This window comes from Pogoniulus pusillus, chromosome 22 (genome assembly GCF_015220805.1).
Source record: "Pogoniulus pusillus isolate bPogPus1 chromosome 22, bPogPus1.pri, whole genome shotgun sequence".
NCBI classification, from domain to species: Eukaryota; Metazoa; Chordata; class Aves; order Piciformes; family Lybiidae; genus Pogoniulus; species Pogoniulus pusillus.
The window spans coordinates 14,477,581-14,548,218 of record NC_087285.1 but is presented as its reverse complement, the minus strand read 5'-3'; the positions used below and the strand labels follow the sequence as shown (position 1 = coordinate 14,548,218).

The window sequence follows — 70,638 nt, the reverse complement described above, 5'->3', positions numbered from 1 at the left end:
AGTACCTCTGAGACAGTGGCTATGTTTTTGTTAGCTGGCCCAATCCAATGTCAGGCAGTGTGCAGAACCTACCAGCCAGGTGTTCCCTCACTGCACGCACAGCCATGCATCCATCCCTCCTGGCATGCCAGCACCCCTCCAGACCAAACTTCTAAGCAAAATAATTGTGGTCTGGCAGTGCCTCCCAGTAGTGGTGGGAAGAGCTGGACTGTGGAGTGTGAGGTTAGTCCTGTGTGTAGAGCTCCAAGCTCCAGCCCTGCATTACCAAACTCTATTAGCTAATGAATAGGGGAACATCTGGTCACTGTGAGCTCTCGTTGTGGGAAGACAAATCAGAAATGTTTGGAGTTCTCTTACTGTCATGACTAGAAAGGCATGAAGACAGGCAGACAGCAGTTTTTTGCATGACTTAGCAGCTCATTATTATATAGAGGCATGTTTAACTTGAGTCAGGGTCTCCTTACAGGGTCTCTTGTTAACCCATTTGCCTTTGAGCTCTGCTGGGGAGCCTGTTGACACAGAAGAGGTGAGCTTGACGTTTTGAAGCCTAACAAATACCTACCCACTGCTTAGTGATGGGGGAATAAATTTGCAGCCACTGTGTTTTCTTTGCATGTGTTGAGTTTTGAGTGAGCTGCTCCATGGAATCTGATCCTCTTTGCCCTTATTGAACAGGTCAGACTGACCCAAGCCACCCCAGTAGGACCTAATGGAGGCAAGTGGCCTGGGAGTGTGAGAAGGCAGAAAGGCATGGAAGGGAATGAGATGGGTGGAAATCATCACAATTTCCATGGGAAGAGCTGAGCAGGGCAGACAAGGGAAAAGGCAGGTGAGAAGTGAAAGAGAGACAAGACAGTCTGGGGGAAGGAGATACAAACAGTGCAAAGCACTACCAAGTGCAGGCTGGGGAGAATGAAGCCAAGACCCTTCTTGCTTTGGCTCACTCCCATCACATGGAAGCTTTCCTGTCTCTGCACACCCTTTCATCTGCAAAAGGCTGGGAAATGCTGCTTGAAGCAATTTGGTCCTGCTACTCTGCAGGCTGCCTCCCATGGGAAGAGGGAGCCAAGTCACAGGAAGAGACAGCAAACATCTTGTGTCCTACCACTGCACCCCACTCTTTGTGCAGAAGTGTTCCTATCACGAGCCCCAGTTCTGCACTCTGCAAGGAAGTGAAAAATAAGGTTGTGTGAAACAGGCACAATGTCTGCACACACTGAGGAAACCAAAGGGTTCATCAGCTTGGTATACTGATATTCTTGTATAAGGTCAGTAAGATTTTCCCCACCACCATCCCCCTTGCATGTGCCATAAGTGCATAACACACATCTTATGAGTACAGAAGCACCTCAGGAGCAATCTACTCCAGAGCTTGCTTGAAAATTGCTGTTTCCTGTAATGGTTCCCAAGGGAGCACTGCTCTCTAATATTTGTTTAAAGCAGACTGGTAAAAGCAAAGTAATGCCCTTACTTTCTGAATGCAGGCTGTTCCCCAAAACACTGGGCAAAATTGAATTGCTGAGAGAATAGCAACAAATTGCTCTGCTCTGGAGTGAGAGATCTGAATCCAATCCAAACATAGAAGTTTGAAGGGTAAAACCTAAGTAAGAGGCAAATCATTTTTACAGTTGATATGGTGCCTATAATGCCTGCCTAAACATGAGCTGGGCTTTGACTTGTTTCATCACCTGGTTAGGATTTTGTTTGTGTGTTTGTTTGCTGGGTCTCATGAACAAGTCAGCAGAGGGAGGAAGCATCTGCAGTGACAAAGCTGACATGAGCAAAAGCACTTTGGGAGTCTCAAGATACTCAATATCTTTAGGAAACAATGCAGTGGGAAAGTACAGCCAAGGTGATACCCCTTGGCATGCACAGACTTCTATAATGAAGCCAGAGGGAGAAGGAGGAATACAGGACTGCCTGAGAGAAGCTGGAGGCACTGAATGTCTGCCTGCCTCATACATACAGCCTTGTGTTTCTACATAGGGTGGGGTTAGTAAGTGGATGGAGTGATATGTAAGCTGTTGCTCCTCAATTTGCACCTCCTACTTAAGGGCTAGGGAAGCCTGGGCAGCCCTTATTGCCCTTCACCCACCTCCCAGATGCATCCAGCACTTAATAATCCCTTGTGTCTGAGATATCTGTCTTCACACTGAGACTGCTGCTTTTCCATGCTCATGGCTTTGCTTCATCATCACTGGTCTGATGAAGGTGACATAGCTCATGTATTTTTTTCATTCCCATTGAAGTTGCTCAGGGTTAGTTTCTCCTTTTGTACAGCTGCACACTCAGACTGTCTCACTGACAACAAGTGGTGCCTTTTCATACAAGGTCCCTCAGCAGCACTCTAGCCCTGCTCTGCCTTAATAACAGCAGCAAAACTCAGCCCTAGTAATCACCCATGCAAGGTAATAACCATGTGTGAATCTTAGCATTAATGTTTGGGAAGAGCTTTGAGATCCCAGCAGGGAAATTGCATTACAGTGAAATATTAAACTACACAGATCTCTACAACCTTGCAGGAAATCGCCAAGTGACCTGAGAGGCTTTTTACTTCCCCAGCCTCTTACTTTCTCGGTACAAACTATGGTTCACTAGGTACAAGATCTTCTGCAGTTCAGTTGTAAGGAATATCTTCATACCACTTCCAGGCAGGAAGAGAGGGAAGATAATAGAATGTAAGGCACAATCTTTTGTTGCTTAAGTCATATTTACCCTGAATTCAACTACCATTTACAGATGCAAAGAGAGCACTAAAGTGACAATCCCTTACAAATATATTGGGTGAAATAATTCTAGGTATTGTTGTTCCTATTGCACATCGTCGTGTTCACTGTTATCAGAATGGCTCTGTGGAATTGCTATGGAGGTAGGAGGTTACTTTTCATAATTCACTTTTGACACACATTCTGGGCTGCTGCTTTTACAGTGGACTTTTGCTTCTTGCCTTTGATCATTCAGTTTGTGTGTTGCTCTGTCTACATTCTCATCGTCACAAGCAATCATCCCCAAACAGGTACATATCTCTCCTGATTTTGGTGTCTGTGCATTCCAAGCAGGTGTGGACTCACAAACTCTCAACATGTCTTGGTTTGCCCTTATGGACTTCAGGCATTTCAGAAACATCCAGTGTTGCACCCAAAACTGAAGCTGGGCTCTTTAATTAGCTTAGACTGGATCTCAAAATCCAACTTACTTTGGAAAGATTTCCTTCAGTGCTTTATAATTACTCTAACAAGTTACATATGAAGATCTGCTATGTACATTACCAAATGAGATTTGCATCCCTCATTTGAGATGTATAAATGTAATCATCCCCACATTACGGGTAGGGGGTTTAAATAATGAGGAGAAGAGGCAATGTATCTAAGGTCATGCTAGAACTACACTGGAGTGCAAAGATAATATAGAATCAAATATAACTCTGACCTCCAAAATCTCACTTCATTAATTTGAACTTTGAATGACGCATCCTTCTTATCCAGGGGACTGCACATTGATGTAGGACCACTGGGGCTGTGTTTTGATGATCAAAAGTGCTATGAGCCACGTTGACCTTGATTAGAGTCCTACATTTTGACTACTCGGCAGCTAGAACCACAGAAATGAGTTCTCTTTATTTAGAGGTATGTATAGAAAACTTAGTGATCTAAAAGAGGTCACTTTCATCCATTTAGAGAGATGGACATGTTGTGACTCTGCTGCCCTGGACTTCTCTAAGCACAGAAATCTGGGGCTACCTGCACAAGAGGCCTTTTGAACTCTGCATAGCTGAGGGTTTGTTTATGTCCCTGCAACCAGAGTGAACTAGTGGACTTTCATTTCAGAGCTGTTCCTTTTGTGTCAAGCTCTTACTAACCTTCAATTATGCCTTCATGCTCACTCTCACAGGCTCTGTAATTGACCACAAATTCAGTTCTGTGGCCCAAATCAAAGGCAAAGGCACATAACTGTATTAAGGTCAATTAACTTGTGCGACAGTTCTCCTGCGAAGTGAGCTGCTTCTGGTAAACCATATTATTAAAGAAGTGATTATTCAGTGCTGAAGTTGCTTCAGCTTGGGCTTTTCCCTCAAAGTAACACTAACAGGTCATCAGCATCACAGAGGATTGCAGTGTTGGAGGCAATAAAGCAGCCAAATCTCGTTGAATGCCTCTGATCAGGGCTTGAAGCTAATTAAAAAGGACTAGCTGATGGTGGGCTGTGGATTTATCTGCTTTACAGCCATTTCTTCTGGAAGGTCTAACATCTGAACCTGCCAAAGTCTCACAATATTGGTTAGGTCACTTAATACCCTGTCAAATGAGTCTGATTTTCACAAATGGAAATGGAGCCCTGAAAGTTCAGTTTGTCTAAAGCCAGTCTGACTATCAGTGGCAAAGGATCATAAAGGCTAGAGAGAGGGAAAGCCTGTGAGAAGGTTGGGTCACTCCTCTTTTAATATAGGATTATTCTTAAAGAATAATAGGCTGGATTGTATGCAGTAGAAGTTTTAAAATCCCATTTAAAAAATTGTTAAGGCAATTTTTGTATGGTGCTAACTGGGAAATCAGTCCAGACCCTGGCTTCCAACCTAAGAAATGCCACAGGTATAAAACATCTATGCAAATATGGGCAGCTCTGCCAGGTAGGGTAATTGAGGAACTGCCTGACATGTGAAAGAAGAATTCTACCTTCTACATAGCAATTCAGGTTGCAGCAGCTAGCAAGGCATTTCTGACTTGCTCAGTGTTTTCACAGCTTAGTTTCCCAAGGAACAGGAAACTAAAACAGATCCTTGTATTGAACCAAACCAAACCAAACAAACAAACAAAGACCAAAACCCCCAGAGCTGTTGTTTTTCACCTCCAATGAGCCACAGTCAGCAAGGACATTGTGTGCACGCTTAACTTTGGGTAAATGACTGATCGGGTATGCACTGAAGCCAGACAAGAGATGGTGTCCCTGGCAGAACTGGGATCAATTACTGGTTTGCACCTACTACAGCTGTTCTTCATCTCTGCTGACTTTTCCAGCAGGCAACTGTTGTTGGAGCTACAGATCCTTCTGTTGTTTGTTAAAAGCTATTGCTGTGTATGGCCAAGCAGTGTTTATATATCAGCTAGAAGCACCTGCAAGGTGCAGCTCTATTTCCCATTGCACATCGTTGTGCTGTGCTGCAAAGCATCACTCAGGGTTTGGGTTTTTTGAGGTTTTCTTCTTTTAACAAACATCACACATATGGGGGGAAATGCACATGGAAAACGTTGGTTTCATTTACACAGCCTAATGCAGTGACTTTTAAGAGAGAGATAAGGAAATTGTACCACTGTGTCAAAACTGAGCTTGGTAATGGAGTCAGAAAATAATTGCAGTTTAAGAGAGAAATACTTCAAATTCCAGGAATAAAGGGCACCTTGTTATGAGCTGAAGGTCTATGAATAATCCATTATCTGGAATCTGCAGGGGATTCAATAGGAAAGCCATTGTTGTGTTTCCTTTATACTTGCTGGAATTCAATTTCATTTTGTATTCTTCCTTGACATTAAAATATTGATGTTTACATCACCACTACACCTGGAAGCCGAAAGGGGTAATAGGAAGACAGTGGACCACAGCTAACAGGAAAATTAGGAGAAAAATGAGTTCTCTTCTAGGAGATTTGTGGTTCCCAGTGGTTTTGTGATGTGAGATGGCTTCTACTGCTTGGGAAAGGAATCTTATGTTTTTACATCTGAGGATGAGAATCAGCTTAGGATCTCAGGCACTGACTAAAACTGCCTTGCACTTTCTTCTCAATTTTCTTAAAGTCAGTGGTCAGGTCACAGAATCATACAGTTGTTTTGGTTAGTCATCAAGTCCAACTGTCAACCTAATACCACCATGGTCAGTAAACCATGTCCCAAAGTGCCATGTCCACACACTTCTTGAACCCCTCCAGAGACAGTGACTCCACTGCATCCCTGGGCAGTAGTCATAGAATCATAGAATCAACCAGGTTGGAGAGACCTCCAACATCATCCAGTCCAATCTAGCACCCAGCCCTGTCCAGTCAACCAGACTGTGCCTCATCCAGCCTTTGCTCAAACACCTCCAGGGATGATGACTCCATCACTTCCCTGGGCAGCCCATTTCAATGGCAAATCACTCTCCCTATGAAGAACTTCCTCCTAACATCCAGCCTATACTTCCCCTGGCACAACTTGAGACTGATAGTCATGATAGTCCTTGAAGCAGCAGCTCTAGAAGGATCTGCCATACCTGGAATAATACAGTTTCTAATCTCTCAGTCTGCCAGCTGCTGCCAGGAGGCTCAGCCACACTACAGGCTGGATACAGCCTCTCATCACAGAAGATCACCATAGGCATATCACAGTATTCTGAGCTTGGACTCAGGCTCCTGTTTTTCCAAGGGACCTTGTTGCAAGTGGCTCAGCCCAGCAAAAAAAAAAAAGAGACAGCCCCCAAGAACCTCCAGTCAGCAGATGCAGCACTCAGGTCAATGATTCCTAAACCTGAGCAGCTACAGGAACAGAGTGTAGCAGTTCATCTTACATTGATTTAAAGCCCTAAGTTCCAGACTGTCTTGATCACATCTTTAATTGATCAAGTGCCCTTGCTGTTTAAAAAAAACCCACTTTTAATAATTTTATTTCTAATTTAATCTTTGCTGAATTCAACTTTCAGCAGTTTAATGCCTTTGCCTATTAGAATAAAGAAGCCTCTTATATCAAACGTTCTCCCTATGTAGGTGCTCACAGACTGTGATTAAATTGTGTCTTACTCTTCTTTCAATAAGCTTAATTGAACATCATCATATCCACTGAATGGCCACTTCTTGGTAACTGATTTTCCAAAGAGTCTTAAAACCAGAGAAACAAACAAAGTGCCCCAGATCCTCCCTTCTCTTTTTTATTTCTGTCCTCTGTCAAATGAAAAGAGAGTATGCAGCAAGGAGTCTGTCTTCTGCTTGCTTAATTGAAGCTCATTTCCAAGGCAGGTTGATGATGCAACAAATCAAAACACTAGAAGTCTTCCGTGGTGCCAAGGTGCTATTGATATTGAATTCCAAATTAATCTGAATAATGAAAGAAATGGAATAAACTCTGAGATATGTGGATAGGAGACATCCTTCAACATATCTTGGTAGAGCTATTAAATGGTAACTGGTTATCTATTACCACTTTCACAAATTATAATTGCTTTTCCCTCTTTATGGCTGTTTTAAGAGGTTGCTATTTCTCTTCCCTGGCAGATGGCAAGCTCCCTGCCAGGTGCTCACTCTCTGCTCTTGGGTTAGTGGAGAGGAAGGAGCATCTTTCCTAGGCCTCTCAAACCCAAAGAGGGATCCACTGGGGATGTTCCCACACTGCCCATCCACCCTTGGCTGCTCACCCTATTCACCTCCAGTGCTTGCCCACTTTTGCCTGGGATTCCCCAGGGCCAGAGGCCGTTTGCCTGGTTGTGTTGTCAGAACAGAGTTGGCAGCCTCTTGACAGGGGACAGAAACAGAGCTGAGTTCATCACCTGATTCTGAGCTTTGTGATGTGACAGGAGCTAATACCTAGAATTTTATGTTCCATTTCCAGATACTAAATCAAGGGCTAGGAGATGCCTTTTCTTCTTTTCCCCTGTGACATCTCTGCAAAACTCCCTCTTTTCTTCTTCCCTTTTTTTCTTTCCTGTTTGCACTGCAAGCACCACCAAGCCATCAAACCCCAGGGGTTCCCACCTCTGTGTGATCCTGGGTTAACTGCACAATCTGATCTAAGGGTGTGTAAGCAGCCATCTCTCCCAGCACAGCAAGCAGGCTTCTGTTCCCAAGGCAGCTAGCAAAGCACAGCATACTACAGTCTCCAAAACCACCTAAAGCTTGTCAGATGGTTTACTGACACCTTAGAAACAGGGGTGTCTACCCAGCAGCTTGCTGACCTGTTTCACTGATAATCAAGCCCACATCATAATGCTTAAAACAGAGAAATCAGCACTACAGGGAAGCTCCCAGCCCAGGTGAAGGGCTATGAGCTCACCACACATGGGTATGGCTGGAGAAGAGATCTTCCTCTGCTGTTAGAAGTCTCATCATTTCATTTTCTTCATTTTAAATTAAAAGCCAATAATAATGTGAGCCAAGTGTAACAAAGTATATTTCAATCAATAAATTTGGGATGTCCTTCCACAATTACCCTCTTTACCATGAGGGCACTGGAATAAGTTGCCCAAGGAGGTAGTCAAGGCCACATCCCTGGAGATATTCAGGTTGAGGCTTGACAGGGCTCCAGGAAATCTAATCTAGTCGAGGACACCTCTGCTTACTGCAGGACTAGACAAGCTTTGGAGGTCCCTTCCAACCCAGACCATTCTAAGATCCTGTGAACTGCCTTGTGTGATCATTGGCAAGGCTGTGAAACACTACCAGGGACAATCAAATGAGAAACACAGAAAATAAACAGTGGTGAGCTAAAGCTTGGATGTCAGCTTTGCTTTGCCCTTTCTCCCACTGCATTTGTCAGTCATTTAGCCAAGGTGTCAAAAGCTACATTAGTGTATATGCAGACCTGTACCCCCTCTGATTTGAACATGTTCACTGGGAATCTGCTTCACATACATCCTCCTGCTTCAGCCATGGGTAGGAGCAGAAATAGTATCTGCGTGAGAGCTTTGAACAGATGGAAAATATTGGAGTCAGTGTCTCAGTTATTAAGCTTCTCTCTATTCCCAGTGATTGTTGCCATGCTCTAAAGAGCTCAATACATGCACTATATCTTTGCCCAGATTTCCAGGTGTTACTGGGTTTTTAGTTTTCAGTTCTTCAGAGCATTACTTGGAGCAGTTGATCCATGGTAATTATTGGTATTTTAACTTTGATAGCTTAACTCCTTCCTAAATCTCTAAGATAAATACATCCCCAAACAAGTGTTTCTTGCTCTTCCACTACCATTTTTATGTATTGCTAGAGGGTACACTGCAGGCTATCACCGAAGTAAAGCACTAATTGCAAGGAGATGTTTTCAATGCAAAATCCTCAGTGGGGAAAAAAAAAAGGTATGTTTGTTGCCAGTGGAACTGCAGGTCTCTGGGTCTTACATCTGTGTAGCTCCAGGTGCCTTTGAAGGGAGACCTCACAGCTGTGCACATGCATAAGCCTACACTCTGATAATATCTGGTGCTTAGTTGCCAAGGAATTGTCCACAATTCGATCTATGAAACTTTATACCACATTACTGTCTACAACTACTTGAAGGGAGGCTGTAGCCAGATGGGGGTTGGTCTCTTCTGCCAGACAACCAGCAACAGAACAAGGGGACACAGTCTCAAGTTGTGCCAGGGGAAGTACAGGATGGATGTTCAGAGGAAGTTCTTCACAGAAAGTGATTGGCATTGGAATGGGCTGCCCAGGGAGGTGGTGGAGTCACCATCCCTGGAGGTGTTCGAGAAAAGACTGGATGAGGCACTTAGTGCCATGGTCTAGTTAACTGGAGGTCTCTTCCAACCTGGTTGATTCTATGTTTCTATAGTCTTTGGTACCTGTGCACAAGAGAAACCCTAGGAATGTCAGTGAAACACCTCCTGAGTTTGCTGTTAGCCATGTGCTTATCTGGGCCTTGCACTGGAAAAAGCATCTGCAAGCATTCAAAAAGTGAAAGGTGCATCATTCTGAATACCTTAAGGATAGTAAGAATAAATTTCAGCAACATTTGGTCTTTGCATATTGCTTTCCTCGTTCTTGTTAATATGTTTCTGATTGCTATTCATCTTATAATTAACAAACTCGGTGGAATAAATCATTGTTTCCAGCAGCTTATGTATAGTTCTTGGGGCAATGCCCTGGAGTGCAGTACTATTTATCAGTTTTTTCCCATACTCTGGCAGCCAAAAAGAGAATCCCTGGAAAGTGTTGTTGGTGATGTTCAGTCAAGTTCTTCCCAGAGAGAGTGATTTGCCTTTGGAATGGGCTGCCCAGGGAGGTGGTGGAGTCACTGTCTCTGGAGGTGTTCAAGAAAACCCTGGATGAGGCACTCAGTGCCATGGTCTAGTTGATTGGACAAGGCTGGGTGATAGGTTGAACTGGATGATCTTGGAGCTCTCTTCCAACCTGGTTGATTCCATGATTCTAAGTCACTGCCTACTTCTTGCAATGCTATAAACTCTGAGTTACCTATGCTATGCCTGTGGACCCAGAATAAGGCTGTTATGGCTCCACTACTCAGCCTCATCTGCGGGGATATTGATTATTCGTACCCCAGCTGCCTTAAAACTAAAGCATTTGAGAAAGTGAGAGAGAAAAGCAGCATTTCCAAGATGATGGCCAAAGAAGCTCCATATTGTGGTTCCTTCACACTGTAAGTCTCCTTCAGGAAATTAGTATTTGAATCTGTTGCTCTTAAGGGAAACACTTATTCACAAGCTTAATCACAACTGGTTTGCTGGATTTTCTGACTGAGGGGAAAAAGAAGGTGGGAGGAAAGAAAACAGCATAGAGAATTAAAAAGTATTAAAAAGAAAGCAAAACAAATAAAGACACACATGAGAAATACAGGGCAGCAAGGAGGAATAAAAATAGAGATATTAAATTGGGATGGGGGAAAAGAGGAACTCAGTCCAAGGAAAGAGCAATTAGCACAGGCTGAAAAAATATCCCCAAACTCTCAAGTCTGGAAATAAAAATCAAAGACAATGCACTACTCTCTGAAACTTCAGTTCATGTTCTACAGAGTCAGAATGCATTATTTGTACTCTGCAGCCCACTTCATGCTTTCCTGGTGCACCACTGGAATACTTATTATTGTTGTTATTGTTATGAGGAGTACTAACAAACCAGTTCTGTTCTTTCCATTTCTCCTTCATGTTTTGCTTCTACAAGACGAACGTGGATGGTATCAGAGCTGGAACCCCAGCAGCCACACCTACAGCGCCGTGAGGCTATGAGATGTTGAGTCACTACAGGTGCTTGCAGCTGTAACAGGTGAGGTACCAATGTTTTGGTACTGTCCTGATGCTTAGCAAGGGCAGAGTCTCCGCTGCTCCTGCCTGTGCTGCTGTTTCTCAGCTAGCTCAAGATGGATGTTAAAATTCAGCCTGAGAGGGAAGTGTGCTGCAATATGCTGCTCTGTCCTGTGCTACAGCTTATGCCATGCTGAGAGCAGCAGTCTACGTCATATATGCAAACTCAAAGTGCATGAACAATAAATATAGAAACAGAGTCCTTGTGCCTTATGTTCAAATGCTTTTCCAGGGTAGCACGTGCTGTGGGGTAGTGGAATTTGTGTGGATGGAATATTCAGGGCTGCAGCATGGGGGGAGCAGAGAAACAGCCACAGCAGCTCCTTGCTCCTAGCAGGACCCCAAATTGCCTTAGCAGCAGTGTCTTACCTCAGCAAGATGCACTTCTGGTGATGCACTCAAGAGTGTGGAGAGAAGAGCTGCCTTTGACCTTACCAATTGCAGGGGTGTGGGGCAGGAGTGGAAGGAGGCATTTGTCCTAGGACAACAAAGTGCCACTGTGGTCTTAAACGTGTTCTGCTCTATCACACACCTAGCTGCTCAGCAGTGAGCAGCTGAGCTTTAGGACTCCAACCCTCATCCACAAGTATATCTGCTATTAATACTTATTCCCTGGAGTTTGTGATGCCTGCTGAAGTTGGGGAAAGTAAATTTTCAAATCTTTTTTGCAGTTCTCTGCTCTGGTGCTTCTCCTCAGTATGTTTGGGCTTCCCAGGCTGCTTGTCTTCTTGGGCCAACGTTAAAACTGAAAAGGCAGCAGCTTTGGTTGCAAGGGATTTGTTCAGCCCAGTGATTAGCAGATCTCCCCCTCTCACCCTGAAGGAAAAGGCAGTTTCTGCACATTCCATGTACAAGCAAATCCAGTTGCACTGATACAAGAAAAACGAAGGAGTGCTGGTAAAGGGCCTTATGGACCAGGTGAACCTTTTGAGGGTGTCTGTAGTAAACCATAAAACATTAAACTTTGTAGAAATGTTTGTTTATAGTAGTCAGTTAATAGTATGCAAACCTAAACAACAATGTCTGCAGCTACTAGTTGAAGATCTGTGATATGTAATCTTGTAAAGGCCCAGGCCTGCAGGGACTAAGGAAAGCAGAAAGGAGATAAAGGAGGAGCAGAGATATCCTGACATTAGCAATAAAGAGGGGCCTGCTGACCAAAGATAAAAAGCCTCTCTGAGGAAGACTGTGCTGGCACCCATCTCAGATAACCATTCAAGACCACCAGGGTGGGTTGGAACCGGGGCAGAGAACGAGAAATACCTATGTTAATGAACTCCAAGAAATAATTGTAATAACCCTGCCTCTTATTATGCTCTTGTAACAGAAACTGTGTCTTGTGCCAGCGTGGGGTGTGCAGGACTGATGGAGCGATCCTGCCTGCACCCAGTGCTGTAAGGAAATACCTCCACTTCATAACTGTATGGGCTTTGGGGCTCATTTCGCAGGTCAGCGTGACCTGCTGAGGACAAGTTGAACACGGTGAGGGGATGTGCAGGCTCCAGGCAGCAGAAGCAGAGCTTATTTGGGAAGCTTAGAAACTAAGCAAGCCTCAAGCAAGCAGAGGCATAGGCATGAGTAGAGGCAGTTCTCCATAGACAGAAGGTTATGTATGATCCTCCAGTTGCTAGGCTGAGGGCTGGGGAATACAGGTGGTGAAACAGCAAGGGAGCTGAGTCTGTTCAGTTATTTGTCAAGGAGCCCTGCAGCTCGACAGGCTGCAGTGCCGCAGGCAGCGAGCTGCTGCAGAAGGGAGGAAGAGAAGGAGCAGGGACACAGCAGAGTCCAGGAATCGACACCATGGTGCAGAGCCAGGGACCTTCATGTCTGCATGAGCCTTAATCTTCTGATGCTATGCATGAGCTAAGCATTAAAACACAACTGGGAAAGCAGAAAATACATGGAATAAGGAGTTGACACCCAGAGCCCCTGCTCTGTCCAGAGCAGCCCCCACTCTCCTGTCTCAGAGCACCGGTCAAGGCAGGCAAAATCTTATGCAGGCTCCTTGCCTGGGGGAAGGAGCAGAGAAGGACAAAGGAAAGTGTTCCTCTAAACCTCGCACTCAGATGGCCAAGAATTTAATTACATGCCATCCTGTGAGTCTGTCCCACACCTTACACCCTCAAGGGTTTGCCGGTTTCTTCCCTCATTGAAACTACTCCAAATCACCTTGTTTGGATAGTTTAACTCCTTGGCTGGCCCATATGCCTTATTGCTTCTGCCAAGACACTGTTTCATTCTAAAATTCGTGCTTCGTGACAGATGACTCCTGATGAATTTTCTCAATGAACACAAGCGACTGAGAACTAGGAGGACCTTGCAAAGCTGGAGGATCACGTCCAGTGTTGTCTTCCTTCCAATCCTCAGGTTTTGAAGTCATCCTTCCACAGCTGCTAGGATATAGCATCTCGTGAGCACCTGCCAACAGTGACAACCCGTCAATAACAGGATGAGTGGGTGTGTGGTGTTAGATATATGGGTAAAGACGCATAGTAGATCTTTGACATGACAGCAGATAGTGGAGGTCTTTGGTGCTATCTCCTAGTCTAGGACTTTGGGCTATCCTCAAAGGAATAGGGTTGGATTCCAGCTGCTTTGCTGCTATTTGTTTGAATTAAGGTAATCCATCATGAGTGTGGCTCAGACACACTCATTCCTCACAGGGACATCACTTTGGTTTTCATCACTGTGCAGTTTATGCCCAGCATGTCTGCTGCATGACTGAAACCATTTGTGTTTGGGGTTAAAAAGCAGAAACTTCAGATCTGCTTTAAAAAAGAAGCCACTTGGAGAATTTTCCTTCAGGATCCATTAGAGAGCTCTTTCCAAGCTATGCTTTGGGTTGTGTTTTGTTGTCAGCCTGCGTGGAGCCTAATGTACCAGTTAGTGTACTGTATGAAGCTGGCTTTCTCTTACACTCCCAGTGTGGTCCTGGCTGTCTCTGTATTCACTCTCCACTCAGCCAAAGCACATTCTTTGTTATCACTATGGCTTGGGCTTCAGATTTTGCTGCAACACAGGACAGCAAAAGGAGATGAGAAAAATTATATCCATGGACCAAGGAGCATATGTGACCTTCTGATGTGCCGCAGCCAGGATGCTGTTTGCTTCGTAGCCGTCGCAGTATCCTTCACAGGTGGTTAATGCGTTCCCCCAGTGTGCAAAAGAATTATTGGGTAGCCACTTTTTTAAGCAGTATGTAACCAACCATATCAAGTTTATCACTGAATGTCACAGTTTATCATAATCCAATCACCTGAGAGCAAGAAAAATGAGCACACTTGTCTCCAGCAATAGGCAGGTGATTATTCAGGCAACAACTAGGTTTATTTTCTTTATTTCCATAGATGCTTGAAGTCTTATGAAGATGCTCTGGAGAAAGGATTATTTATGTTGGCATCCAGACAGCATAGTGATAGGAGGTTTAAAAAAAACAACCAAAAGCCAAAGAAAGATGTTATTTTACAAATGATCCCCAAAGTCTTAATCATTTTCATTCTGCAGAAGGAATTTGGGACATTTGGTACAGATTGCTTATCAGATTAGAAATGCACTGCCTCTTTCGCTCTGTAGCACGCAAGCCTGATGGACAATAGCATCACTGGAATGCCAGTAGTGAGGGACAAGCCAGCATTTCTACCTTAGTGTTTATTTTTAAGGCATCATGGCTGTTCTCCTGATAACTGGACCTTCCTTCTGTTCCCCATTTTAGGAAGCTAAGTAGTATCAAATGCTGCTGTTACCAAAGCCACTCCGCTGACAACAGTAAAAACACTTTTGATCAGCATCAGAGGGAAAAATAAATGGGGGAAAAAAAAAAGGATAAACTATTGTACCAAGTCTCCAGTATGCTCTGACATGAAGAAAGTTATAGCTTTTCCCCAGGGGGATGACAAAATGCATCTCTGAAGCCCGAGCAAATCTAACGCCACATGACACCTGCGCGCCCACGCATGCCAGGAGACAGGTGTGTGCTGTAGTATTTCATGCAAACAGATGTCCTCAGCCAATGTACTGAGTTGCCTGAGCTTCTTATGAGAAAATAGAGATGTCAGGAAAGCAAAACAAATTTCTCCGTGATCCATTTGCCCTTGCAGCTATTCCTCACGCCTCCAGACTTAAGAGTGAACATCTGACAGGCATTCAGGCAGCAGCAGTAGCAGCAGCTCCAGGGTTGCGAGGAGGAAGCGTATGAGGAAGAGGTGGAAAATATTTTTGTGACAAAAATAGCAATGCATCAGCCTGAGTGAATGAGAAGAGATAAGAACTCTTTTTCCCCACTCAAGTGGAAATGCCAGTGACAGCAGTCTAGGGAGGCTTTGCTAAATTTGGCCACCAGAGTCCAATGGGTGCTTGCAGAGCAGTCCTGATTAATGACTTCTTGCTTTACCTGAAGAAAGCTGCTACTTCGAGAGCATTTCCTCTCAATTTCCTTGGGCACGTGGGTGAGATCCTATGAGACAGGAACTTACTTCTGTGAGTTCCTCACCCATCTTGAGTGTGTATTCAGAGTGACAGGCTGAAATCTCTGAGCAGGGACCTGGGAGATCTGGTTTCAATTCTGCCTTTTCTCTGCACAACTTTCTCTCTTTCCTGCCCTGCCCTTTGAAGTCACTGCATGTCTCAAGAGGCAAGTTCCCAGCCTTATTGATGGGGAATAGCTAAAATGCCTTTTTTTCTGTCCCTGCTCTCTTTTATCTTGTGGTGCATGCATTGAAGTATCCAGCAACACAAAATCTGTATCTTTTCAGTACTGCTGTAACATAATAAGAAGACAGCTTCATGTATTTCCTCCCAAGGTTTTCTGTAACTTTCTGTGACTCTGGTTTCCCTGAGAAAGGGCTTGTGTGGAAAACAAGCAGAAACATTACTCACTAAAAAAAGTTTAATCAAAAACTAAGGTAAATTGAAATCTGTATCTTGAGCAGGATTGCTGCTTTATGCCCTGGCTCTGTAGCTGCTTGAAAAAGTCCTTTAACCCCTCTAAAACATTTGTTTTGAAGCTCCTGTTAGCTGACATTTGTGTTGTATGTCACTGCAAAATACCTTCTTAACAGCTGCAGGCAGATCATGGCATCTTGATGAACTAAATGCTACCTGTGTGCAACAGTGGTCTGCAAACAGCAAACGTTTGGGATGATTTTGCATTTTCTGCAGCCCCATCGTTGGGAAGAGCAGAGGGAGAATAACAACAGTGTGGAGACACCAAACTGGGGTACAGGAGGTTGGGGAGGGGGAGGCAGTGGACAATCAGGAGGGATGGATGGAGGGGCAGGGGGCACTATTTCTGTGGAGGAAGAGTTTAATTCCAAACCTAACAGGAACAGGCTGGTAAGTGAACCCATGCAGTCCTCTCATGTTTGCTATGAGAAACTTTGCCAAGGACAGATGACTTCTCTTGCTGCCTATTGCTCCTGGCAGCACCTGCTGGGCTGCGCCAGTGCCCTTACTGACGAGATCATCACCCTCCGGCTGCCCAGAGTTCCTCAACACCTCTTCAGCATCTAGGGCAGACCACTGCTTTCTGTTCTGCAGTGGCCCTGCTGCAGGCTGAGGGCTCAGCCAGCTACTTTTCCACTTAAGTGAATTTCTGCTGATTAGACCAATAAGATTTCTCCATACTTGTAACAGAAAGCATAGCCTGTATCATGTGGCATCCCTCCTGGACTGACAGGATAAAGACCAAGAGGAGTTTTTTTTCCTTCTCCTAAATCCTTCATGCAAAATGAGCTGAATATATATTTGATCTTGGAAGTGAACAATGCTTTGGGAAAAAAAAAAAAGGTAGAGAGTGCTTTCTCCTTACCTTTTTCATGTACTGTTTGTGACTGTTTTCTCTTGCATTTACAAACTACTTCAAAAGCTCTCCTGGAAGTCGTGCACCCCAAAGTCATTTGGATGTAGTACAAACCAAGCAATCAAAAGAGAAGAGGGGGTGAAAAAAAAAACTTAAAAATCACTAGCAGGTTAATAAGATTTCAGATGGTAGAATAAAGCAATATCTCAGAGCTGCTGTGTGAGAAAGCTTGAACCTATTCATTTTTGTTCTCTCACTTCTTATTGTAATGCATCACAGTTGAATTAGTCCAGACAGAATTTACTGCCCTTTTGGTCTATTTGGTATGCTGAGTCCTTAATGTCCCAAGTGGTCCTATGATCTGTTAATTACCTTTTTGCACATAAAGCTCTATAGGGCTATTTCTTTACAAGAATTCTTTGTCAGGATCAAATTAGTTCTGGAGACCTCTTTCTGGGTGATGTTGAATGTCCTCAGCTCTGCACAGGGAGCGTAAGAGCCTTCCTTCATCACAGGGTATGTTCAGCCCTTTGCAGGATGAGACACTGTGTGAAGCAAACCATCAAAGTGGATCATCAGATGAATCCAGGCTCTCGTGGCTAACCGTCCAGAAAGTTGCAGAAGAAGGGTTTGTGGTTTTCATTTTGCATTCCAAGCACTGTGCTTAGTTTTGACATTCCCTCTCTTTGTAAGGACAGTGATGGTTCTTGGCTCTGGAGGGCTGAACAGCAGGGAACAGCTGAAAACATCAGCATGCTTCTTCCTAGCCCAGAGGAATTGTTCTACACAAGGGGAGGTTTTGAGTGAGTGGTACTTCTGTAATGGATGGTCCCATTCAAAGGCAGCAGGAGAAAAGCCATTGCAACAAACAGCTCAGAGAAGTTGGAGTGTTCCCCATTTATACAACAGCTTTCATCCCTACCTGGCTGAAAAAACAGATCATTACAGGCACTCACTTTCCCATCTCCTAAATCTCATGCTACACTCTGTTTTTCTTCAGCCAAAACTATGGCTCATTGCCTTCTAAAATAGTAAAGTTCCATTTTTGCAAGTAGCAAAGATCCCCAGGTTGATGGTCCTCAAGGTAGCAATATCTCCTGGGTGCTCCTTATGTCCTTACAAAGCTCAGTAACTGCAGGGTCTGTGTTCATGACATTGTTTCATCTTCTCTGGCTGAAGGGAGGCTGTAACCAGGTGAGGGTTGGTCTCTTCTGCCAGGCAAGCAGCAACAGAACAAGGGGACACAGTCTCAAGTTTCACCATGGGAGGTCTAGGCTGAATGTTAGGAGGAAGTTCTTCCCAGAGTGATTGGCATTGGAATGGGCTGCCCAGGGAGGTGGTGGAGTCACCATCCCTGGAGGTGTTCAAGCAAAGCCTGGGTGAGGCACTTAGTGCCATGGTCTGGTTGATTAGACAGGGCTGGGTGATAGATTGCACTGGATGATGTTGGAGGTCTCTCCAACCTGGTTGATTCTATGATTCTATGGCCTGCACACAGGTCCTCTCCTCCTGAGGACCACTCCTTACAGGAGGTTGTGACTGTATCCTCCACTCTGAGCAACTTTCTTTCTCCTTCCTGCCAAAGCAGAGAAATCTGGAGTCTTGCTGGTGTCTGGCAGAGGCAAGCAGTCTCATGAAAGAGGTATCACACCACACAACTGAGAAACTGGATCTACCAAGCCCTTCTGAGGGCTGTATTGCTGGCAGTGTGTAAAACATGGAAGAAAGCTTCTGATAGGATTCCTTGGATCCCCTTGCATTATGCTTGTGCTCCCATAATAGTTGGTGGCTGCTGATGACTGTCTCCTTGTCATTATATCATGGTACTGACACAAGCTTGCCCCAGAGAGGGGCAGGAATATCATCACTGGAAGATCTGGCACTCCCAGGGTTAGAATCACAGAAGTGTTTTGGTTGGGAAAGACCTCTAAGATTGTTGAGTCCAGACGTTAACCTCACACCACCATGGCCATCAAACCATGTCCCAGAGTGCCACAGCCACAGGTTTTTTTGACCACCTCCATGCACAGTGACCCCACCACCTCCCTGGACAGCCTATTCCAATGCCTGACCACTTCTTCAATAAGGAATATCCAATCTAAACCTCCCTTGTTGCAATTTGAGGCCATTCCCTCCAGTTCTGTCACTTGCTGCTAGGGAGAAGACGCCAACACCCACCCCCCTACAGCCTCCTGTCAAAGAGCTGTAGAAAGCAATGAGCTTCCACTCCTGGCCTACCAGCTAGGCTCACTGCTTCAGTGTCTTGAAATGCCTTACCTTATTTCACTGGCTGGCACAGTTTGCTACAGCCTGGCCCTCAAAGCCACCTTTAGTCACCTGCACAAGGCACACAAGTGCCTGGTGTGTAAACAGCAGTGCAGTGACTGTGTACCTTTTGTCTGAATAGCAAATATCAGCCAAGTGTTCTGGGGGTCAAAACTTCCCACTGTGCACTCCTTTTTGAAAGGGACTCTTAAATTATATATGTGGCTGTTTAAAAATGGCAGGCTTCAGTTGCAAGCTGGGTTAATAAACGGGTGTGTGGTACTGCTGTCTCGTTCACTCTAAAGGGTAAGTCACCTTGTGAAGAGTCACTGAAAGCCAAAGCCATGACCACAATGTCAGCTTCAGCTTGGTTCTGCCCAAAGATGAAGTTGTCCCATGGACTTTCAGCTTTGGGTTTGCTGTGTGTGCAGTTGGAGTCTTGGGACTGTGATTCAAGGAGAGGAGGGGGATTTTTTTTCTCTCCACTCTCTCCTATGCATTGATGCTGTTCATAGCCAGGTCCAGGCTGTTTAGCTTTGCTAGGTGCTCTCATTCTTGTCTCTCAGGTAGGCAAAGGTCCTCTCACCCTCCATCCACTCTGTGTACAGATCCAGAAGCTGTGATAAAAGTACTGATCATTAATATTTTTTGCCTTTTCTGCCTTCCTGACGTTTCCACAACCACACAAGATGGAGGCACTTGGCCCCTATGAAAAACTGACTCACAGTTTGAAGGATTAAAGGCATGTTATGGCCCAGCTCCCTTTCTATCCTCCCAGATCAAGTGCAGTATTGATTTAACCCAACATACAACACACCCAGCTCTTCTCATTCTCTTTTGGGGGCTGATTCCACTGCATATGGATGGGCTGTAATAGAAGCTCCACAGGCAAAGTCACGTTTAGCCTTCAAAGAGGTAGGCAAAGTAGGGCAGGAAGCCTTTTGCTGTCTTTGGCAAGCAGCCAAGGTGACTGAGGGGGTCATACCACACAACTGCTCCTCTAATTCTCTCAGGCCATGATGTGAGCCCAGGTTGTGCCCTGTCCACTCCTCTCCATTGCCAGGCTGCAACAGGGCTGGTACACACCTGGAGCTGCTGCTGAGTCTAACCGGGAGAGACAGCAGTCTGAGGCTGTCTGGAGCCTCCTCTAGTTAAAAGAAGCACAAATGCTTTTTATTTAGGATCCTGTATATCCTTCTGATTAACAGCTGGAGCACATTAAGGCTGATACAGTCTCCATGTGGTGGAACAAGCCAGAACAAAGACAACAACAGGAAAAACATCTTTCTCTGATTCCTAACCCCCTGCCAGGGGTGGGTGGAGGTGCTAAACTTTCTATTACTTGGAAAAAGGGAAATGATATGAAAAGGAGAGTGTCAAAGAAAGATCCTCCATTTCCAGCTCCTCCTCTGACTTTGTACTCTCTTCCACCACCTCCTCCTTGCACTCATGCTCTTCAGCACAATCCTTAGGACCTTTCAGGCTTAAAACCTGAGCTGTTTTTCAAACAGAAGTAGTGGGAGGGTTTCCCTCCCACCCCAGCGTTATGGTACCATGCACAAATGCTGAGACTGCACACTCTTCTTTGCCATGGCAGCAAGGTCTGGGAAGAGAAGGCTCCACAAACTGGGAATGCTCCTCCAAAGTTAAAAAAGCTGATGAAGCATAGTTTGAGACTCCTGTGACTGTAGCAAACAAACCAAGGAGATGTGTTTCAGGCCTCATCAGCCATCCTTTGAATACACATTCTCTCTGACACACCAGAGAGTTAATCTTGAACACTAATGCAATTAATATGGTAACAAAACAAGGGGACACAGTCTCAAGGTGTCCCAGGGAAGGTATAGGCTTGATGTTAGAAGTAAGTTCTTGCCAGAGAGAGTGATTTGCATTGGAATGGGCTGCCCAGGGAGGTGGTGGAGTTGCTGTCCCTGGAGGTGTTCAAGCAAAGCCTGGGTGAGGCACTTAGTGCCATGGTCTAGTTGATTGGACAGGGCTGGGTGCAAGGTTGGACTGGATGATCTTGGAGGTCTCTTCCAACCTGATTGATTCTATGATTCTATTGTGACAAAATGTAGGTACTGAGAGCAGAGAATAAAATACTTTAATGAACAGGATAAAGAGTTGCTCTTTATTCTACACCTCCCTAAATTCAATCCTTTCCTTTGTTTTGCTTAGTTTCTGAGTAAGAAAATTGCTGCAAATGGACAGGACTATTAAAGAGAGTTATAGCTGGTGTAAACAGACTTTTGAGGAGAGAAGCTACAGGACTGTGGTAGGTAATCTCAGTGCAGCTCAGAGAAATGAAGGTTTGGGTTCACATCGTAATTTACAAAACCTGCAGAGGATTGCAGGAATACAAACAGAGTGAAAAAAAACCCCAATGGTATGAATTGTGAAAAACAGGGGCCCCTTAATATGAACTGGTTTGTTCTTGGCATCACTAAAGTATATAGGGAAACACAACTGAGTTTAGCAAGACCATTTTGAAGGGCAGTAGAAGGATGAGGGGAAAAGTTGTCTCATTATTATTTGGGATGAGTGCAATATTTGCTAGTGGTGAAGCTGAGACTGAATCATTCTGCCTACTACAGCAAGCTGAAAATTTCCTTCATCCACTCTGCTTCATTATATATATATTGTGTGTGGTAAATGTGCTTCCAAAAACAGTTTGGAAACTGTTTTAGAAGGCTAAAATACATCCTTAGTGCTATTTACTACTAAACCCTAGAGAAAGGTTTCTTGCTATCACACAGGATTCAGAGAAAAGCATTTGAAGCACCTGAAATTACCTTAAAATAGTCATTCTATATCTGAAACTTACCTAAGAAACCCAAGGAGTTTAAGTCAATGGAAGAGTTTCTGCTGACCTCAACACAAGCAAGAACCTACCCTGAGGTAGCATTCCCCACTGTGGTGACCTGGCATATTGGTAGGTGAAGGGTAGCTCCTTGGCAAGCTGCAACTTTGCCATTCCCACTTGGAGGGAGCTACAGGAATGCTCTTTTCAAAGAGTCAGCTCTCCTGTGGCATCAGGCTTAATCGTGGGTGTTCAGGTTTTGTGAAAGACTGGACATGCACTTGAGAACTGAAGATATCTGTGGGATAATTGCACAGAAATATAGTAGAGTTTCTTGGAGAAAGCTCACCCTTTTCCTGGGGAAGGGCTGGTCCTTCCCTACCCATGCAGCACTGAGAGAGGTGATGGAGTGTGCAAGGACCAGCAGGGGAAATCCCTGGGCACCGACACTCCTTTCTACATGCCTCAGCAGCCACCACCCACCCCCTTGCCAGCATAACAACTTGGAGGTAGGATCAGTTTGGGACACATCTGATAGACTTGGCACGCTCTGTGTTCAGGGGGATCAGGCAGTAGCATCCTCTTGTTTCTCCACAGAGCCATTTGCCAGCAGAGTCATTCTGGGTTGTATAGTGTCTGGTCCTGTTACACTGCAGGCTCATTACGTTGATAATTATTGCGATAATGCCTCTAGGTCTGCTGTTATCTCTGAGGAGCATCCAGCCTGAGTGGGGAGCCATTAGCACACCTCGGCACTCGTCTAAAAGCTACGGTGAAGGCTTCCCTGAACTTCTCTCCCTCTCCTTCCAGCCACACTTTACAGCCGGTGTGAGATACCAGGTGGAGGTTTTGCAAATGGTCCTTGTGGCTGCTGGTGGTGTTCTCAGGCCAAGGGGACATGCTCATGGACTGAAAAATAAATGAGAGCTCCTGTTCCTTTGGCTTCTTGCTCTAACCAGAGTCTTGCAGCTCCAGCCCTCTCCGGCTCTGGACTAAAGCAATGCAGCAGACAGCCTGCCTGGGCAGAAGATGTGGTTATAAATGGCAACCTATGTGGCTCTATTTCACAGCTCACTAACATGACATTTACATCCTTAAAACTAAGAAAATCCAGCCTCACTTGAGATCCTTCAGCAGGGTATCCCCTGACCTTCATCAGGGGAATAGTGGCATTCCTGTGCCTGGCTTTAGGAAAATCCCTGACCAGGGTATGCAGCCTCTTTCCAGGTAAGCTATCCCTGCAGGGTTTGTGTCAGCCATAGAGTTCCAGTTTGTGGATTCTCATGTCCATGTGTCTGAAGGAGTTAGTGACAAAGAGGCCTTCTCTTCAGGTCTGAAAGATGCTGTTTGTCTTACGCCCCTTGTGCTGTTATAAAGTCCTGATACAAGGAAAGAAAATAGAATTTGGAAACAAGGTGCATCACAGAAGTGTTTTCTGCTGAAGCAGATGAAAGCTGTGCCCGAGCTAAGAGAGAAAATAAATTGGAAAAAAAATAAAGAAAGAAAACAGAAGGAGCATTTCATCTCAATTACAATGCTTTGCTTTCCACTGGAAGCTGAATCCAACAGTCCAGATAAATAGAATTCAAATTGAAATCTTACATCCCCTGCTCACAGCCTGCTGAGCCCAGCACTGCAGCTGGAGAGAGCTGAGCTGGAGGCTCTGTTGACCTGCTGCTGCTCCCACCCATCGTTGTGAAGGGATCTCACAGACCCTGAGAGAAAGGAGAAACAATCCCCCCTCTGCGTGATGAGCCTCTGCCTTTCCCTTTACCCTCGAGGTGCTGTTTCTCCATCAGCCAGGAATGAGTGTGGCATCAGGCTGCTGGCCTAAAACGACGGTGATGGTTTTTACTTCCCACAGCAGGCAGCTCCCCGACGCAAATCACATCACAGGCAGTGGTAATCAGAGCTCCCAGACCAGCAGCCTAACCACACCAACTAACTTTCTCTCATCTTTCTACCCAATTACATGCTGTAAAATGCTCTCTCTGAAAGTAATTAGGCTGTCTTGTTTAGTCCCTGCACAAGTGATTACAGAGAGATTCTTGCTCCTGTGACTGTCGGAATTACTCACAGCAGATACATCCCAGATAAAAGCACCCTCTCTGTGGCCTCAGTTCTCTTCAAGAGCCTATTTATGCTGTTTGATTTAAAACGTGCTCCAAAGCTTAAGCTCCTGTCTCTTCCACGAACTGCCTTGTCCGTGCTGCAGGAGCACCTCTCTGCCTCGGCAGCTCTCAATAAGCAGAAGAGGACAGCTGCCATTCATACTAAAAACACAAATAAGAAGTCATTGTTTAAAATCCAACTGCTGAGATTTGAGATGGAATTAGGTAACACAAGACTCTGCTGTCTGAGCACTGCATTCCTTTGTCTTCTTTTTCCCCATAGACTGTCAGACTTCAATGACAAGTAGGGATGGGAAATTCTCATCAGCCATGGCTGCTCAATATGGTCCTGCAGTTGAGCCCCAGGTGGTGGTACAGGAGTGCTCAGCCCTGCACATGTTGCCATGCAGGAGGATGCATGATTTGCAGAACTTCCAGAGCCCCTCAGCACCACAGAAGCCAGCAGCAAAGCTTTATGCTTGCTGTGAGCACTGTGCTGTGCCTCATAGCAACCCATCTCTCAGACAGACTTTTTCACATGGTCTTGAACTGAAAGGATGAAGTAACCTGAGCAACAAATGGGAGGGCAACGGGTACTGGAAATACAGAGGAGTTTCTGAGTGCCTTTTGACTTTCAGTCAGGAGATGAAGAGCTGCTATTCCCCTCTGAGAGTGTCTGATGTTATTTGAAGGCCTATTCTCTGTACAGGTGAGGCGTGACACATGGGGCATGACTCCTGCTGCTGCTGCTGCTCTTTGGGGTACTGCGTGTGACCCTGCAGTGCATAGACTTTGGCTTCCCTGCACCCTGCCCTTCCTCAGTGTAATCCCCATGGACATGTTCCAGGCTCCCATGTGGGATGTTGCCCCCTTGGTCCTACCTGTGACACAGAGATGAAACAATTTGGAGGTAATGAAACCTATTTGTGAGTGCAAAGTCACAATGAACATATTTACTATTCAAAAGAAGGCAGTTTTAGGGAAACATATTAGCTGCCTACCCTGTGATTGTGCAAAGACTTAGACAAAAGGTGTTTGGCTTTAGCTTCTGGAGGGCCTTACTGCTTGTTAAGCAGTTACACAGCACTTCCTTATAAACCTGGGATTCCTTAATCCCCTGTTACTCTACACAGGCATTCACTGGTGTGACACAGTGTTCACTAACATGAACTAATCTCTCTCCTTCAGCCCAATATGGTTCATCAGTTTCCCTCACATGGGGAAACTGAGGCAGACACGTGTAGTGCTGTGGTGTTGCTATCACAGCCAGTACAGCAAGCAGGGTGTGGATCCACCTCATTGATTTCCTTGAAAGAGGAAGGAAAAAAAGAAAAAAGGAAAAAAGCAGAGAAAGGCAAGGAACAGAACTATTCTTCATTGCCCCATTTAACATCTCCTTCTCTCTTTATAGAACCATAAAATCACCTTGATTGGAAAAGACTTCCAAGATCCCTCTTCGATCTGGCAGGGGGATGAAGAAGAAATGTTTCTTACATTTATCAGCTTCTGTTTTTTTTAAACCCAGTTCTTTTTTTATCTTACTTAAATTGCACAGAGCTCACCAAACTGAAGGTGGACTGTGGGCTGCATTACCTGTGTTTTCAAAGCTTAAAATGCATTGTCAGGCTGTAGCTTGCTACAGGAAATCATTGCATCTCCTGACCAATCATTCTGTGTCTCTGTCTCACACAGTGCCATTTATTTAATACATTTAATAAATTAAAGCAAATTGCTACAAGTAGCTGTGCATTTTAATTGAGAGCAGAATTAGCCATGCTGGCAGGGTGATGACCAGGGGAAACAGTCCTGGATACCCTTTGCTTTCTGAACTGTTATTTCCAGAGACACACCATGAGCTTGAGTACAGCACACTCACACCAGCAGCTTATTGTTCTGTGGAGTTTATTTTTTTCCTTACAGTATTTCACCACTTTAGTGACTGCCATTTGCTGGAGAAAGAGACTGAAATAAGCTCTTGCTGAGACTCTCTGGATAAACTGGAAAGCATGGGGAGATTCTGATTGTGCACCCAAGCCCTCACTGTCCTGCTGTGTGTTTAATGGGCCTCGTAGTAACTTTCCACAGGAGCAGCCACCAACACCTACTTCTGTGGCAGAGACAGCAGTGTTTTATTTCTTGTGCTCCCTCCATCATGCAGGTTAGTAATAGGTGCCTGTGCAAAAATCAACAGTCTCTCCATCACATCCATGCCAAAATACACTGGAAATAAAAGTGCTGAAGAGATGGCCAGGTAGCCCTTTTTTATAGGCAGTCACCACCGTGCCACACTGATTGAACACAACGGGGAAAGAGACAAAACCCTGATGCTGAAAGCAGAAGAGATTTTTTTTTTCCTTCCCTTCCCTGGTTTTTTTTTAGTTTGAGGAGGTTAAAGTGGCATTTCTTGATGTGTTTTTTTTTTTCCTTCCAAAAGCTACACTATCCTTTTCCAAAGCAAGTCCAAGACACAGCAGTAAAAACTAATGGGGCATGGTGCAAGGCAGGGTGACAGCACAGACATGGAGCGCACGCAGATTAATGTCATTTGTATGAACCAAGGACTTTAACATCTTAATTACTCATCTTAAGGTCTCAGTGATTATGCCAATTGATCAAAGCCATCAGAAAAATGCCTTCCCAAGGGATAATGTGGAACGGGGAGGGAATGCTACATCTTTAAAGGTTAAGTGACTGCAACACCTCCGTGAGTTCACAGTGAACAGCAAGTCTGGAGCCCCGCAGGAGCCTGCTTCTGCTGACACTGCTTCTTCCTCAGCAAAAATCATAAGCCCACTTCTCTGCCTCTATTATTCTCTTCTAGGCCTTCAGCCTCAGCATCAGATTGAGAAAAATGGTTCCTCTGAAATACCTGTAACTTGCAGCATCAAACCAAAGCTCTGCTCAAATGAGTTTGTGCAGCCTCTAACCTGCTCCTAGCACTTGCATTTGTTGGTTGCGATTGAAATGCTGGTCCTGCTTAAATGCATGGAGTAGTCTGTGTCTCCAAATCACTGCCATGTGTGTTTCCCTGCACCCTCCTTGCAGAGTCTTCAGGGATCCTGTTATATGAGTCCTCCAGTACTCTTGTGCAGTAACAGCTGAGACTGCAAAACAGAATGGTACCTCCAATAACCTGGGTGCTGGGGGGACGGTGAGCCACAGAGTGACATGATGTGGACTCATTCACACCTCTGCACATGTGAAGTAGTTGGAGTTATAGTGTAGCCTTCCAGTATCTGAAGGGGGCCTACAGGAAGGCTGGGGAGAGACTATTTACAAGGTCTTTTAATGACAGGACGAGGGGTAATGGGTTTAAACTGGAAGAAAGGAGATTTAGTCTAGCTGTTAGGAGGAAGTTCTTTCCAGTGAGGGTGGTCAGACACTGGAACAAGTTGCCCAGGGAGATTGTGGCTGCTTCCTCCCTGGAAGTGTTCAAGGCCAGGTTGGATGAGGCCTTGAGCAACCTGCTCTAGTGAGAGGTGTCCCTGCCAACAGCGGGGGGTTGGAGCTGGATGATCCTTGAGGTCCTTTCCAACCTAGACCATCCTATGATTCTATGAGTTTGCTCAAGATGCTTCTGCGAAAGAGTGATGGAAATGTTGGTGGGTCAAACATTTTGGGGAAAGAAAGGTTCAGCTTCCCCTTCATTAATGAACTTATGAAAATATGTCTTTTAAAAATGATGTGGATCTTAACCTTCATTCCTATCACTACCCTTTCAAAATTCCCTTCACCTTTGTTTTTTTTGGGAGCTTTCTACTTTAATATTTATACTTATAAATTACCAAAGATGCTGCAACTCTGCTACAAAAACTCTATTCTTAACCACAGTCATTATCTTGTTCCACCCCCTCCCAATAATTCCTTTTCTTCTCCTCATGGCAAGGGGGAGCTGTTTTTCCAGTGAGCCCAAACTCCATAATTCACACAGTAATTCTAGTGGCTGCTGTAAAAATAGCCACATCTTCCCAGTGGATTAAGCTGTCTTGCAGAGCAGACTAGCCAGTCCAGACTTCTGCCAAATGCTATATTTACATTTCCAAACTAGAATCTGTTTCTAATACATTTTTATGGGGAGTTTTGACCCTTTATATTTATTGTTAATGAGCTTTCATCTCTATAATAGCCTTTCATCCCAAAGGATCCTGAGGAGTAATTGTAATAACCTGGCATACAAAATGTACACAGAAATCAATTTGCCCACCATTGAAATGTAGCCACAACTGGAGGGCTTGAGAACAAGCAACTGTTTAGGAGAAACCTGCGCAGTGCTGCAGTGCTGTTTCCATTTGAGTGACAGGGAGAGCTAATTACCTGCACTGGCTCTTGTCCAGACAGAAGAGTTCACCCACAGGCCTGCAAAGCAGCTTGTGGAGGAGGTATTTAGTGACTGTGAGAGCTTGGGAGCTTGGGTGTTTGGGTGGTTCAAAGGCCGTGGGTAACAGCATTTATCCAGCAGGAAGATGGTACTGGTGGAATCCTCAGCACCAGCCCCTGCAGACTTGTTGCCACCACAGCATTCAAGCAGTGGTTGCATTGCTGCTGGCACAAGTTGCATTGCTGCTGGGCATCGCTCTCCTTGCCTCAGCAGGCAGTACCTGCTCCGATTGGCACCGTGCTGCTGCTCAAAGCAGCCTGCCTATGGACTCTAAAGGAGACCCGAGCTTGCTGTGACTTTGCAGCCCCACGGACCAGGAGTTTAGCTCTTTTTAACCCCTGGGACTATGAAGGGCTTGACTCCCTTGGCCGTTTGCAGCTGGTAAGCAATGGCCTTCAATAAGCTGTGTGGATGGAAGAGGGCAGGGGAGCAGTAAGTAATAATGTCACCATCAATCACTGACTGCCACGGGGAAGCTCAGCACACGATTCATCTGAAACGCTGCTGCCCGAGTGCTGTAAATATTTTATTAACGGCTGCCTCAGTTTGCAGCAGTTTCATTACTGCTCACACCAGTAGTGCTCAGCTTTGTACATCAGCAGCCACGGGCGTCTTGTTCCCGACCCTCTGCCCCCGCGCTAATGGGCGCTGCCGGCAGCTGTGCAGCCCCTCTAAACGTTTGCAGAAGCCCCCAGAGGAAGAAAGTGATGCACGTCCCCGGCAGATGGGTCCTGCCGCGGCAGCAGGCTCAGGCTCAGTCAATCCAGTCGTGTCAGAGCAGGTCAGGGCACTGCCATGCCAGGATGAGCTGTGTAACCCGCCGTTAAGAGGCTTTTCCATTTCCTCTTGTTCTGCTTTTACCACTCACAGTCTGCAGGACAAAAGCCTCTTCGGCACTAATCCTGCCCAGCCTTTCACTGTGAGGAGAGGCCCGGGCACCATGCCACTGCATTTAGCACCTTCCTGTACCTGGTGTGGATTGCTTTTCACGATGGAGCAACCCCTAACACACCAAACGACTTGCCATCCACCCTTCTGTGCAAAGTGACGTTCCTAACCAAAAGGATTTTGCCTTTATTGCCCCTCAAAGGGCACCAGCCCAGGTGAGAAGGGGAGCTGAGCATCAGAGACCCCTGACTGCCGGGCACTTGTCCAGTGTGCTTGATGCTCCCTGGAACGCCCCTGCCACTGCTGGCAGTTAAAAAAAAGCAAAGGCCAAAGAGACAGAAAGAAAAAGGCTTTCCCTTCCCCCAGCCCCTGCTGTAAGTCATTTTCTCTGGCCTATTTTACAGGAACTGAAAATCTATTAGAGGAATGGCTTAATCCGGTTTGACTGTAATAATTAGGCTGCTTTAAAAAAACCCTGACTAATCGCATAAAATGTGATTGTAGACAGCTCAGTGCACGACCCTTACACTTATCACTGGAGGTATTATTACAAACCAGAAACAGCTGGCAAGCACGGAGGAGGATAAAGGGAACAAAAATCACATGCAAAGGGACAGGAACTATTCCTTTTATGATCTTGTAATAGGCACTGGCAGCACCTAGAGCTGTCTTTCTAGTGCGGCTCCATAGGATGAAGTTGCTTCCAAGACCCTGAACAGACACTTCTTTTTTCACCACTGGTGTGCCTGCCAGCCATGGGGTCCTGCTGGCAGCACCTCCTTTTCTCACACTGTTTTTGCAGGCAGTCCAAGAGGATGCAAATTATCGATGAAGCAATTCCCCTCAGGGCACACCACAGTCAGCAGATGTTTGTAGCGAGGAGGTGTATTAGTGAAGGATATGGTGCTTGAGGGTCACTGGGTTACCACAGAAAAGCAGTGCTTGCTTCCACGTCTCAGCTAGTAGCAATCTCTTGCTCTTGCTCTTGCTCTTTCAGGCTCCAAGAAGCACAATTTTTTCCTTCTCTTCTGCGGCTAGGCTGGAGGCAGCTGAGTTCCCATCACAGCATCACTACACCGCTGGTAAAGCTAATTTTTTGCCACATGCTCTGCCAGCCATCCTACAGGATTGTTGCCTGTTCAGGATGTCCTTGTCCCCACAAAATGTGTTTATCTCTTCTACTACCACTCCAGCTAGGACATACAAGCAGTCCAGGCACCCATCTCCTGCATGACTGTCTTGGAAGAGCAAGCAATTCTTCCAGCCCCAGTGGTCAACAAGGGTGTTCTGTGAATTCAGTACGAGCCCACTGCACCAATCCAGTCTAACAGAGAAGATCACCCAATGCAACTCATGCTTCAGCAGTGGCAATCACAGATGAAGAGGTCGGAACTGACTTGACTTGGCCATCACAAAAGGCCTGGGAGAAGCACAGGGAAGGCTCTTTGCCATTGGTACCACTGAGAGCTGAGACTGAGCCCTTGCCCAGACACTAGCTCACAAAACCACTACTGCAGAGACAGTCAGGAGCTTCAGACTTCACCGACAGACAACAGGTAGACTGAGGCTGTACTGTCACTAATATGCTACTTTAATCAGTCTTGAAAGCATGTGATCAACCTTGAGGGAGGCTTTTAAAGACTGAAAAAAGAAGATATACCACAACTTCAATTTACTTTCTCAGTCTGCCTCTATAACTGTGATTAAAACACATTTTTGATCTGTGAAGCTCTACTGCAGCTTGTAAAAAAACAGTAATAACATTTAGAGTAATGGAACTTGCAGCTGGAGTTGGATTGTTTGGTTTCTTTTTTCTCTCCCATGAATCTTCCTTGTGTCTTTTTCATTATTTTTTCTATTCTGCTCCATACAGATTTTGCTCTTTCTTTTATTAAACAGGAATGGTTATCCCCACTGGCTCACTTATCTAATAATAGCTAGAACCTTTTAATTCAAATGATTCGATTCCTGGGGTTTTGAGATTAAAGTAAACATATGGTTAGGGTATTATTGAGAAAGTGGCAATAGAAAGATCATGATGAAATTATCCTGTGACTCAATTCTGCAAAGCGTGCTGAATTCTTTTTAGTACATTTCACAAGTACTCAGTGGTGACCTCTAACACCAGAGTGGTTTCTCTCCTATGCTAGCTCAATTTCACAACTCTCAATACACTTCCCTTCCTTTTTTTTTAAAGGAAAGGCATCCCAAGGTTTTTATAAACCATTTTTTTTTAGCTCTTGGGAATGAACCAATTTAATGCCAGAGTATCATTTCATTTCAAAGAGATGAAGGATTTGAGGAAACAACAATCCACTTTCTGAACAATGTGAGAGGAATACAGTTGTGGGTTTGTTAGAAACCAAGCTGTGGAGTTTGGACACAAAATTCAGAGGTTTTTGGACACAAAATTCAGAGGTTTTTGGACACAAAATTCAGAGGTTTTTTTAAGCTCAGCCACAGCTCTTGGTTTGTCAGCTCTATTTCTCTGCACCCCTCCTCTTTGTTACAGCCCTTCTCTTGGAGCCTGCTCCAGCATATATGAAGGCTTGCATTGGGAAAAGATGGCAAAGGAGACATTGCTGCCAGCCAAAGTTTCTACCATTTGTTGGCCTTAAAATGGGAAGGGAGAGGAGATCTCTCCCCAAAGTCAGAATCACCAGTAAAAGATGAGCTTGATTATAGTTATTACTGTTCCATTTGCAATCCAAAACTGGGCAGGAACACAGGGAATAATTCCCAGCCATGAGCAGGGAAAATAACATCCTCTGAAAACACCTCCTGAAAACCTTGAGTCCCACGCAAAGTTGCAGCCTCTGCTGCAGCCACAACCCTCCAGCACCAGTCACACACACACACATTGCCACCAGCCACCTCCCAACCCTCTGCATGAGCCACCAGGAAAAAAACCTGCAGGAGCCACAGAGCCGCTCAGTCACATCTAGCTTTATTTTAATCCTGTCAGAAAAGTTCAAGAATTACACCAAAAAATACTTCAGTCTCTGCTACCTACTGACAAAAAATACACCACAAAATTATAAACTGTTCAGTGGTTGCTGGAGTTTGGATCGTTGGCAGAGGGGGGGGGCGGTTTGTACATTTGGAGTGAAAAATGAAATTTACAGGTGGGTGGGAGGGGAAGGAAGGAGAGGAAATCAGACAATGGCATTTGGCACTACAGTTTTAGCTACATTATACAGTTAGTTATCATGACGCCTGGTAGGACTGAGGAGTTCTGCCTTCATTTACACCCTCTAGTGTCTGCAAAATGGAGGACAAAACTGCCCAATGGGGGGGGGAAGAAGGGGTCAGTTCCTAATTTCCATCCTAGTCTAGCCACGAATCTGAAAAAGCAGCCTTAGTCAAATGTCACCCTTGCCCTCCTTGGGTGCTCTGCTCCTGCTGCTCAGTCTCAGCCTGCCTGCGCTACCGAGGAGCAGAGCTGCTTTGCAGCAACAGCTTGCAGCTCTGAAAAAAAAGAGACTCCTTTTTCATTTCTAAATCCCACCAGTCAGCAGTAGCTGCACATGACATTTATGGAGAGAGGATGCTTTACATCAGCCAGGCCTGGATTAAGCTTGGGGCCCAGCCTGTGTTTGCGAGCAGAGATTTGATGGGACCCTTGTACTCTGAGAACATGCTACAGCCATCCTTCTCTAATTACCTAGAATGACACTAAATGCTGAAGTATCTGAAGCTGAAGGAGAGCAGCAGGAGCATCTTACTTAATGGGTGGGGGAAAATTAGGGTCTGAAAAGACAGAGGTTCAATACTGTTCCATACTATCACCAGTCTTGAAAGGCTATGAAATTCACAATGGTATTTCTTTGTCTTTTGGTGACTCTCAGGAGAGAGGTCCCAAAGGATGAAGCCTCATGTACATTGCCAAAGGTCATGCAGGAAATCTGTGCCAGAAGCAGAAATAAAGCCCTCACTGACCCTTCATCCTGAGCCTCTGCTTGCTTTCATCCTGCTCCATATCCAAGCAGCAGCCAGGATTCCAGCCTCAGAGCTCAGCCAATATCACCATCATGGTGGCAGCTCATTATGGATGCCTGGATCTTTCTGGAGTTACTTCAGCCACTGCACAGGGTGGGATGTGTGTGTGTTTAACTTGTATGTTTGAGGGAGGAGGGTATGCTTGCACTTCTCTATCAGCAAATGAACACTGATGCTACATTCAGTTTGACAGCAAAATATCCCCCCTTTGGCAAGCTAAACAACATCACAATGTCTTTGTACCAGGCTCTTTCTACCCTCTCTCTGCAAAGGATTTCAGCTCTTCCTTCACTGCGTGTTAAGCCTCTGTCACAGCTTTCCAGCAATGATAAAACTTTGTGGGATTTTCTTTGCTGCTTTTATCCTCTCTGGCTGTTAATCTAATTTGCTTTTTTTGTTTTTTAATTTCTTTTTTCTAACAAATAGTTAAGCAATGATTTAAAAATATTTTTACATCGTAAGGTACAGTCAACATCAAACATGCCTTTGTACAAGAGCTCGACTTGGTTACAAATCAACAAGAACAATGCACAAAAAGAAATATCCATTAAGATGACTCCTGCACTTGGGTTTTATTTATTCTTGTCATGCTGTTACCACAGCACCCTCAGATAGAGCAACGCAGTACAGACGTGGTGTTGTCCTCCCACCCTCCTACTTTGCCCATCACCACTTGTTAACTTTAATGACCTTCTGTCTTGGCAGCCTTGGCTTCGTGGTTTGCTGATCCTGAAGGCAGCCAGGGCGATACAGCCCGGGAGCTGGTCTGCTTGGCCATGCTGTAGTGGCTGATGACGGTGTAGAACCTGCCCCGGGAGTTGGAATCCTGTGCAGAGTAGTAGGCATCCAGAGAGGCCGGGATGCACCGCTTGTGCTGGAAAGGGGGAGAAAGCAAGAGAAGGAGAGTGCTCCTGTCAGCCTCAGGCTCTCACTTTAAATATCTTGCAGTTAGCTGTCTGCACAGACGAGGCCTGACTCAGACTTGCTACAGCAAGTGCGCCTGCTGCACGGCTCTGCCTGCCTTTCAGTGCCGTGGGAATGCACAAAGTTTAGAGTCGGGCACCAGCCTTCGAAACCTGTTGCTATTGGCAACCCTGATTGCAGGCTGATTTCATCCAGAGATGGGAAATGGGGACCGTAAAATGAAGGTCTGACTGGTTTGGTGTTACTGACAGGCACTGAGGCCAAAGTCCATTGCTGGAGGCCCAGCAGGGCTGGCTGAGCAGCTCTTACCACATGCCAGACAGAGAACTCCATATATCAAAGTCCAGAACTAATCCTCAGACAAGAAAAGGACCAGCAGAGGCAGAGTAAGCTGCCTATATGCTGCTCTGTTACCCCTCTGACCTGTAGGACAACCACCTTGGTCAGAGATGGTAGGAAGCATAGCCCAACTGGCCAGTTCTTGTCAGCTTCTGGTTTGTGCAGACCCTGCCCACGCATCTCCAGCGCTACTGCGGACATCTGCACGTTAAGAACTGCACAGATAAAGCATTTTGCTTTGCGACAGCTGTAAAAGAGCAATCAAATGGAAACAAACATCAAACTGGTTGGTATTCACCAAGTCAAAGTAGCACCAAGGACATAGAGGGCCTTAAGTAATACTAGTATTAAACTATGAGGTATTTCAACTCTCTGTTCCATGTGACTAGCTGAAATCTGAGTTCAAAATCTTTAACCTTTTCAGAAGTTCAGGTCTGGATCTGACTCTGAAATTCACAACGCTGTTCTAACTTCATTTTTATATAACCTAAGAGAATGATTTACAGTTACTAATACACCAACATCCTGACTCTATTTTCCAGCCCAGAGGCTGTCCTCAGTGTGGTCAAGACTCCTGTGAGCTTTATGAGTTTATTCACAGTAAGGAGTTAGTAATCTCAACAGACCAGGCAAACAGTTCTTTGTGGATATCCAATATAAAATCACTGGGCAGTGGGGTTTTAGCAATTAAGTTATGTGTTTTGACTCTTGATAGAGGCATCAAAAGCATCAAAAGGCATCAAAAGCGTCAAAAATTATCTACATGGACAAATCTGTGACTTCTTTCACAAAGAACACATGTGCCATCAGTCTGGGAGTTTGCTCTGAATTAAATGTATGCCAGTAAACCTCAGTCACTTGGATGTGTGGGAAGCAAGCACGGGATTCCAGCTGCAATAAATCCATTCACAAATACGAGGGACTGTTCCTCAGCATCTGTCTGTGGTGTTCACCAAATGCTAATCCCAACAATTGCAGTGTAACAGTAGCTGATGAAGGCAGATGCAAGTCCACATTTCCCATAACAATTTTCCCTTTTCAACACATCCTTGGCAAATGTTCTGTTTGGCCTGGTCGAAAAAGCAGACTAGACTGTAACCATGCAGTCAATTAGAGCCTATCATTATCTTAGGCAATTCATCTGTCTGAAGTTTCTTACCTTATAAACAAATCCATCTGGGCAACTGTGGTCATAAGTGAAGGCTTTGTATACCACAAGAAACACTATGCAGGCAAGGAATGCAAGAGCCAGGCTTATGAGAATAGTGACCTAGAAAAGAGGGATAATGTTACTCTACATATGTTAAAGTGGCATATGAGCAGCCTCATAATTAAATGACTTATAGTAACAGCCATCCTAACAGACTGCGGTCCTCACTCCACTGTGCAGTACTTAACTAAGCATGGTAATTGAATGAAAGCTAGATCCAATAGCCCTGGATTCTGACAGCATTTCCATCCCCCCACAGACCTTCACGAGTGCACATTCTTGTGATTAACCCCTTGCTGAAGCATTCGTTGCTCTCCGTGGCTTTGTGTTCCCCTGCTCTCAGCTGCTCAACTGGCAGCATCGTCTGCTGGCTCCACAGGATCCACCAGCAGCCAGAGTCCACATTTGGGGTCTAATCTCTGCATATAAACTGCCTTATAACCATGACAAGATCCCAATTCTCTGATAGAAGAGGTAGGTGGGCAGGTTAGAAGAATGAAGCCTTTGTAGCACACATCCCTTTGTGCCTTCTGGGCAATGTGACAAGAATAAGTTGTGCCTCAAGCTCCTTGCAGAGGGAAGGCAGGAGAAAGGGAATCCTTCTCTATTTATGTGTAAAGGGAGGATATCCCAGCCACTCACAAAACCTAGCATGGAAACCGTGTGACAAGTCCAAGAGGAGATGGCAGCATTGGAGGTACCAGACACAAGAAACTCCACAAATATCCCCCCCCTCCTCATTCTGAAGTATATTACTTTGCTGCACCATTCTGCTTCTTTTCTGTAACTCCCTTCTCTCCTGCCCTTCCAGGTCCCTCTTAAGTAGTTCACTCAACAGCAAGTTTCCTGTCTGCACTCAGATGTCTCACTGAGGCCCTGATCTTTGATTTTAGCTGAGCTGTGTCCTCCCAGAGGACCAAGCATGAGTCCCAAATGCACTCTTGTTCTCCTCTTCCCCGGAGCTTTTTGGTCCCAGTTGGTAATTCTGCAAATGCAGCATAAATGCCTCTGGACCTCCACTGCCAGTAACCCATCCTGTCAAGATTGCTGTCTTGCAGTGATCTGGATTGCCATGAAAAAATATGTCCTAACCTCTGGGGGCTCCAGTGTTACCCTGCAAACTAGAGCTCCCAATCAAATGAACTCACAGAGATGAGGAGGGGTGGGAACAGCAGTAGCAGAAACATGTAGAACTGTTGCATGGAGCTGCAGCAGCTCCCTAGCTTGCTCTGGCTCACTGGAACTGAGCACCAAGCAGCAAGGGTCTTGCAGGGTGTTTGCCTGCAGTGGGAAAGGGACTGCAATATTCCTGTGCTGAGTAAGCTGCAATAACTCATGCTGAGGCAGCTCCTAGAGCAGAAGCTTGAGGTCAGGCAAGGTTTTACTGGTGGCACAGTGATCAGTGAGGTTTTCTCCTATGCACAATCTTAATCTGCCTGCTTCAGAATCCAAATTTCTCATCCTAGCCAAATCCAGGACTGAAAATTTTCCCTGGTCACATCAAAAGTCATCCACCAAGAGAACTGCAAAGGCAGCAGGACCTGTATGCCTCACCAGGGAGTAATGACACTTCCTGCAGGCACGCTGACACCATATCACCCATGTGTTCATCCTCCAGAATGTGTCCCTTCCCAGTATCAGGGCTGCCCATACCTGTACTAAGGCAATCATTAACACTTACTGCCCCAGCACGGAAGAGACACAAGTTTCAGCTCCATCTAGTCATTCAGGGCTTATCCACCCTTTTGTTGTTACAGTTACATCACAGTCCTCTCTATTTTCTTGTATGAGGTTTCAAGGAAACCAAGTAGCAGGTACAGGCAGAACTTGTTCCTTGATTAATGTACAGGAGGCTGGTGATGGTAGAAATTGGGGAAATAACAAATAACTCACATAGTATAATAGACAGGCTTGTCAGGAACACCAGCTAATGAAGAGAAAGGTGGTCACATATCCAAATTTATCAAAACAATATTAGTACAGCCATAGTATTATGAATTATTAGCAGTATTATATCAATAAAGCTATACTAATTGTTTGATACTGGTCCACACTGAATTTTGCTCTAATCCTTTCTTTCAGTTGTGCTAGCAGCTGGTTTCCGAGAACCTGTATGCTATGCAGTCCCTGCACAGATTCAAAAGAGGCCACTCTAAGTGCTTGCAGTGTAGGAAAACACTTCTCACCTTCACCAATCATGCATAAAGATGCACTGCCTGGTGAGATGTAAACAGCACAATGGAGCTGTTACTCAGAGAAGCTAAGGCAGCCCTGGCAATGCCACCCGCAATGCTGGAAGACGCAGAGCTTTAATCTTGGCGGCTGGTTTTAAGACAAAGGGTGAAGACAAATCTGCATGCATGGTGTTAAATCTGACCCAACAGTTCAAAAGAGAAAGATGTGGAGACATTATCTAGCAGGAAAGATTAATACATTCATTGTTAAATCAGAATATTTTAGAATAAAGTGTAAAGAAAAAAGTAAGACTTGGGCTAAGAGGCCTTTCCAATGACAAGCAGGTCACTGAAGCCCTGACTCACCTTTTAGAATAACTGCTCATACTAACCTCCTCCTTGGGGCCTAATCTGCAAAATCAGTCAGTTAAGCAAAAGGCAGCTGCAAAGGGAAAATCACTTAGTGCTGGATGTCATAGGAGAACATGTGTAAGAGAGCCCTGATGTGCTGAGAAGGTAGCTGGCGGAAAAGCAGTGCAGTTGTATGAACTGCATTCACCTGACCAAGAAAACATGGGCTCCACCTCCTTTCCATCAAAGCACTCTTGCCTCTTGTCTGAATAGAAATATTTCAGACCAGCTTTAAGGTAGCCCATAAGTTCTGAGCCTGGGGAAGCAGTGTCCCTTTTCATAGCGCTGAACAGGAATAAGTCCCAGTTGAATTCAAGGGAGATGGAATTTGCCATGATTTCAGCCCTAGAAAGAAGCTATATTACATCTGAAAAAATGTCACTTTGAAAAATATAGCCAAAAGGAGAGACTTTCTGAATTAAGTATGCTAATACTCTCTACTTTTTCCAACAGAAGACCTGGGAAGAAAGCTCCCTCTCCAGAAAGACGTGACACAACCCAGCTCTGGCAGGCCAATGTGGAAGAGCATTTCCCACTGTGGAATACCTGTTTGCTTGCTCCAATAATTTATGTAATGATGCAAAGATAACAAAGATGACTTTGAGGTTAGTTTAAAGCCATTAAAACAAGATGCACATTTTGCTCTACCAAAGCCACTGCTCAGAGGGCTAGAAATTCAGAAAACAAGACATGCTCAGCTCTGCAGTTTGATTGCTCTGCCCTAAATGCAACGTACAATGAAAAAAGAAATTCTGCTTGGGTTAAAGGAACAAACTTGTGCTGAGGGCAAAGGAAGAGACAAAGTCAGAGAGCAATGAAATTACACCAAATCACAGAGTGGAACTGAGAAAGTATCTCTTGTTCCTCAGAAAGATGAAGCTCATCTTTTAGCCTTCTGTAGTAAATGGAACCTTCATCATAAGGGCTAGCAAGAGCTGCACATCATCAGGAAACAGACATCCTGTACTGCTGTTTTTTGTTCCTGCCCTAATGTCTACCTGCTTCCATTCTCCCTCTCTCCATCACTCTTTCCTCTATCCCAGAGGGATCCATCAGGGCTGACTGCATCCAGATATGGGACTGTGAAGAGGAGATATTCATAAGCTGTATGATGTCCTACTCACCCAGAGCAACTCCTTGACTACCTTCCCCAAGAGTTGACACTGAAATTGCTTTGCTAGCTTCTCATTCTGAGCCAGTTTAAGGGAAGACCCTTAGCCTTCAGAAAAAGAAAGAACCAAGCTGTCTGGAGTGAGAATAATGTCCTTTATTTTGTTAAATCCCATGTCCAGGCACAGAAACGACCATTAGCAATGCAATTTGACTGGTTACTTTCCTCTCATCTGCTCACTGATCCCCTAAAATAAATCTCCCTCTGCTCTGCTGCTGCAATGTGCTGACACTCAATTCATGACCTCCCAGGAGCAGGTTCCTCCACTGAGCTCCTCCCTCCCTCTGAGGTGTAATCAAGCTCGCTCTCACCTCCCTCCTGCTGTTCCATGCACCAGCAAAATTACAGCGTGACACAACATTAGACACGATGATACATAGTGTAGAGCTGCAGGGGGATGAAATGTCATGTAAGATGTTAAATCCCTGAGGACAGGGAGGAAAAATCCCCGCCCCGGATATTTTGCCACAGCAGACCTAAGATCCACCTCTCTGGCTATTCCAGAGCACACAAAGCTTCATTAACATTCAAACACCAAAGAATCACAGAGCTGCAATACCTAATAAACCTCCACTTTTTTTTTTTTTTATGATTAACATGAACCTTGGCAGTCTCTAAGCAATATAAACACTCACAGAGGGGAAATAAAATTTAGTGAGCAGATAAAACCTGGAAGTGCTGCAGGCATGAATCTGTCATGTGTGACTGTTTGAGTTGGTAAAAGAAGCAGGGGGAGGGGTTTGCCTGTCTTTTCTCCAAAGTCTGCTATCATTTGAGGTCCCTTCCAACCTAAACCATTCTATGATCACAGAATTACAGAATGTCAGGTTGGAAGGGACCTCAAGGATCATCTGATCCAGCCTTCCTTGGTAATGGTCTAGTTGCAATGAGCTGGCCCAGTCCTGTCAAGCTGAGTCTTCAAGCTGCCCAGTGTAGGGGAAATCCACTGCTTCCTTTAGGAGATGATTCCAATCTCTAACTGTTCAAAAAGCCACAGAATTGTTTGGGTTGGAAAAGCCTTCAAAATCAAGTCGAGCCATCAGCCCAACACCACCATAGCCATTAAACCATGTCCACATATTTCTTGAATGCCCCCAAGGATGGTGACTCCACCGTCTTCCTAGGCAGCCTGTTCCAATACTTGGCTACTACCAGGAAAGAGTAGCCTAACTTCCAACCTAACCATCCCCTACACAATTTCAGGCCATCTCCTCTCGTCCTATCACCTGATATTAGGGAGAAGAGACCAGCCCCACCTCCCTGCAGCCTTCCTTCAGGGAGCCACAGAGAGCAATGAGGTCTCCCCTCAGCCTCCTCTTCTCCAGGCTAAACAAACCCAGTTCCCTCAGCTGCTCCTCACCAGCCCTGCTCTCCAGACCTTCCCCCAGCTTTGTTCTGCAGCAGGCTGCCATAACAACCTCTTATAATCTCAAACAAAGCAAGTAAGGAGCCGGCAGAGGCAGTAGTGCCCTGCAGCCCTGCCCAGCATCACCTAACAGCCGCAGCCAGGCTCTCTGATTCCCAAAGGTTCCCTTAAGAGGGGAGTGTCTGCCAGAATGGAGAAGAGAGAACATCGTTACCACCAAAAAGCTCTCCATCCTCCAAAAAACATGGAAGGAGGCCCCTGATATCCATGAAAGATGAAGTCAACTTCCCATGAACAGCACACTTGGCTTGGTTCCTCGCCAGCTTTTCCACAGATGAATTACATCTTGCATTTTCATCAGAGCACAGTTTTAGGAAAGGATATATCCTCATCAGTCATAACTTGCCACAAGGTTTTCCTCCAGTGAGATAACATTTAACTGGTGCCCCACTTAACCTGCCCCTCATGCTGTCCATTGCCATGTCCCTTCTACTCTCTTTGATTTCAACAGCTGCCCACAAGGGCAGTTTTTCTAATCCAAATATCCCATTCTCCCTCTCTAGCTACGACAAAACCTCTCCTATTTTTAAAGCAAGCCAGAGAACAATGTCACATCCAAACAGCAGGGCATTCCTTTAGTAGCCCTTTCCCTTGCAAGGTTTTGACATTTTCATTCCTCATTGCTTTCCTTGGCAAAAATGTTCTGGTTTGTGCCTTTCAGCCTTGGTAGTTTCCAGAGAGGGTGTGCATCCTTAACTCCATCTGGAATTCAACAAGAGCAAGGAGCTGCTGCTCCCTCTAAAAATGAAGCCTAAGGGTCTTGCACAGCAATTATGATAACCCACTGAGCTACAGAGCCCGCAGGTAGCTCCACATCAGCACTGGACTGGTACTGATTGTCAGACAAACATTTTGATATCTTGGTGCCTCAGAGTCCTGGAAAACCTGAACCCTCTGGAAATGCCAGGTGGGGAAAAGGATGCAGAGAAAGACAGATCCTGAACAGAGATTGATGGGAGTAACTCCTGCACAGAGCAGATATTGAGAAGGAAGGATTTTCAGGCAGTGTAACTGGGGGGAAGGGTCTGTCAGCAGATGGCAGTTCCCTCAAATTTATGCACTGTTTGAACTAAGTTGACAAATATTATTTTTTCCCAGTGGGGACTGGATACAGACAAATCTCTATTAGTATTTAGCATCCAACCTGTGCTGGTGAGCTGAAGAGGGTGTAGTTCTGTTCCCACTTCAGAAACATATTACTTGCACTAGCAGCTGGAGGAACATCACTTACAATCATGGGTCTGGTGTCAGGGCTTGTCATTATAGCCTTAGGATTTGTTCACAGGCCCTGCTGATGGTTAGGACACACTGCAAGGACTCTGCATAAAAACGGCTAAAAACAGTTGGGAAAGGGAGAGGAAATAACGTGGACCTCACCTCACAGTGAAACAGAGGAGAAGGCATCCTACAAAACTGCCAAGTGACAGCTTTTGAAAAAGGGTGTTTTTTTCTAACCCAAACCACGAATAACCTATGAAACTAATCATAATTAACAAATGTTTTCTGTATGACACAGCAGAAAGAGCTCAGTAAGATTTCAGAAGGATGAGACGTGCATATAGCAGTTCTGTGTGGCTCAGAATCACAGAATGGTTTAGGCTGGAAGGGACCCCAAAGATCATTCAGTTCCAAAACACCACCATAGGCAGGGACACCTCCCACTAGAACAGGTCACTCAAGGCCTCATCTCACCTGGCTTTGAACACCTCCAGGGTGGGAGCAGCCTCAACCTCCCTGGGCAACCTGTGCCAGTGTTTCTCCACCCTCACTGTAAAGAACCCTTTCCTAACATCTAGTCTGAATCTCCCCTCTGCCAGTTTGAACTCATTACCCCTTCTCCTGTCATTACAAGGCCTCAGAAATAGCCACTTCCAGCCTTCCTGTAGGCCCCCTGTAGATACTGGAAGGCTACTATAAGGTTTCCTCAAAGCATTCTCTTCTCCAGGCTGAAGACCCCCACCTCTTGTAGCGTGTCCTCACAGCAGAGGTACTCCAGCCCTCTGATCGTCTTCATGGCCCTCCTCTAGACTTGCTTGAAGTAGAGCTTAATAAAACAAAAGGCACAGTTCCCACTCTTCCCCCACTAAGTTCTCATATGTGATGGCATGAACCAGTCATTTACATCCAGATCTACAAAGGCACTCAGGTGTCTAACTCTCCTCTACTTTCCTACAGGTGGAGGTTTTTTGTTCCTTCATCTTAGAATTCCTAACCACAATCCAATTGGGTCCCAATACTCCTAAAAACACTGAACACCATCCATGAGGATAGTATCATCTTGGATTCCTAAAACATCTCACTTCTGCTCCACTATTTCATGGGTTCCTTTCAGCCCACACAGTAGAGAAAACACAGGGTCTTATCTCCAACAGCAGCATAGGAGAGCCCTACAGAAGGACCTAGACAGGCTGGATGGGTGGGCAGAGGCCAATGGGATGAGATTTAACAAGGCCAAGTGCAGGGTTCTGCAATTTGGCCACAACAACCCCAAGCAGCACTACAGGCTGGGGACTGAGTGGCTGAGAGCAGCCCGGAAGAAAGGGACCTGGGGGTACTGGTAGAGAGTAGCTGAAGATGAAACAGCAGTGTGCCCAGGTGGGCAGGACAGCCAATGGCATCCTGGCCTGCATCAGGAACGGTGTGGCCAGCAGGACAAGGGAGGTTATTCTTCCCCTGTACTCAGCACTGCTCAGGCCACACCTTGAGTACTGCGTCCAGTACTCAAGGTTGGACTGGATGATCCTCAAGGTCTCTTCCAAGCTGGCTGATTCTATGATTCTACGATACCTGAAACAGAACTAGCTGTCTTTGAGACAGTTTGCTATCCCAGCCATATTCCCATTGGCTCTACCCACCTCTGCCTACACCCCCTCACCAAGGCTACACCAGTGAACCTCTCCAAGTCGGTAAATCTTAAGAAGAACCATCTATCTTCTGAGATGACTATATACCCACCAGCAATTCCTCTGCTCAGTGCCTCCTAATACTGTAAATGCAGCACGAGTGCAGAACAAGAACATCATGTTTCTAAGCAATTTGTCAAATAATTAAATTATGCACACAACAACTAGCCAGCTCAATTATATTAGCCTGTCTCCATCATGTAATATAATTTCTAGTGGCTGTTTAGGCACTAATAGCCTCAGATCTTTTTAACTGTGCCTGGTGCCAGCTGCGGTCTGCATGACATCTTTCTGTGCCAAGTCAAAACCCCTTGAATAGAAAAATTCATGGCTTGGTTTCCAAGCCCCTGTTCCTTATGGAACTTCTAAATGCCATTTTCAATAAGGATGCTTCCTCCAGTGAATATTAGTGAATTTCCACTTAGGTAAATAAAAAAGCTCTGTTTGGTTTGCCTTTTCTGCCATTCAATGTCATAAAAAAAATAATCCTTTGTCAGACCAGGCTGGTCTGTGAGATGTTGTGTACCGTTTCTAGGAACATCAAATGAAAATATGGCCTTTCTGACACACCAGACAGGTCTTTACAGGTCTTCCCCCCTCCCACCCCTACTTCTCCAAGAGTATTTTCTTCCTTTCCAACTATCATAAACTTTCCCTCCTGCTACCTTCAAAAGAAAAGAAGCAAAAATCCCAAACTCAGTGAGGTGACTCTGGAACACCTGTTATAAAGGTGGCTTTCTTACTAAACTCCTGGTCCTAGTAATACCTGACACATGGCTCATGACCTCAGCAAGGCCAGAAGAGGCTTCCTTCCAGATCACTAACTGGAGATGGTTTTTCAGTTAACGGGACAGCAGCAGACAGATACCTCATCCCCACAGCTACCCCTTCATCAGGGACACGCTGCAGTTTCCCGCTGTAACTGCGCAGTGTTGGCTGTGACAGTTCCTTCTGTCACTTTCTGTGGGACGTGACAATGGATGCCTCAGCTCACCAAGGGCTCTTTTTAAACGCATTAACAGGAACAGAAGAGATAGCAAGTCATCAATAAAATTTCTCCTTGCTTACCCTTTGCCTGACAAGACTCAACCTCTGAAGAGACTCATACATGCAAAATCACCCCCACTCTCCACTGTTGCCACACTGCATTTGGTGCAGGGGAAGCATTAGGAGCCCTAAGTAAGGACAGACCCATGGATTAGCACACAGCAACAGGTTTGGGAAATGCAGTTTGAGTTCTTCAGTCTGCTTCTGACACATTCAGGTCTAGCTCCATGATCTGTTCCCTACTGATAGGCACAGACAGTCCAGCAACAGCCGCCTAAAGCTGCAAGCAGCTAAATCCCCAGAAGCTTGGCTTTTTCTGGGCCTGTGTGTGCAAAACCACCCAAGCACCAACACCACTCCACAGCCAAGAATCAGTCTGGTTGTAGGGAAAACCTGAGGTCTGTTTGCTTTATGAAATCAGCTTCTTCCACAGACAGGGCAATTTCCAAAGTAAGCTTCTAGACCTGAGTACTAATGCAGGGCACTAAGGCACAAAATGGTATTCCTCCAGGTTTCTTTTCTTGCCTCTCCCACCAATTTCTCTTGTATTTAGATTTTACATGTGACACAACTGTTCTCCTCATCAGCCATCAACAACAGAACACTGGATTTAAAAATGCTTAGAACAGTTTAAGCTTTTTCTATGCCAGGACATGAGATAACTTTCCTGTTCCTCTCCCTAGTTCCATGGACTTCTTAGATAAAATGAAAGTCGAGGAGTTTGCACAGACTAAAACACTTTTGTTCAGTGCACTCTTGTGGTTAAAAAACATAAATCAATTGGAAGTTCATTCCTTCAAGAAGGTCAACACATTCACATGCATTTCAGCATCTAGCTCTACCACCACAGGTCAGGAAATAAAGGTAATAATATGGCAGCATTCATGGTCCAGTACACCCATTTCTCTTAGAAAAACTTATTATGTGGGTGCTTCATACAAGGACAAAGTGAGGTCTTGGCAAGCAAAGTGTCCCCTGGGTAACTTAAGAATTAAAAGCCTTTCCATTTTAAATCGGAAATGTGAAGCTTTATTGCTGCAAATGACTTGCAAAAGTTATTCTTTTATAAACAAACAACCAAACTGAATAATCTAGCTGATTATCATGCCTTCAAATGCACGAGGCCAGTTCCATTAGCTGTGGATCTGACCCAACAGACTTAATACATCTGCAAGTACTAACAAGAGGGAGCTCAGGTCTGTTTAACATTCAGTCAGCACCCTGTGCTGCATTATAAATAGAGAGAATGAAACATTACATGGGAAAAAATGTGTGAGTGAAGCATTTTACTTCCCTGATTATTTTTTTTTCAGCATTCTGTGGTTTGGCTACAAGACTCAAAATGCACTTCATGACAGTCCATAAACTTTGCCTTGACTTTAGTTAGCTGAAAACTTTCCCTCTCTGTGTCATTTGGTCCCTTTTGCTACACAACCCAAACTAACATTAAGCATATTTCATTCCACCTCAACTGCTGATGAGAAAATTACCCACAAAACAGGATTTACTGGAGGGTGGCAGAGGTACCAGAACATAACGTGGACTTGTATTGTTGAAGACAAAGATGCAGAACAAGAAATCATTTAAACTAAATAGAAACTGCCATTAGATTTTACAACTAGCTGAATGGGTATCTCCATGCAATTGCTCAAGGAAAATCTTTTTCAAGCATTCTGTGCCAAAGCAAAGGGTCAGTTGAGGTTTCTGCTCTGTAACTCCTTTATTTCTTCAATATATCATGACTTGGAGAATTTAGATTCAGCAGGTCTATCCCATAAAACCCTTAGTCATGTGAATATTCTCTGTGACTTCCATTTTTAGACATTTACTGCATGGCAATTAACTTTCCTCTTCTCTCCAAAAATCAATTAAAGGGGGAGGAAAAAAAAGCAACAAAAACCTGAACAAATCTCTTTGACTGATTATGCTGTCTGTGCTCACAGATGGTAAAAAAAGAACATCTATCTGAGGTGGTTTGTTCTGATTTTGCAAGAGTATGTGCATGTGTTTCTATTAAAATATATATCTATATATAAAAAACAAGAATATGCTTCAAGAAATTACCTATTTCACATAAAAACTATGCCTTTTCTTTTCCCTTGGTTTGCTAGGTCATACAGAGCACTGCAGTTAAATCAAAATACATCTTTCATGTGCATAGAAACTTCATGGTTTTACCTTCTTGGGAACAGAAAGCCAACTATTAGCTGGGAACTCTTACAAAAAGCACAGATTTTTAGCCAGAGTGAGGAAAGCTCTCAGGGTTTCTAGTACCATACTCAAAGATGTGATCAGAAATGTCTGTTTTCTGGCAGCTGAGCCACAAATCCACATTGGCTTCACCCTCACTTTTCTGAGTTGTCACTGATAATCACAAATGGCTCCACCAATCTACCTACATGCAAGCTGTGAAATGCACTAGGATGGATATGACCTACCCTCTTCTCTTCCCATTACAGCCAGAGGAAAAGAATGACTTCTAAGCTCAGGTAGGAAAATGATGAGCAACATTTCTCACTTTCTTTCATACACCTGAAGAGGGAATCTGAATACATGCTGGTGTTAGTTTGCACCAGATGAAAGCAGACAAAGGCCAGGCAGGGCTGGGCACTGAATTTGTGAGAAAGGAAGAACTGTGACCCTCTGTAAAATACTCAACTTCCAAAGACAAGGCAAAGTGCAGATTCAGAGACAAGTCACTCCATCACTGTTGGAAGAAGACATGGGTGAAGTGAGGGCTGCCTGACACCCCTGCAAAAAGAACTGATGGCAGTTCAGAACCTCCAAAGGGAATGAATAAGCTTCCTAATCAGTCCCTGGAAACTGAAATCAAACCACTCACACTGACACCTCCCCAGGCCCCTCTCTGAATGCAAGGATCAACAGACTACTACTATACCACCCCTAATGCTGATGCCAGTGCAATAAGATGCCTGAACTCTTATGCCGCTGCTCACTGTGTCTACCACCCTTCTGGCTTTCCAGCGCTCTCCTAGATCACACAGCTCATCTGAGCACCCTGGAAACATCATCAACAGCCATATTAGTAATTATTACTAAAGTGAGAAAAATCTCTGCATATTAGAGTGTGCTCCCTCCCCTGAGCACCACTTGCATTAGTCAGTGTAATGGGATCTTTCAGCAGCCACTCTGCATCTTCCAGATAACTGATGCGATGTGGCAGTCACCATGGTAACATTGTTATTGTTAGTATTAAAGAGCAGCAATAAGAATTGTCCTCCCCACACTCAGAGGAGCCCTTTCATTATGAGTTACTCCTGCCCTGTGTAGCTTAACAATTAAAGGAATCTTTACATTTATTTAGCTACTGAATGAGCACAATGAAAAGTCCCATGCCATTTTCCTGTGATTCATTCCCTTGCAGGTTAGAGGAAGAACTATCAGCATAAAGGAACAGCCTACAGGTGATAGTGGAACATCCTATGGAGGAGTTTGCAGGAGCCACGACATGGACAGGGAGTTTGGCAAAGGGAAGTAGGGTGACCAGAAAGAGGGGAACACCACCTCTAGGGCCGAGTGTCATGTGCAGCAGAGGAAGGGCAAGTTGGTACCTACAAAGCTGCAATGGTGATGCACCCTCTAAAAACAAGGGTAGGGTGGGCAGGTAGATAAATGTCTGCATTCAGGGGAACGAGGCACTTCTCAAGGCTATGCTCACAGTGCAGTCATTTGGCCATCCAGAGGCCACACAGCAATTTTATACACTACACAGTAGAAGACATTGTGCTCACAACTCAGTGGACCTTACCTACAGAAAGTAACCAACACCTGTTTCTATCTTCCTCCACAACCACACAAGCCCAGAATTTTCTTTACATCTCTGAACTGCAATGCCTGTCACATGAGGATCCTTTCACTGCAAGATTCAGCTGAATACCCAGGGGACTCTATGGGTCATATTCTAATGGTGTAAGCAGGGGAAGTATCCTTCTCTTCAGCAAAGCTGAAACAGGAAACTAAATCCTGGCCCTGGCCAAGGAAAATCTTCCTTAATTAGAAGCCAAGTGTTTCTGATACTGGCTTGGTTTTAATAATGAACCATTACTGCATCAATGTGTATTTTGTAAGGTGTGGCTGGAGACAAGCTGGTTTTAAGTCTTCCACATTAGGTCAGAGGAAAATGATTGCTCCAGCACGAGCAATTCAATAACAAAACCATTTTATTAGGTTCGACTATATTTTAAGAACCTGATTAAAAGTGTGGTGAATAATTGCATCCACTGGTTACTGAATCTGCATGTACCACAGCAGTTTCAGGGTGGAGGGAGAAGAGAGTTGAAAAGAATTGTGTTGTCACTGCATACTCAACAGGAATGGATTACACAACCAGTGACTCTGAAAACAGCTCTTGCCAACTTGCAGCAAAAAGAGTGACGTCCCCAGTCCTCTTCAGTGAAGTAGTGAACAATACATGCAAATTATTTTCTCAGGTAGAAAAATTACACATAAGAAAACAGCTTTAATATCTCAATTTCTCCCCCATACACCCACTCCCAACTTGTTCCATTAAAGACAAGTACAAAGTTTAATTGTTCAGCCCCAAAAGACTGACAAACTTCAACTTTCCCGAAAAAAGGAGAAAGCTGTGGAAGACCTGAGAAGTCAGATAACAATGGTAGGTAACTATCACCCAGGTAACGGTGATTAAATCACGGTCTCCCAGAAAAACCAGTAATGAACAGCTCAAGGGCACTCACTGATAGCAGAGGTCAAACTGGCTGCCCAGGAACTTACTTGCGTAATAGAGTTACCTGAGCAAACTGGGTAAGCAGCAGGCAGTTACACAGCCACATCATAAACCTATGCTGAAAGACCACTCCAGTACTTTCCTGGTGCTATTTGGAGCTAGAAAAATCTGGGGAAACTCGGGGCTAGCACATGTTTATCTACATACACTCACTGGATCTAAGCAAATCAAGCACGAATTCCCCGATTAACTATTCTTCAGCTTGTCTCTTAAGCTGGGTACTGATGTCCTGAGTGCAAACTTCAGCTTACTGATCACCAAAAAGATAGGTAGAAACTCACTGTTCACCTTAAAAATGCTTCTGGTTGATTTCTGTGTTATATGGACTGCCTGGAAGACAAGAGTAGTCACTGGAAACCCTGTCCTCCAGAAGACCAAGACTTCATTGAATGGATTATCTGCTTGAAAAGCAAGAGGCAGTATTGACAGGTCAGAAACTCAGGGGAATTGATACTCATAGAGGAGAGATTGTTGTTAGCAGCTGTAACATAAGTATCACTGTCAAAAAGAAGCCCTACCTCTAATGCAAAGCATTATTTCTCTTGGCCCACAAAGGAACATGACAGAGAAAGTCCTCACATTTGCAGTCCTTTTCTAATGCACCTCAGTGTCATCACTGGATGGCAAAACGTGGTAATAAGAAGGAACTTCAAAGCACGCAAAATGAAGGCAAACACCAGACTGAGAAGCCTTGGTATATACAGTTCTTGCAAAGTAAGATCTTTGCAGTTCAAAAACTTCCTAGAGGGACACATTCTCAAAGCCATAAACAGTCTGGAGAAGGCAAGGTCAATAAATCATTGCCAGTCAGCTGAGGATAAATTGTTGTCATTGCTTCTGCGGAGGAGCAAAATGCTAAAGGAAATTTCTTTGATGTATGGATGGTTGATCCATAATGCTATTTTAGCACCATTTTCTTGTAACCCAGCTACTTAAACATTTGCTATGAAGTATGTATGGGGTGACTCATCCAGCTGAAGAACAAGCCTAACTGGTCAGACTTCCAGGACACCGTGTGCTGAGCTACAGAGAATCATAAGCTCATCTATTAGATGTGACAAGTCACAGAAGCTATCTAAAATTCCTGGAAGAGGTAGTGTGAAATAAGAACGGTTGCCTAGGGACAGTCTCTTCTTTAAGATAATTAAAGAGCTCAGATCTGTGCTATTCTGGATGGATGAAAACTCTGCATGCATAAGCTTAAATTCTGGCTGTGGTTTGCTCATGCGAGAAAGCTGCCTAATAATTCATTAGCCTCTTCAATAAAAGATACCCAAAAGGCAGAATAAAGGGCATCTGTGGATTGGACTGCCATGTTCATATGGCCCCAAAATTTCCCCCAGAGGTCCTGCTCATATGTATAATGCAGCTACATGACTCAGAAAAAAAAGAAAAAAACAAACCAACAAAACAACAAAAAAACACAACAAGAACTTGGGAAGAGTTTCCTTTTTCCCTGAGGACATTCTCATACCAAGTGACCAGAATTAGAGAGGAAAGAAAACCACTTCACAGACTGAAACAAAAATGTTTAAAATCCCTCCAGAGAGGTTATTAGTGGGTAGGAGGCACAGTCATACATACAGAGTCCAGCAGCACTCTTCCACACACACTCATTCACAGAGAGAGTGATTTGCCTGGCCATAGCCAGGTGGGGGTCAGTCTCTTCTCCCAGGCAACCACCAACAGAAGAAGGGGACACAGTATCAAGTTGTGCCAGGGGAGGTCTAGGCTGGATGTTAGGAGGAAGTTCTTGACAGAGAGAGTGATTGGCATTGGAATGGGCTGCCCAGGGAGGTGGTGGAGTCGCTGACCCTGGAGATGGTCAAGAAAAGATTGGATGAGGCACTTAGTGCCATGGTCTAGTTGATTGGCTAGGGCTGGGTGATAGGTTGGACTGGATGATCTTGGAGGTCTCTTCCAACCTGGTTGATTCTGTGATTCTATGATGATACTCACTTTGCTATATTTCTGTTTGAATGGATAATTCTGCCATTTGGGTAAAAAAAAAAACAGAAGACATCTCACTTTGTACCCTCCAGTAGTAGGTAAGACAGGACCTGTTGGCCATTTCTTTGCATCTTCTTACTGCGCTCTCTCTTTCCCCAACATACAGGTAGCACGTGCTGAGAAGGATTGCTTCTCATGCACAGACTAATAGAGCTGTAGTAGCAAAATGGCTCCCTATGAAAACTCTTTTATTTCAATCACTGCTGTAATCTGACATCAGCTACACATGCAGTTGCCATTCAGTTCAGTACTGGGAGTGCACTAAACTGGTGAACCATCTACACTTGGATGGACTATTGGCCTTTCCCTCCATCATTTCTCTTGCAAAAATCAATGGGATGATTTACTTGCTTCTGCCAGTATAGAGCTACCCACAGCCCAGCTCCAGTATAGATTAATACCTTATTTTAATCACTGTGTTAACAAGAAGTTGAGGATGTTATTTTTAATGCATCACATACTGGAAGGCTATACAAAGCAACCAGCCAGCAAGAGAAAATATGATGATGTCTCTTATATATTGTCTTTTTCTTCACTACTCTTTTTAAAGCTTTTAAAAGTGTATCCAAGCCACCAATAAAAGTTAAGTATTTACTACGACTTCCTCTTAGGAAAAAACAAATGGAGACTGATTTCATCAGTACCAAATAATAAGGCAACTTGGAACCAGAGGGCAGTATTTTTAATAACTTCACTAAAAATATGCACTGGTATAAAAATGTGGTGCAATAAAAAAAGAAGTACAAAAGGTAATGAAATATTACCTATTATCTCAGGTCGTTTTTGTCAGGAAATAATATTACAAACTTAATACGATACATGGAAGCCTTATGAAAAGCAGACAGGGAGAGGCTTATAGTCTTAGCCAGTATTAAATGAGAGGCTGAGTGATTAATAAGTTGACATTGAAGAGCAGAGAATGGAAATCATATGGACTTTAGGGAAAGGGAATAGCTTAAAAATTAAACTGTTGTGCTGCCAGGCTGCGCAGGAAGAGGCACAGCTCCCACAGCCATCCCCACCACACGGCAAAGGGGAAGGCAGCTTAAGCCTCTGTCAGGGCTGTGCACACCACCGGAGCCTCCAGCTCGCCATGCCTTGCTGCTGTGCGAGCCTCCTGTCCACACCAGTGGCACTAATGGAAGAACTGCTCCAAAAGGAGGAAGGGGAGAGGAAAAAATACATTGAAAGGAGAGGTCTGAATGCAACAGCAAGCTGGGCATTTGAGCAATGGGAAAAATAAGATACTTCATAGAAGCAGCAGGTGGTAAGTCCACTGCCGTGGATGTGCTAACTAATGGGCCTCCAGCATACACAGCATGTGAGGATGAGGTCTTTGTTATTGCTTTTAAAAATAACAATCCTTTAAATAACATCTTTTGATGGGATTACAACTTGGTCTTGCACTGACCTTACGAGTGTGTAGGGCTGCAGGATTAAGTTTTAAATACCCAGTGAAGCACCATTAAAATTATAATATCAACAATGCCATATATTGTAGGGCAGATGCCAACACAACACTTCCAGGAGACTCTACACTGACTGTTGTTTCCCAGCCTCGTTGTGTCTGGTTCTGATTTGTCCATTGTTCACAATGGAAAAAGTCTGCCAGGAGATTTAACTGTGGTTAATTTGCTGCTTTCTTTACTAGAGGTATAACAGTGACTCACCATTGGTGGTATATAGGTATTATGCACACAGTGAGATCAGTGAAGTATTCAGTTGAAATCAACAGCATTTAAGCCCTTAGTAATTTAGATCAAAACACAAGATGTCAACCAAAAAAACAAAACAAACCACAACCAAGATGCTATGAACATTTATTCACAGACCTCTTCAGAATAATCATGGATGTAAATATCTTGGGTGACAGCAAGAGAACTGTCTCCATGAAATATATGTTAGTAAATTTCTGAAAAAACAGCAACAGTGTCATTCTGTAGTGTTCCAGAAGAAGCTGAGCATTTCTCCTTCCAATAAGTTGAACAAGCCCTGTCTTGGAAGTTTGTAAAGGAAAGCCTCATGAGGTTCAACAAAACCAGCTGCAAGGTCCTGCACTTTGGTCAGAACAATCCTCGTTATCAATATAGGTGGGCGATGATGAGACTGAGAGCAGCCCCAGGGAAAAGGACTTAGGGGTACTGCTGGATGAAAAGCTGGAGATGAGCCAACAATGTGCACTTGCAGCCCAGAAGGCAAATTGCACCCTGGGATGTGCCAAAATAAGTGTGGCCAGCAGATCAAGTGAGGTGAGTGTGCCTCTCTGTTCTGCTCCAGCGAGACCTCACCTCAAGTACTGTGTCCAGCTCTCCGGCCCTCAACACAAGGACAGGAACCTGATGGAGAGGGCTCAAAGGAGGGCCACAAATGTGATCCAAGGGCTGGAGCACCTCGTCTGTGAAGACAGGCTCAGGCAGTTGGAGCTGCTCAGCCCAGAGATGAGAAGGCTCCAGGGAGATCTTATAGTGGCCTTCCAGTACCTGAAGGGGGCCCACAAGAAAGCTGGGGAGAGATTGCCACAAGGACATGTAGCACTAGGGCAAGGGATGGTAGTTTTAAACTAGAGACGGGTAAGCTTAGACTGGATACTAGGAATGACTTTTTTACCATGAGGGCAGTGGAATACAGGAACAAGTTGCCCGAGGAGGTGAATTGAGGCTTCATCCATGGAGGCATTCAAAGTCAGAGCAAGCAGATTTAGTTGGGGATGTCCCTGCTTACTGCAGAAGTGTTGGTCTAGATGACCTTTAAAGGTTCTTTCCAACCCAGTGCCTTCTGTGATTCTATGATTCTACAGATGGCAGCAACTTCTCCTGGATCACTTCTCCTGGATCACATCCCAATTTAAAAAGTGACAGTTTTCTTCAAAATTGCTAGAAAATAATTATAATAAACTTCTCTCAGTTCCTTGAATCAGCTACTCCTGTTAGCAGCTACTCCTTTTAACCTCTCACAAAAAATTGCAAGCCCAATTCTAGCTTTTCAAGGATCAGGATTTTTCAGCTTTTCAGCCAGGCACTGCCTGCTGTCTCTTTTCTGCTCAGCTCATTGATATTTCCTCTGACTTCAGAAATGTGAAATCAGATCTCACATTTTTACCACTCTCATGCTCTGTGGGTTAGGAAAAACACCATATCTGCTCAATGAAAAGGGAGAACATACTAGCAGTTACATGCTTGGAGTTCTAATTTTAGGAGGAACTAAGCCACTCTAATTTGCTGCAGTCAACAGGAACTGGGGGCACTCAATAATTCATGAGTTTCTGTCCATGTTTCAGTAGAGCTTGTCGAAAATTTCTCAAGCAAACATTTTTCATCAGAGAATTCCAGTTCCTGTGAACCAAATCTGCTTACAGGACAGTATATGCTTGGATACTTGTTTAAAGTGACTTTTGATCTATGATAATGCAATTATATAATAAAATATTTTAAATGTGAAAAGGATTCTGTGACTGAAAGACAGAAGAAAAACAGGTTTCAGTCAGTCTTCACTGTGATATTTTAATTATTTTTAAACACAAATATTTGAGAAGAAAAAAAGATTTAAACTTGCTCAACTTTCAATTTCAGCTGGAAAATATTTACATAACTTTTTCCTGGGAAAAAGAAAACATTTCCTACTTTAGATCTAGTTATGAAGGCATTTTCATGCCTGTCCTAAAAAAAGAAAGCTCTATACTCATGCAGATAAATTTCTCTTTGACCCTAGTGATGAGTGGAGTGCTAAATTTGTTATGTCTTTACTGTCACTTTGATTCAGTTATTTTAAAATGAATGGCATCTTGCATCAGCAGGCAGCAGAACAACCATTTCTTACCTTTAGTCTTTCTGTTACACCATCAGTGAAACTGACTGTGAATTCAGCAATTTTGGGCACTCTGAGTTTTCCTTTGTTCTTCTGGTCAGGCTGATACTCTGTTCTTGTTTTCACAATTACCTGGAAAATATCAACACTTGTAAGGTTTCTGCACATAGAATCTAAGCTGTTCTATAGAAACCATTCCCTGGACCTACACAGATATCTTAAAACCATAAATTAACACAAATGCATCATACCCTTGGGAATTAAGAGAGAGACAGATAAATAGGCAGGCAGATACACAGAACTAGGAAAGTAAGCTTAGCACATTGAGTCTTAAAATAGCTGACAGCAAAAGGTTTGACATCCACTTTGATTTAGGAGTAGGCATATAATTTTTATATTGTATTCAGCAGGCAGAACATGCAGAGTTACAGCCCATCCTAAAGAGAAGCCTCACTTGTTAAAAGCCCTGTCCTATCAAGTTCCACTGAATCCAATTTACATTTGGTGTCTCACTTCTCCAGGCTCCACATTATCAATATTAATCTTATATTATCACTTGGGTTTTCCCCAGAAGACCTCAGTGGCATCTGCTGACTAATCCAGGTCCTAACAATCTTATAAAAATGAGGTGATTAGACCAACAGAGAGGCCATAAGTGGCTTTTTAAAGGGTACAGTCAAATTACCAAAATTGCCATTGTCACTTTACATTGAATTCATTTGCAAGCTAGAATGACCCTAAATATTTTGGGTAAAGTGCACTCACTACAAACACAGAGAAGGGAACATCCAAACCCATGTGCTTCCAGAAGAGATGAGCACTGAGGTTGCATTTTGAAACTAACAGCTTCCCAGAGGAGTGAGCATATCCATCCCACTGTACATTCCAAGGACTACCCATCCATGAGCTGTGCAGCTAATAGCATTGTGAGAATATGCCAGCACAGCCACACTGCCTTAGTCTAGCTGGAAAATGCAACATGGCCCTTTCCTCAGCACTGGTCAAGAGTTGGAGCTCATCCCTGGAGAGAGGGGCTGTGGTTGTCAGCACACCGTACTGCTGTGCATCTGCACAGGATTGTCAACCCAAGAACAAGGCCCACAAAGCCCAGAATGATTTGGTGTTGCTTGCAAGGCCTGGATAGGTTAAACACAAAATGACAGAAAAAACACTGAGGCTTTTGATCCCAGGGCCAGCAGTTCTCTTTTTGGCCTCCCATTCTGAATTGCAGGACTATACAGCCATCAGCCTTGCCAAGGTGAAAATTAAACACTCCAGGCAAGGTGACTGGTGCATATAAGAATGACAAGAGTGATCCTAAAGCTCTTTGTTAGAAACAAAACATCTTGAAGGATTGAGAAAGATTAAGTGATGCACAAGGTTGAATTACCAGCTAATGAAGAACTTATTTCCAAATGAAGACAGCAAAGTCTCATTTAGACCAGAGAAAACCCCAGGTATTTAATCCTTCCGCATTTAATGCCATGTGAAAATCAGAGTGAGAGAAAATCAGTGAAGAGTCATAAGCCAATTTTCTGGATTCAAATGCAAATCATTAAAGACTGATGAATATTTACATCATTTGATTACTCCTTCTCAATAATACTTATTACAGTAGCATTTCCAACAAGAAGACTTAGGAAGAAAACGAGACAAAAAGCCACTCAAATATATTTATCGCATCATCTTGGAACTCAGGATTTCTGGTGACACAACACAAATGATGGCAAATTACATGGGAACAAGCTTGATTTCATGGGTTTGTGATGAACCCTAACCCTTCTTGAAACCTACTACTGAAACAAACCCCACTACGTTCAGAAATGCAGTCCAGCATAGTGTAGACCAAACAGAACAAAGCTTCCTCTCCACTTAAGACAAACCAGCTCAGGTTAGCTCCAACTCACAAACAAACAATAGCTTTATTTTCTCACTCAAAATGAGTTAAGTACACTCAGGACTCCACTGTCCAAAGCTGGACCTATCTTTCCAGTCTTCTTGCTGGTCTTCATTAAACCCACTACAGTAAATTGCAGTGTCAGACATCAACATTTGTTCAGAAATTGCAGTCATTTTTTTTTATGCCTACCAGTTAAAATATCCAAATTCAAGCTTCCTGCTTGATAGAAATCTTAGTTGCAGACAAAATTTTAAAATATATATGAGCTCTCTTCCACAAACTCTAATGTTAGCTCTTAAGGATCACAAATCCAGAAAATAGCCTCACTTGTTTCTAGATATATTTTCATTTCCTTCCATTCTTTCTTATAAATGTCAGTTTTCTTACAGGTATTTTTTAACTATTCTTATATTCAACCAATATCCTATCAGGGGGAAAGTTTGAATTCTGCTGTCTACAGGCATACAGCATGAGACTGAAAATAAATCCACACAGCCCTTCACAAGCCATCAGATTCAAGTCCAGTAGCAAGCTCTATCATGCCCATGAATAAATAAGTAAGCGCAGTTCACAGCTAGATCAGAAGCTACTTGAAACACAATTTGCTGACTGTGCCAGCAGTGAAATGTGTATGTGCACAGAGCCACAATCATCCTGCTGGTCAGTGTTTTGCAGAGGTATCAAAAACTTTAGTAGAAAAGCTAAGAAGTATCTTTAATAAACGCCTTTGGCATTGCAAAAGCTAAGTATCTTTGTCAGGCACCTGGTGGAATTGCTCAGCAGAAGAAAGATAGGGCAGTCAGTAAAGTCTCCTCTTCAAAAGAGAGCACAGAAATAAAATGAAGTAGGGCAAAGGGAAAGCTGAAAAGCTGCAGTGTGGGGCTAGCATTTAATACTGGGGCAGTAAGGACAAGAATGCAGTTTTGCTGAGAGCACAGGGTGCACATTTACAAGAAAAGAGCTACCTCTTGTTCAGTCCCCTACACTCTAAACAGATAAGCCTGAGCGTGGATCCCACTTTTGCAGCACCATTCATCTGCTCCACACCCAACATGGTGCCATCAGGATACCCATGCAAAGGCTTCTGGAAATTGAATTGTGTCCATCACACTCCCTGAGACTCCTGCACTGGTGATGCCACTCCAGTCAGGGCTACCTTAGGAGTAAGCAAAGAGAGGAAAGAACACTATCAGATGACAATACACAGACACACCTCACACACAAAGTTTTTTGCAGAGCATTTGCTACACTGACAGCCTCCCATGCATGTGCCAGTTGTGTCTCTGAAACAAGCATACATGAGAGCCAGTCAAAACCCAGAAGAGCTTTTCTAAAAGACAAAGTACTAATCTAAGTATTTAGCAAAGGAGTAATTAATTACACAAAGCAAATTTTCTACAAACTATTTTTGCTGTTTTGGTTGCTCTGTTTTCATTTTCCAGTTTCCTGATTTGGGCTGTGGGGGAAAGAGTATTTCCCCCCCCCACCCTGTTTCCTGCCATCACTCTTTTCTCACCTTTTCTTTCCTTTTTGTCACTGACGAGCAAGTCTTCCAGGAGTTCTAACCAAATTGCTGTTGGATGTACTGTAATAAAAACCCCACTGACTCCACAGCCAGCACAATGATCAGTGTTCATTTATCATCAGCTGCCCTAGAGCAGTTCCATCAGACCCAGGATCCCACTGTTTCAATGCAAACAAGGTACATTCATCTCACACCATGACAGGTCCTGGGAGAGCTACTGGTGTTTATTACAAACCACAGCAAACAGAACGATCCCCATTCCCTCTTCTTGCCCATTTTGCAGCTCTGATGACTTCACTGAGCTTAATCTTGATTGAAGCTGGCAAGAGGGAGTATAAAATTGAGGTCTTGTGTAGGTTGCAATTCAAAGCATACTGAAGTAAAAGAAGTGCCCATCTCACATTGCCTTCTCTGCAATGCTGTTACAGTGGAAACGGACTGCTCTAAGTGGGTAGCTTCCAGAGCTGGCAGTAATGCTTGGATGCACCCCGGCCTCCTGAGCACAGCCAATAAATCCAAATAAGCAGATCAGTGCTTCAGTGGATGAGTAGTCACTTGAATACTCCCAAAAAAGACAATTAGCCCCCTTTCCACACCCACTGCATCCTCTGCACTTGCTTCCTTAGTTCTCACCTCCTCCTGCACATTCCCTAAAGCTTGTCTTAACTCATACTTCCAACAGTGAGAAGTCTGGCTGGTTTAGGTTGCTATGCCTAACTGAGGCAGATAATTAGTGTCATTATTTTTATTCATCTCATGAAGCAACCTGCACACCTGCAAATGAATATTAAAAAAGCACAAACAGTCCCATCAGCTTTGATGCCTGAGCATTTGTAACTGCTTCTGCATTTTGTTAAGATAACAGGTTCTGATCCAGCATCAGCTTATGCCCGTGCCCCACTCCGTGTGTTGTGATGGTCCATCAAAGAGAGCAGACTCCCTGCCGGCGTATTCCAGCCCACTTGCGAGGTGCATGCTGTAGCGAGACTAGATGAGTACTAGCTCAGGGAATCTCCCTAAAAATTATTTTGATGCCATGATGTGTTCTTAAAGTTTTCACACTATTTCCCTGAGACCTTCTATCCTGAAATTGCTGAAAGGCTGTGAGGTTTATGGCAGATGCAACAAAGGGGACACAAATAAATTTACCTGGGACTTTCTTTGTCGTACATGCAAATTCTTTGAAAGACACTGAACTTCCTCAATGGAGTTTGCAGCCATTGTAAGACTACAGAAAGAGACAAAAGGGCTTCCACAGACCAGCAAAAGGACACATCTAATTACAGGAATTCACACTGTAGTCCTTGCAGCTTCCATAACCAAGTTTATCTAGCATTTGAACTCATTAACTTCCAGTTCAGCAAAGCACTTAATCATGCAAGTAGTCCTATGAACATCAGAAGGATTAGTGGGATGTTTAAAGTTAAGTGTCCATTTAAATGCTTTGGCCAGATCAGAGCTCAGCTAGCTTCAGTCACCTTCCCACAATCAGATGTGATTCTGATGCTGAGGACTCCTGTGGTATTCTTCAGCAAGACTGCTCAAAGTGCTTTACAATCCCAGTATCTTCATACTACTGATGGGGGAGTAGGGAGAAAAAGGAAAAGACAAAAGCTTACTAACATGTTGAGTCACATCAGCAACTGCTGATAAGTTGGGAAACCAGATCATGGCTTGCTGATGCTTACAGTGTACTGTGTGCTCTCAGTTTTTCAGTATCTGAGTGATAATGGTAGCTCCAGCACATTCTCCACATAAATATAACATTCCTGGGATTAGAGGTAGCAAGATATGGCCAGAGTGGGTAGGAAGTCAGACATTCTATGGAAAATGGCAGCTCTCTGCTGAATTGTTTGCAGCCAGCCAGAGTCAGCAGATGTAATAACACTCTCCATGTCTTGAAAGGTTATTGCTTTTTATTCCCTTTCTTGCATCCTCTGGTTCCTCACTCCAATCCCTCATACACTGTCTTTGCCAGAGCTCAACAGCAGTGTTTAACAAATGACCTGATAAAGTTATAAAACCCCAAGCACAACATGACAAGAAGCTCTATCCATCACACTGCTCCACACGAGCAAGATTTTTCTGATGATGCTCTTTGCTAAGACTTTTATCGAGTCCTAAACCTAAATGCACTTATTATTCTAGGCTTAATGCTAGTGACACCACTGGAATCAATAGGAAACCTTTCCTCTGCTTTGATGAATGCAAAACCAGGCACCTTCTCTGTAGTGATGCTTCAGAAAATTATAGGTGTGCTGAGGTGAGGAACAGCAGATGAGAGTCTGCGTACGCCAGCAGGAAATTCATCACTGACAACCTTGAGAAAGTAAACAGTAGGGGAGTGCTGGGAAATCTAGAGATCTGGATGCTGAAAGAAGAAAGAAACCAAGCAAGCTTCTACCCAAGTGGACTATATTAAAAGCATCTGCTTTGAGGAAGAAGGAGCAGAGCAGACATGAAATGTGACAAATGGAAAAGTATCACATTAAGCATGGAACCTTAAAAAGGATTTTCCAGCAATAGGATGAAGTAAGTGTTTCAGAAAATGAACTGATATGAATTCTGAGTCTTGTCTCAGACTGGTTAAAAGTAACATCATTTATTGCCACTTTATATTTGCGTTTGAGCTCTGTGGCTTTCCCTGAAGAAATGAATACTAATATTTAACATAACTGGCATTGTGAAAACTTTAAATTATTCATTTGGAAAAGGACATGCAGCCATGCTGTAATTCCCACTTCACTGTCACAGTGCATGTAATATATTGTGGGTTCAGGTGCTGCAAAGTGCAAACCATAAAAATTTAAAATACTACTTCCCAGCATTATTAATAATGAAGAGTCTCTCACTCAGAGTCGCTGCCAGACTGACAGAAGAGATAAACAAAGTGTGTTTCTTTTGCCAAAGAGAAAGGCTTCTTCTAAGTCCAAAGCTGGACTCTATAGTCCCACAAAATGGTTGTAACACCCCCATCAGTTTCCATGTGGATTAGTCATGAGATTCTTGACTTCATTACTTTCCATGCCTCTATTCATTCCTTGCAGAGAGAGAACAGAAAAGAGAAATCTATCACTGGCACCAGCAGCATGGTCTCCTTTGCCTTCATCACCCAACTGAGCATCAATAGCTGAGAAAGACCTTAGTTTAGGTCTTAGCTGTAGCATGCTGTCCAGGTTACTGATGATAACCAAATGGTGACACCCAGGCGTGGCACTAAATCTGCTGTGACTGAGTCAGTCTCTATGTTGATGTGCTACAAGCTAAAGCATGGCTAAAATTCACCACCTGCTCTCACACAGAATTCTCCAGTGACCTACGAGCTCTAATCCTCACACACAGCCAGCTTCAAAGAGCAAATGAGATGTGCACATTGCCAACAGTAGCTGAAGTGCAAGTACTTTGCAGTAAAAGACTATAGCAAAAGAGATGGAAAAATCATGTTTCAGGGATTAGAACAATCTCTTTCTTTGTATGCTTAGGATGAAACATTGATAGCCATGAGCAGCTCCATGCCTACTGCAGCATCTCCTGTACTTCCTTCTGACTCTGGCATTGGATAGTGCCAGAAACAGAACACACTGGACTGGGTTGACCAGTAAGCTCAGACTATCTGGCAAACATCATGCTGCAAATTCCCAGATTTCTAGGCAATTAGGTCTGTAAAAAAAATCCCAAATAATCATGACTATGACCTGTTCCCATGGGAGAGGCAGCTAAGCTTCCAAATCTACTGGATGAACACATTTCAGCAGGAAGACTTATTAGAGATTAGCATTAAAATTGGTATTTGGGATGTATGCAGTGGTAGTCCCTGTGACATCCTAGTCATTATTTGAATACATGAAACACCTGAAATATTAATCACAAAAAAGAGGAGAAAAAGGTAAGATTTATGAAGAGGATGCCCTGGGATCAAATTCACAGTCAATGGAGAAAGCCACAGTCAGTAAAAACAAGGGTTTTTTTTCCCTGCTGTATCAGCTTATCTAACGGGTGGTGTGCTGGAAACAAGTATCGCTGAGGGTGGTAGGAAAAAAGTGGTCTCTTGAATCAATGCCAGGAGGATATTCCTGCCGTAAGTAACATCACAGAAGGACAAAGACAGCAAATGTAATCAGCCCTGGCATCACCGATGAAAGACAGCACAGAATGCAAGGGCTGCATTAGGAGCTGAAAGCTGCTGAGAAGGGAAAGGCATCGCTCACAAGCACAAAGGGAGCTTGGAAACTATCCAGCTAAGTCTCCCTGCAAATCCCTGGGTGACCATAACCATCAGGAACCTGCAGGAAGCTGTGAAGGGGTGACAAAAATTGATTTCAGTAGGTTCAGCCAGGAGAGGATACAGCAAAGCAAACAAAAGAATCAATCACTCAGCTTTAGAGATGGCAAATTGGCCAGGGTAAATCAGCAGAGCTCCACTGATTTAATCTAAACTACACTGATTTACACTAGCTCAGAATTCAACTTTCCAGATCAGTACGATACTGGCATGTGGGGTTCACTTCATGGTCTCGCTGAAATAACTTACACCAGCAGCAATGAGCTTTCATGTTAGAAAAAAAGAACAGATTGCAACAGGCTTAAGCCAAACATCCATAGGCTAACACGCTCTGCTGTGCCCATTTCTGCTGCTTCTGCTGAAAGCAGCTCTAGGAGTTGCAGCGCAGACAGAACTGGGTTTAAGAGAAGCAGTGGAGCTCACAAAACCAGGCACAAGCTAGCTTTATGCCACCGAATTCAGACATTGAGAACAGCGCAGCTAAGGAGTGACATTTCTGCACAGGCTACACAAACCCTGAGGTTTACTGTTGCAGAGATCTGCAGCAGCAACATGTTACCTGCATGCAAGCCAGGCAGGTGAACGCTGCCCCAGCGCCTGCGAGTGCTGGGAGTGCAGTGCTGTGACGCTGGGAGTGCATCGCCTGTGAGCCTAGGTGTGCAGTGTGCCAGGGGAAGGCTCACCCAAAAGCAGCTACATCCAGAGAAGAGCAGCCTCAACTGCTGAGAACCTCAAGCAAGGCTGTCCAAAATATGCAAACAGAATTTTAAAAGGTTACCCCAGAAACCCTGTGCTGCCAGAGTGTGCTCTGCTGCAAATATTTATCACGGCTTAATGAGCAGAGGCGGTGTTTACATTCAAATACTCTTTTAGAGGACAAATGGATTTGCACAGTGCAGGCGGGGAACAAATGTCACAGGAGAGGAAGGCTCAGGCTTTGGTGTTTGTGGGGATTAGGCAGAGCATCCCAGCCGGAGAAAAGATAAAGTACGACAGTCTGCCCATTCCTTCATACTTGCAATGCCCTTTTTCTTCCATTCCCCTCCTTTCTTTTATTCATGCTTTCTTTCCCTCTGTATCTCCTCCTCCCTTTTACATTCCCTCAACTGCCACAGTTCCTAGCCCTGCCCCATCTCTCTTGTCATTTGTTACATGCCACCAGATTCATCAGATGCCTGCCCCTGGCTGCATTGGGAGACCCCCAAACAGCGGCAAGGAAGGCTGAGCTGCCTCGGGCTCCACCACGTGTAGCAGCACCCTGACACCAGCTCCCTGCTGCCTCGATGGCATGTGCCTTCAGGCTGCCCAGAGCTGCCCTGCGCTGCTACGCTTCGCAGAGGGCAGAGTGACACCGGTATTTCAGGAGAGAGCTGCAAGTGGTCCCCCAGGTACAAAAGCACTCATCCGGCGTACCAGTAATTATGCCTGCTCATCTGGCCGGCACAAAACATTATTTTCTGTGAAACCAGTAGGGACGGGCTGTGAACACCAGGGACCCTTCCGATTTTCAGGAACTTGGTAACTGTGTAAGCGCAACGCCTGGGTCACTCAGACAGGGGAGTGGCCAGGCAGGGCATGAGGCAGGAGCATGGGATGGGAAAAGAATCTGAAGAGCAGTTACATCTTTTTAATTTATTCTTTCCCTCGGGTTGCGTGGCAGGAATTTGTCACCAGAGAAATTATGTCTCAAGCTTCCAAATGCATTCAAAATAAAGAACAATGGACCACATGATAAGCCTTCTGCAGCCTTCACCACAAAAGAGATGCCGGATATGTTTTTTCAGCCCTGACAATAGCTTCCATGGACTTTTTGTGTTATGTAAAATTAGGGTTTTTTTTTTACTGCCAGAACAGAGGCATTTCCTGCTGGATTATACTGAAGTGGTTCTGTGAGACCAAGGGGTCCCCAGTTGTTGGTCTCATTTAAAATTTCAGTGAAACAGTATGGTCCCTGGAAAGCTGCATGTCTTTCAGCATCATCATTGCAGAGACACCTAACAATTACAGCTGAAGCCTAGGAAAACAAGTGAACAGCTAGCCTTCTCCTCTTTGGTCCTGAAAGGACAAAAAAAAAGGGGAAAAGCTGCTTTCCCCACCCTGGCCCCCCTGCTTTTTGAATAGGAAGAAATGAAATTCAGAAACACAAAAAGCCAGGTCAAGGGCTTGTCACCAACGATGGCTATTATTCTCTTATTCCTGTTACATGGCCAGATTTCAGCAAAAAGGCCATGAGAAAATGATTTAAGAGCATCTGCCTCTGCCTTCTGCAAATGCCACCCAAGGAAGAGAACAAGGGGCAAGGGAAATGCTTAAAGATAGCCAAGAAATATAAATACACAGCAGGCCTAGCACCCTAGGGGAGAAATTACTAGCCTGGGTACATTTCTTCTCTCGCAATGGTACAACTGCTGACAGAACAATCAGAATGCTGATGCTGCAGGAGGAATAGCACGAGTCTTGGGAGAGCACATCCTCATCTGGTGGAAAAAGAAATAGTCCAGTGGCCAACTTTTTTTTTTTAATGGTTGCCAAATCCAAGCCTCATTAATTCCTGCCTGGATTTTTTTCCAGCAGCATCAAGGTGGAGGTCAAAAGGAGCTGCTAAGCTTACAGCACTTTGTAAAACAAGCCTGTTAGGAAAGCATCCCCAAAAGGACAGTCAATCAATTTAGGTACAGCTTAAAGAGTGTTTCGCCTGATCACCCCACACATGATCTCTTACAGTCAAGGAACTATGTGAAAAAGAGATGGGCTTCAGGGATTACCTCACATGAGCAAAAGTCTCGGTTTTATATTCATTCTCAGTGTCCTTTCTCTGAAAGGGAAGCCAGACACAGAAAACCCTTTGAAAAAGTGTACCAAAAGAGCACTCTTTGAAAGCATAGCACCAAAGTCTGCACTATACCTCTTTACCAGGCAGACTGAAGCTACAGCAAGTACACAGCCCCCACCTGCAGGCAAACCTCCTTGCTGATTTTTATGCACCCTGGCTTGCCCTGGACCCGAGGCTAAATGCAGGTTGAAAGCCCACAGTTTAAATGAAGAATACACTCCAGTGATGAAGAGAAGCACATAAGAGGGAGTATTTAGCATGTTTTTGGTTTTTTTTTTTTTTTTTTCTCTCTGTATTTCACTTACAGAAAAACGCCAGGGCACAGCTGCTCTTTGTTGCACTGCAAAGGTGATACGACCAGCAGCAGCGATGGGGCAGGCAGGGGCAGGGCTGGGATCATTGCTTGTCTGTGCTTATGCAGCAGCCACAATGGGTTTGCATTTAAGAAACCAAGCAAGCGAAGCCCTTCTGAGCTGTTATGCACAGACTCCAGCACCAAAGCTGGTTTGGCTCTGGGCATTTATGTACCATCCCATGCAAGAGGCACAATAAGTACCTTGACTGCTGTTTCCTTCTCCTAAGCTAAATAACAACTGCTGGTAGGGTTTAGGAATTGATAGAAAAAGAAGTCAAATCGATTTTAGATTTTTTTTTGTTTTGTTTTTCTAAGCCTGCCTCCTGACTGCAAGGCAGGTCCAAACAAGAATACACTGAAGACTTGAAATCCATGTCTACTCTTCCTCAGGCTCACAGTTTGACTAAATTCAGTAGCAGCTTTGCTTTTCTAAGTACAAAGCTGAAATTTTCCCCTATCACTTAACCTTTGCCCAAGCATTTCACCCGAGGCTCAGCTCCTTAGTAGCAGGTCTTCAAACAGACCCTCTGCCCTAGAGTGAACTTGCCCCAACAGAACCTATTCTACAAAGACTAAAGGTAACAGATTGTGTATTATTTGGCTTTTAGCAGAAACAACCACTCCTTTTTTTGTCAACGGATCCCAAATCAACATTAACTCCAGGCCTATCACACATAGGAGCTGAAACACAGCCTGTAGAAATCAATACCATTGACTCTAATGACTTCTGAATCATCCTTTTCACTCCTGGAGATACATCCCACTATTCCAGCAAAGAAAAATACGGATGTCAGTAGATGCATTGACAGTAATGTATGCTAATGAAGGTAATGTAATCTAACAACACGTGAATTATTGATGTAGGCATGTTTAAACAAAAAAATCAGCAAGGAATCACAGCAGATACACTCCAGTGTTTGCTCACCAACAGACAATTGGAACGTGGTGGTCGTGAGAACACTCATTACCACCTTATTAGCTGGAAAGGATTTTTGTTAGGTTATCCCTGTCTCACTTGACACATGAGTCATTTAAATGTCACATTCTGTGACACTGCATCATCTCCATGAGCCACAGCATAAAATGAACTCATTTTAGATGTGTACAGTTTACTCTGAGCTTTTCAGACATTTATGATAAATCATACTGCTTTGTCTGAATTGTTTTGCTTAATCCTATTTATAAGAGTCACAGATAAGACTGGTTTACTCTTATCGTTCACAGTTCATGGAAGTGTAGCTCTGCTGAATGCAGTGATAATGCTGCTGATTGCCAGGAGGCACACGGAGAATGAGACTAGCTCCTTTGTCTGGCGCAGCTTTGGTTCTCAGGATGTCAAGGCAGTTGACTCAGCTCTATCATAAAATAAACCCAGTCTACCTAGATAGTTACACTGCATACATCATTGTGTTCTAATGTATTCAGAGAAATTTCAGTTGGTACTAGAGTAAAAGCAGCATGCATGTTCAATAATCATCAGAGTTAATTTTACAATTATTCCATTATCCTGAGATCCAATCATTTTGTCTGTACTTTTGGGTGAGTTGGCTCCATCTCTGTGGCATCTGGGAACTACATTGCAGACAGGCTTTGTTTTTGTAAGGACGGTGGGGGCATACAGATTTTTACAGTCTCATCATGTCCTCATCAGGTTATATTGATATGCACCATCCATCAACACAGACAAAAGATTTCTTAGGACATACTGGATTTGAAAAACCCAACCACAGCCCATCACCAGTGTACATTTCTGGACATTTTAGGGCTGCATTCAATTCTGAGAGTGTTGAGTGGGCAGGGGAAAAAGCTGTCCCCTGGATGGAGCCAACTGGGGAAACGATTCCGTGGATTGTTCCACCACTACCCCGTGCATGAGGGAACATAGCCACTCTCTCCAGAGATATCAGCATCCTCGGTGTCCAAATAAGCTTTGCAAAGCCATGGACCAGAAATGAAACCTTAAATGAGATAATTAAAATAGCTGCTTATTTTGGAAGAGTTATCACATTACTCTGAATGCAGGCAATTAATCTTACTGATCAGAACACACTGTAAATTGCTCCTCAGTTTATCCAGTGCTTGCAAGACAAACAAATTAAGCTTTTTCCAGTTGTGCTTATGAAAGAATACTGGGCTTTTTTTTTTTTGAGGAGGGAAGGAGTTGGGGGACAGTTGCATGCTTATCTGCCATGTTAAAACAGATAAATACACTATGAAAGATGGTCTATTTTTATTTATTGAATAAACACTATGCTACCATCAGAGACCGGTAAGCCACCAGAGCACTGAAAACCAAGGGGCATACATGTGTGCAGAATCGTGCAGGAGGAGCCCCATTCCATTTTGGTTTACCTTTTCCGGAGCCGGGAACTGCAGGTGATTTACTTCCAATGGTGTGATCAAAGGAACTGTCTGAAAACCATCTTCGTTGGATGGCTGTTTGCTGTTCTTGTCATTCAAATTACTCCCCAGCTTCACCATTCTTGGACCTTGTTTTCCAGACCTAAACCGGCAAGACGATCAATGACACAAGGGCAGCAGAGGACTCCTGCCTTACCCAGCTCGGTTTGACCGTGGATCGGTTACCTGGGCTTTCGCACCCGGGTATCTATCCCCTCCCCTGCACACACACGCACCCCACCGCTTGCCCTCACCCGCGTATTTCACATCGTACGCAGACGCCTCACAAATATCCCCGAAAAACCCCTCCCGTGAGCACAGCTGCTCCCAACGCACCGACAGCACGAACGGCGATACCGACTGGGAGTGCCACCCCCAAACACGCGGGGACACGGTGCATCTCCCACTGCCCCCAGGGGCACTTTTGACATCCACACCTCTCAGTTGTTTTGCAGAGACTTCCCCTCGCAAACCTCACACCCTAAGGGGCCGGGGGTCCCTCCTCCCACCTCTCCCGGAGGTGTCGAGGCTAGGGGTCGCGCTGCAGGGGGTGATGCTGGGGAGGGGGCGCTGCGGGCCCCCCCTCCCGCGGCCCTCCCGCCGCCTCCCAGCTCCTACTTACTGCAAACCACGCGGTCACTGGCGGCGGCTCGGCCCGGGCGCTGCGGCTTGGGGGGGCGGGGGCGGCGGCGAGGCGGGGGCACGGTTTCCGTGAGTCGGGACGCGCGGTAAGGCGCACGGGAGCAGTGCTGAAGGGACAGCGCTGCGCCCTGCGCTCGGCTGCGGCTCCGCAAGCGCGACTGAGGGCGGGCGCGGGCAGCAGCTTCCCCCAGCCCCCCCCTCCCACCGCCGCCGCCGCCCGCCACGCGCGCGCACGACCCGCAGCCCCGCGCGCCGCCGCGCGGCCTCGGGCACCCCCTGGCGTCCCCGCCGAGCACGGCCGCCCGCCCCCGCGGCTGGTGGCGCCCCCTGCAGGCCGCTGCACAAAGCTGCACCTGCCTGGGCACAAAGGCAGTCCCAGGGATGGCTGGGGATCGGGGAGGAACCCGGCGCCGTCGAGGTGCCGCCAAGAGCAGGACTACTACAGCTACTGGGTCGAGTGGGCACCAGCCCGATCTAGTTGGAGACCAGACTGCATGGGGGTTGGACTAGATGACCTTTAAAACTTCCCCCAAACTAATGCATTCTATAATTAATTGACCTTTTGGGGCCCGCATTGCCATGGACCACTGTGTCCATGACCACGGTGCTGCACAAGGTCATCACTGTGCCCTGGTGCCCACTCTAATGCTGGAATGCAGGAGCAAGCCACTGGTCCTGCTTAGCTTTGTACAGCACTTGTCCCCTGTTTCCAGAGGCCAACCCAGCAACACATCACCACCACGACAAAGCGGTACTGCCACAAGGTGCCCAGCTAGCCTACCAGCAACCACAGTCCCGCTCACCAGCATCACCAAGATCACCATCCCCGAGAGAACACTGCTGAAGCACTTTGCTTGGAGACAGAGGATACTTTGTGATGACTTTAGGCTGATTTGTTTATAAATATAGAATTTGCCTCTGGAGCTTGTGACTTGGCATCATTTACAAGACCTAAATATACCCCTAAAAGGCATTAGCTGCTTCCATAATAAAGCCTTTAGAACTCACTTGTGAAAATTCGTTTAAAGCCATACTTTGGCAGAGCAAGTGGGAGTGCCGAATACAGTACAGTGGCAGTCAGCAGAGGTGGGGCAGCTACTAGCATCTCCTTCCATGGTCCATTAAAGAGCCTGCTCTAGTAACTTCACCAGTTTTTAATGCTTGGGTTGGAACTTTCTGTGTCACACTTCTGCATAAGGCCAAACTTCTGCAGTACATTTCATCCAAGGGAGTTATTCTGGTTTTAAGAATAAGGTTATGCCACATATAAAACTTAACTTTGAATAACTTTTG

The 70,638-nt window shown here is 44.7% G+C and overlaps 1 protein-coding gene across 1 annotated transcript; it reads right to left on the bottom strand.

The window, feature by feature from the left end:
• Positions 1-32,153: 32,153 nt before the first annotated feature.
• NSG2 (neuronal vesicle trafficking associated 2) lies at positions 32,154-69,562 on the bottom strand. The gene is made up of 5 exons (XM_064161844.1): positions 69,326-69,562; positions 68,656-68,806; positions 55,421-55,540; positions 35,644-35,754; positions 32,154-34,095 (listed from the first exon to the last, which is right to left on the bottom strand). The coding sequence occupies exons 2-5, from the start codon at positions 68,782-68,784 to the stop codon at positions 33,904-33,906; spliced, it is 552 nt and encodes a 183-aa protein (XP_064017914.1). The 5' UTR covers positions 68,785-68,806; positions 69,326-69,562; the 3' UTR covers positions 32,154-33,903.
• Positions 69,563-70,638: the final 1,076 nt, after the last annotated feature.

What these genes read in the sequence shown, in the direction of transcription:
- NSG2 (XM_064161844.1), bottom strand. Translation starts at nt 68,784, where the DNA reads ATGGTGAAGCTGGGGAGTAATTTGAATGACAAGAACAGCAAACAGCCA. An exon ending in AGTTCCCGGCTCCGGAAAAG is followed by an intron (nt 55,541 to 68,655) that starts GTAAACCAAAAT and finishes GATATTTTCCAG; the next exon opens with GTAATTGTGAAAACAAGAAC. An exon ending in GTGTAACAGAAAGACTAAAG is followed by an intron (nt 35,755 to 55,420) that starts GTAAGAAATGGT and finishes CCTCTTTTCTAG; the next exon opens with GTCACTATTCTCATAAGCCT.